Source organism: Peromyscus eremicus, chromosome 23 (assembly GCF_949786415.1).
Source record: "Peromyscus eremicus chromosome 23, PerEre_H2_v1, whole genome shotgun sequence".
NCBI lineage: Eukaryota > Metazoa > Chordata > Mammalia > Rodentia > Cricetidae > Peromyscus > Peromyscus eremicus.
The window spans coordinates 25,431,443-25,503,138 of record NC_081438.1 but is presented as its reverse complement, the minus strand read 5'-3'; the positions used below and the strand labels follow the sequence as shown (position 1 = coordinate 25,503,138).

At 48.3% G+C, this 71,696-nt stretch overlaps 1 protein-coding gene across 1 annotated transcript; it reads right to left on the bottom strand.

Annotated features, from left to right (window-relative positions):
- Positions 1-23,516: 23,516 nt before the first annotated feature.
- Ywhag (tyrosine 3-monooxygenase/tryptophan 5-monooxygenase activation protein gamma) lies at positions 23,517-48,724 on the bottom strand. Its single transcript, XM_059249242.1, has 2 exons — positions 48,432-48,724; positions 23,517-26,846 (listed from the first exon to the last, which is right to left on the bottom strand). Exons 1-2 carry the CDS (start codon positions 48,516-48,518, stop codon positions 26,190-26,192), a joined length of 744 nt encoding a protein of 247 aa, XP_059105225.1. The 5' UTR covers positions 48,519-48,724; the 3' UTR covers positions 23,517-26,189.
- Between the last annotated feature and the right edge of the window lie 22,972 nt (positions 48,725-71,696).

Sequence of the window (71,696 nt, the reverse complement as noted above, 5' to 3'; positions counted from 1 at the left end):
CAGTTCTCAGCACCCACTTCCCGTGGCTCACAGCCTCCTGTAGCTCCAGCTCCGGGAAATATATGCCTCTGGCCTCTGAAGGCATCCACACACTTACGCACATGTACACATATGCGTGGAATTTTTAAAAAGCCTTTAAAAAAAGGTAGGAGGAGGAAGAAGAAGAATCCCAGAGATGCAGCCAGGTGTGGTGTACAGGTCTGTAATCCTAGCACTCAGGAGTCAGAGGCAAGAGGAAGTAATACTCCAGACTAGTCTGAGCTACATGGTAAGACCTGTCTCAAAAAAAGCCAAACTTGCTGCCAAACCTGATGACCTGAATTCAGTCCTCTAAATCCCACATAGTAGGAGAGAACCTACTCCCCAAAACTGCCCTCTGACCTTCACATGCCCACCATAGCACACTCACACTCATGTCCACGCATACACAAGCATTCAAAGTAAGTAAACAAACAATAAGAAGGAAAAAGCCAGACTAGGTTTAGTATGTAGGTCAGTGGCTGAGTGTTTGCCCTGGGTTCCACCCTCAGCACCACATCAATTGGGTGTGATGGTGTGTGTCTGTGATCAGCACTTCCAGCCCAGGTATTAGGTTCAGGAGTTCAACGCCAGCCTCAGCTACAAATCAAGTTAGAGGCCATCTTGAGCTATATAAAACTGTCTCAAAAAAAAAAAAAAATAAATAAACAAATAAATAAATAAATAGACAAGAGCTGTGTGTGATGGTGCATGCCTGTAATCCTAGTGCGTAGAAGCCAAAGACAGGAGGACCTTGAGTTCAAGGCTAGCCTGGGGAACACAGTGAGGCTCTTAGGAAGAATGAAGGGGGAGGGGTGATGACTCAGCATGTGCAAGCATGAGGACCAGAGTTCAGATCTCCAGAATCCACACAGATGCCTGAGCCCACATGTAATCCCAGCCTTGGAAGGCGGAGATAGGGGACTTTCATGGCTAGTTCTGTCTGGCTTGGAAGACCAGCCACATCCAGGGCTCTGGGTGTGTTTAAGCTATGTCTTAATGCTTAAGGTAGAAAAGCAATGGAGACTGATTCCCAGCTTCAATCTCGGGCCTCCCCGTATGCACACAACTACATGCATTCACACCAACACGTACAATCGCCCTCAAATGTGCAACACACACACACACACACACACACACACACACACACACACACACACACGTTCCTTCCTAAACCCACAGCCCTGCTTTCCCAGGGTCCATGGGAGGAGCAGGTTCCTGCAGAGACCCATCTGACACACCCTGTCCCCTGCCACCACCAACTCCCCAACTCGCTCAGCTTCTTGACATGTAAGCTCCTCGCCGGGCAGCCTCTGGATCGGAACACCTGGAGCAGGCACGAAGCCAGGGCAGGCCCTGGCAGAAGGAATCATTCTAGTCCAGCTGGTAGGACTAGTCTGAGTCTGTCATTCAGAGCTCCGGCACACCTCACCGCTTCCACTCACTGGCTGGGGCTGTTTAGTCCAGGTCCATCTCAAGATCCTAAGCGGTCTCACTTTGTGTGAGACATCTCCGCCAGTTGTCTCCTGGTTAACTCCACAGGCCCATGGCGGAGCCTGGAGAAGCAGGCTGGCTGGGTCCCAGGCTGGATCTGTGGGCCAGCTGTCTTGTGGCTGGCACGAAGGATGTCCTGGCTTGCAGAGGTGTGACTCCATCCGAGATGGCTATGGCAAGGCTGCCCTGAGGTGCCCTTGGAGTGTCTCCTCCAGATTAACTCCGCAGCGAGGTATGGTCACTCCCACTTAACAACGGGGTACACAGAGAGAAACAACTTGGAAAAGCAAGACTCAAAGAAGTGACAGACTTGCTGGAGGGGTGTGGCCAGAGACAGGAAGGCAGATTAGCCCAGGTTCAGAGGCAGAGGAACTTAAGAAGAACAGGCCCTGCAATTTGAAATGCAATGTATACACACACACACACACACACACACACACACAAGTGTGTGTATATATATATATATATATATATATATATATATATATATATATACACACTCTCGGGGACTACGGAGGTCCAGCCCCTCGATAGTCCCCTCCCAGGGTCCAGGAAGAATCTACAACCAGCTGATAATTAATCTTTGATGAAAAGAAATGAATCTATGTACACGAAATTCCTTAGTCCATACACTTTATTATTCTGTCACTTCTCTCTCTACAAGCTTATACTCTGCTCTCATTTTTAGCTCCTTTCTTGCCCAATTTCTCTTTACATTTATCTGTTGTCCCCTCTAGGTTCTATCTTAATTCCTTCATCTAGTTCTGCCCCTTCTAGGTTCTCATCCATCTAGTTCTTTCCCCTATCAGCTCCTCTCCCGTCTCCTTCTCTCTCATCTGGCTCTTCCTCATCTTGTTCTTCCCCATCTGGCTCTTCCTCATCTTCCATCTCATCCTCTAGTCCTCTCTTTTAGCCCTTCAACCTAGTTCTTCCCCATCTCAGTTTGTTCCTCTCAAGTTCTTACCCGTCTAGTTCTTCCATTCTCTTTTCTCTTCTCTGTCCTCCCATGCCCTGGAAGTCCCAGTATATATACACTTACAAGCAGTATTCCCTTGGCAGTGTAAAGCCAGGCTTCCAGGGTCAAACGGCGGGGTGATAAGAATCACATAGAGGGGCAATAACCGTTAATTATCGTTTGCAACCCCAAAGGGAAGTGACCAATGGGGAAATGAATTAACTAAAGGCTAAATTCGGGTAATATCTAAGAAGAGGGGTCTTATGTGCTCCACTATAGTCTTAAATGTGATTGGTAGAAAAATGTTAAGAATTTGAGCCGGGCGGTGGTGCACGCCTTTAATCCCAGCACTCAGGAGGCAGAGGCAGGCGGATCTCTGTGAGTTCGAGGCCAGCCTGGTCTACAGAGCGAGATCCAGGAAAGGTGCAAAGCTACACAGAGAAACCCTGTCTCAAAAAACCAAAAAAAAAAAAAAAAAAAAGAAAGAAAGAAAAAGAAAATGTTAAGAATCTATAAGTTGCTAGGTCAATGGGAGAAAATAAAACTGTCTTTTTTCCTGTGGCTCCTATCTGTCCAAGCTATCTGCTGTTTATCAGCAGGGTGGGGGAAAGTGTGCTCAGTCGCTAGGCAACCTGTGTACAGCTAGATGCATCTGATGATAGTTAAAGGGAGATCTGGAACTAGAGGTAAGGTTTGGGAAAGGAGGAAGTAAAGCTTAATTGGCACATCAGCCAGGCCTTCTCAAACAGGTAATCTGAACACTTAAGTCTGTTCTTAGAGAGTACAGAGGTATCTCTGATAAGGTACTTTCCTCCATCTGGGGATGGACCTGGCCAGATGCTGCCAATGATGATAATTACAGGGAGGCTTGAACTGGGGTTCTGGCTGTGCATAGCTGTCAGCGCAGACGGTTATCTAAATATTCCTTTAGTAGAGGGGCAATGGTGCCCCATAGATGATGGAAAAGCTACAATAGCACACGAGAAACTCATAGCAGGAAAGGGCTGATAATCAAAAGCCAAATATCACCAAGGCTCCTTAAGCCTTAGCTTGACCTCTGGAAGGCCCTTGGCTTCTTCCAGGTATTAGCTGTGTCATAATCAGCTGAAATCCTACTTTGTATATTTTTGCGGCTTGCAGCAATATACGCATATGTATATATGTAGAGAGAGATGTAGATAGATACATAAATTTATGTGTCTACATTTATTTTATGTGTATAGGTGTTATAGATATTTTATTAAGCCTGCATGTATGCATGTGCACCCTGTGCATGTCTGGTGCCTCATAGGCCAGAAGAGGGCATCACATGCCCTGGAACTGGAGCTAGAGATGGTGGTGGTAAGCCGCTGTGTGTGCTGGGAATCAAACCTGGGTCCTCTGGAAGAACGGCAAGCACTCTTTTTTTTTTTTTTTTTTTTTTTCAAGACAGGGTTTCTTTGTGTGTGTAGCCCTGGCTGTCCTGGAACTCACTCTGTAGACCAGGTTGACCTTGAACTCAGAGATCCACCTGCCTCTGCCCCCTGAGTGCTGGGATTAAAGATGTGCACCACCACTGATGGTCTGGCTGCAACAACACTCTTACACTCTTAATCACCTCTCCAGCCCCTAGATATATTCTTTAAAATGTTTTCACATGGCACACAAGTTTTTCCAATGGACAAGGGGAGTTAGTCTCACATACAGCATCTTATCATCCGCTGTCTTTGGGCGGCAGCTTCAGTGATTTCAACTCAGCTCCCTCGAGACATTCATCTAGAAAATGTGCTACAGTGGAGATGAAGACTTAGACAGGATGGGGGAGCGTGGCTGGGCTTTCTTGGTGACTAATTGGTGTACCGCTGGAGGTGGGGTTTTGAGGCTCTTGCCAGATGACCTTGGACCTTGATGCTGTGGGCATTCTAACACATTGCCTCTTTACCAGCTCTGCTATATATAGCTCCTGGGTCAAGCACTGCATTAGAAACACTATCCACCTCCCACCCCCCACCCCACCCCTGCGCCGCCTTTTTCCCCTCATGTTGCCGGGAAGATGGTGGACATTCAGACTGCACGCTGCTGCAGGCCGCAGGAAAATATCATAAGAACTCAGCTGGTTATGGAAAAGTCACTACCTGGAGGGATCAAAGATTTCCTCCAGAGGAAGCCAAATCCCAAGGAGTTCTTGGTGTTATTTGGTTTGTTATATATCAGCTGTATTCTGTTATGAAAATCATGTATGCCTTCATAGTTTTCCGAATTGACTTTTCCCTAAGAAGGGCTAACAGTGTGGACTGATCACCCTCTGGACATACACATTCCAGGCATTTGGAGAACAGCCTCAGAAAAGGCTTTCTCTGGAATCAGATTATCTCCCTTAGCCACTTTCTTTTTTTTTTTTTTTTTTTTGGTTTTTCGAGACAGGGTTTCTCTGTGTAGCTTTGCGCCTTTCCTGGGACTCACTTGGTAGCCCAGGCTGGCCTCGAACTCACAGAGATCCGCCTGGCTCTGCCTCCCGAGTGCTGGGATTAAAGGCGTGCGCCACCACCGCCCGGCTCCCTTAGCCACTTTCAAAGACTAAAAGGAGACACCGCCCAGGTGGGTGCCCAACTTTCAATGACTAACAGTAATAGTAGCCCATGTGCAAGTCTCCTGACTTAAGGTAAATTTCACAAGGAGACACCGCCTAGGAGAGGTGGACGTTAAATAATAGCTTTACACAATTTAGCTCAGACCCTCCCTTTATATACCGGGATTTCCAGGGCATGTGAAGGATGGAGAAGAGAAAAGAGAATTGAAGAACTAGATGGGTAAGAACTTGAGAGGAACAAACTGAGATGGGAAAGAACTAGATTGAAGGGCTAGAAGAGAGGACTAGAGGATGAGATGGAAGATGAGGAAGAGTCAGATGAGAGAGAAGGAGATGGGAGAGGAGCTGATATGGGAAAGAACTAGATGGATGAGAACCTAGAAAGGACAGAACTAGATGAAGGAATTAAGATAGAACCTAGAAGGGACAGTAGATAAATATATAGAGAAATCAGACAAGAAAGGAGCTAGGCACGAGAACAGAACTGAAGCTATGTAAATAGATGTTATGTCAGAGGAATTAAAGCAAGTGGACTATAGAGCTTGGTGTGCTGAGATTCTATTTCCCGAAAATAGTCCTCGCTGTTAGTAGTTCTCTCTCCTGAGCCCCTGGGATGTATAATATTAAGGCTAGTCCCTCTAATATTATACAAGAGCTTGCTTCCCAAAAGATCTTTCAAAATAAGAAGTGGATTCTACTGAAACTGACAAGGAGAAACTCCCATGGTACAAGAACATTAGTCGCCAGACGGTAGTGGCGCACGCCTTTAATCCCAGCACTTGGGAGGCAGAGGCAGGCAGATCTCTGTGAGTTCAAGGCCAGCCTGGTCTCCAAAGCGAGTTCCAGGAAAGGAGCAAAGCTACACAGAGAAACCCTGTCTCAAAAAAACCAAAGAAGAAGAAGAAGAAGAAGAAGAAGAAGAAGAAGAAGAAGAAGAAGAAGAAGAAGAGGATTACTCTAGGCTTCAAGATGCCCAAGGAGACCATCAAGGTTACTTACATAGAAAAGAAATGCCCCTTCACTGGTGACATCTCCATCTGAGGTCAGATCCTGTCTGGACGAAGATGAAGATGCCGAGGACCATTGTCATTCTCCGGGACTGTCTCTACTACATCCCAGAGTCCAATTGCTCTGAGAAGTACCACAAGAACATATCTCCTATCTCCCTATTTCAGGGACGTACAGACTGGTGACATTGTTACCCTGGGAGAGTGCTTGCCCCTGAGCAAGACCTTGCCCTTCCATGTGCTCAAGGTCACCAAGTCTGCTGGCAGCAAGAAGTTCCAGAAGTTCTGGGGGACTCTGGACGACTCCCTAGAACAAACAAAGTTATTTTCCAACTTTAAAAAAAAGAAAAGAAGTACTATCTCCATTCACATTACTTTTTTGTTACGAATCTAACAGGGGGAGAGCTCCTGGACATTTAGACCCACTTTTTTAAAAGTTTCGCAGAATGGAACTTGATTAAGCAAATGATGACAATAAAGATGAAATGGTGGGGGAGAGGAGATCCCTTCTCTATGTCAGTGGCTGCTAGGCACACAGCCACAGGCCACCGCAGCTATACAACTACTGAGTAGTCAACTGCTTGTGACCAGGGTCAATCAGAGACAAGGCCAAGGTCACACCTTGATTTTTGCCTCAACTTCATACATTCTTAGCATGTGCATAGTCCAGGGTTCAGTTCCCGACACCAGAGATAAATAAATTCTATTCATCTTTGTTAGCCTGGATGGACGGAAAAAGTGAGAGAGATTTTCTGCAAGTCCTGGCTGGGCATCCAAAGAGGGAGAGAGAGCTTCCTTCCCAGACCTCAGTGAGATCCCTGGATTTCATGCCCAGAGGCTTTGTCCCATCAAAGAAGTAGATTTTGTGTCAGGGGGACCCCATGCACTCTCCAGAGTGCAGCATGAGGATCTTGAGAGGAGAATGTAGAGATGGTAAGATCTCCAACATCTGGTGTTTCTCCTGCACCTGGAGTCGGGATTGCTAGGATGTCTCTGTGGCCTCAGGAGGCCTCGCTTAGCACCACACAGTCACATCAGCTATACGAAGATGTAGGGTCCTAGGGGTGGCCAAAAGGGACAGTTCAGTCTCTCTAAAAAGCAAAAGAATCCTGCTTGGGGACATCCTAAGATCAGCTACATTCTGAAGGGGTTCCCATATTCCAACAGGCAAGCTGACCAGGTAGAGAGGAAAAAGCCAAGGTCTCTGAGGCAAGCCAGCTCCCTCCACCAGGCCCACCTCATCATCTAGGTTCTGAGGGGCTGGGTGCTGGTGCTGTTCCCAGCCCAGGCAGGATCAGAAGCCTTATAGGCACTTACCCCCTCACTTCTGCTAACCTTCTGGTCACTGTCGCCGACAAATCCATCAACACCATGTTGAAAATTCTGTGCAGGCGACCTGAGCTCCTTCACCTCAGGGTCTTGGGCCCTGACTCTTTCCAGGTTCCCAAGTCTCTCAGGAGGTGTCCACACACACCCTAGGACCACATTCTATTTGTTTCCCTTACATTGTTCTAGGACCCCAATTATGGTCCCGCCCATCTTGTCTGTGTCAAGCCTTGTCATCCTCTAGACCCAGGGAACTGAACAGGAACTCTTCCCAATACTCCCAGCTTTCAAACTCCAGGGACCTCCACTCCTGAGCCTGTGGTGGCTGCCATCTTAAGTCTCTGTGACCCCACAGCCAACGCCTTCTTCATCACCTGTGGCACACAGGTCCATATGGCCTTATTTTGGTATTGTTGTTATTGTTATTGGTTGGTTGGTTTTCTGTCTTTTTGAGATAGGGTCTTTTCTGTGTAGTCCAGGCTGACCTTGAACTCACAGACATCCTCTTACCTCTGCCTCCCAAGTGCTAGGGTTAAATTAAATGCATGCTGCATCTTAACTGACCTGTTATTTGAAATTATGGCATAAGGCCGGGTGGTGGTGGCGCACGCCTTTAATCCCAGCACTCGGGAGGCAGAGGCAAGCAGATCTCTGTGAGTTCGAGGCCAGCCTGGACTACCAAGTGAGTTCCAGGAAAGGCGCAAAGCTACACAGAGAAACCCTGTCTCGAAAAACCAAAAAAAAAAAAAAAAAAAAGAAAAGAAAAAAAAAGAAATTATGGCATATATTTGCCTCCTTAACCCAGTAGGTAGCCTGTCAGACTTATAATTATTATGAGTGTGTGTGTGTGTGTGTGTGTGTGTGTGTGTGTGTGTGTGTGTGTGTATCTGTGTCTGTGTCTTTCTCTCTGTGTGTGTAGGCACATGCCTACACACAGGCATATTACAACACCCATATTTAGGTCAGAGGACAACTTACAGGGGTCAGTTCTCTCCTTCCATCATGTGGAATCCCAGGCATCCAAACTCAGGTCCTTGGGGTCAGCAAGGTCTCTCTGCCCACCCCAGCCTGTATCCCTTGTTTTCTTGATTTGCTTTTTTAAAAAAAAATTTTTTTTATTTTATATATATGAATGCTTTATTTTCATTTATACCAGAAGAGGGCATCAGATCCCATTACAGATGGTTGTGAGCCACCACATGGTTGCTGGGAATTGAACTCAGGACCTCTGGAAGAACAGCCAGTGCTCTTAACTGCGAGCCATCTCCCCAGCCCCCTGTTCTTCTGTTTTATTTTATTTATTTTTTTTGTTTTGTTTTGGTTTTTCGAGACAGGGTTTCTCTGTGTAGCTTTGCGCCTTTCCTGGAACTTACTTGGTAGCCCAGGCTGGCCTCGAACTCACAGAAATCCGCCTGGCTCTTCCTCCCGAGTGCTGGGATTAAAGGCGTGCGCCACCGCCGCCCGGCGTGTTCCTTTGTTTTTTAAAACTAGTTCTCATGTAGCCCATGCTGGCTTTGAACTCACTGTGCTGAGGAGAATGAACTACAATTCCCAATATTCCTGTCTCTACCTCTTGAATGCTGGGATCACAAGCTTGTTGTGACACTGTTTTGAAGGTTGTGTGTAGCTCGAGTTATCTCCAGTCCCACCTGGGCCCGCAGCCACTCAGACTCAAATAAACATATAGACACTTATATTATTTAAACTGTTTGGCCTAATGGCTCAGGCTTCTTGTTATCTAGTTCTTATATCTTGAATTAACCCATTTCTATTAATCTATACCTTGCCATGTGGCTCATGGCTTACTGGTATCTTTATATGTTGTTTCTTATGGCGGTGGCTGGCAGTGTCTCCTGACTCAACCTTCCATTTCCCAGAATTCTCCTCTCTCTTTATCCTGCCTATACGATACTTCCTGCCTGACAACTGGCCAATCAGCGTTTTATTTATCAATCAATCATAGCAACACGTTCACAGCATACAGATATCCACAGCAGTCATGGGGCCTTTAGGAAGTAGAGCCTAGCTGGTGGGCCTTTGAAGGTCGTAGCCCATTCTTAGCTCCATCCACACTCTCTCTTCTCCTTGGTCTGGCAACAGGTGAACAGCAGCTACCACACACACCCACAAGCATGCTGGGAAGGCTATGGTGGGCCACAAGGTCCAGAAACCATGAGTTAACGTCACCCTTTCTTCCTTAAGTTATATTTTCGAGTGTTTTTGTCACAATGACACAAAAGTAACTAATTCAGTATCCTCTGGTCCCTGGGCAAGGGTAGCAGGCCTAGCTTTCTTGTGGTTTCATGTTCCTGTGGCTGTTGCTCAAATGTCACTGGCTCTGGGTCTCCCAGGGATCCATGGGGCACCCAAGTCAACCTCAGTCCCAGGCTGATCTGTGGTATTATACTTTTCTTTTCCTTTTTTTTTTCCTTTTGTTTTGTTTTTTGAGACAGTGCTGTGGGATGTTCGGTATGTCACATGTGTTGCTGATTAGTCAATAAATAAAACACTGATTGGCCGTTGGCTAGGCAGGAAGTGTAGGCGGGACAAGGAGGAGAATAAAGCTGGGAAGTGGAAGGCTGAGTCAGAGAGACACTGCCAGCCGCCACGATGACAAACAGCATGTGAAGATGCCGGTAAGCCACGAGCCATGTGGCAAGATATAAATTAATGGAAATGGATTAATTTAAGCTGTAAGAACAGTTAGCAAGAAGCCTGCCACGGCCATACAGTTTGTAACCAATATAAGTCTCTGTGTTTACTTGGTCGGGTCTGAGCGGCTGTGGGACTGGCAGGTGATAGAGATTTGTCCTGACTGTGGGCCAGGCAGGAAAACTCTAGCTACAAGACAGGGTTTCTCTGTGTAGCCCTGACTGTCCTGGAACTTACTTTGTAAATCAGGCTGTTCTGGAACTCATGGAGATCCACCTGCCTCTGCCTCCTGAGTGCTGGAATTAAAGGTGTGTGCCACCACTGCCTGGCAGGTCTTGTGCTTTTCTAGGCCTCTGCTAGTGATAACTTCTGCCCTCCAAGCCAGTATCTCCTCTGGGCCCAGCACCCCCCTGTTGAACAAATCCATGCTCTTGCTGGAGCAGCTGAAGGAAACCATCGAAGACAGGCATTATGGGAGGCTGGGGCTAACTGGTAGAGTGCTTGTCTAGCATGCGTGAAGTCCTGGGGTCCAGGCCCAGACTTGTGATCTCTAGCGGTGCATAGACTGAGTCATCCTAGCACTCACGAGGTGGGGGCAGGAAGATCAGAAGTCCAAAGCCTGTCCTTTGGCTACACACAGGGTTTGAATCCAGTTTGGGCCGCGTGGGACCCCATTTCAAAACAGATGAAAGGTACCTCCTGTTAGGTTTCAAACCTGGGACAAATGCCTGAGATGTCTACTTCACCTATCAGAGTGAACCTGGCCTCCAGGTTCTCCCTGCATCCTTTCGTCTCTACCTGCTACAGGGTCCTCCTGGCTGGCATGCTCCACCCCCTACCCTAAACTTCTCCAGCCCAGGGGCTGGGCTGCCCTTCCCCCAGCTGCCCTTCCTGATATAATCCAACCATTTTGTCTATCTAGTCCTTTTCCTCTACTCTCTTTTGGTCCTCCTGGCTGCTGCACCTGTTCCAGTCTCTCCCTCCCCCTCCCCCTCTCCTCACGTAGGGTCGTGTCCACTCTGGACTCTCCCAGATGTCCCTGCCTCTGGCTATGCTCTCCCTCGTATCTATAATAAACCTTCTCCTCCACCACACCTAGCAAATGTCATGTCCTCCATTTTTATTTCTTTTTTTCATTCATTTGTTGCTGGAACCCAAGACCAGCCATGTTCCTCCCACCCCCCCAACACACACACACACACACACACACACACACACACACACACACACACACACACACACACTTTTTTGTGGTTTTTCGAGACAGGGTTTCTCTGTGTAGCCTGGCTGTCCTGGCACTTTTGCTCTACAGACCAGGCCGGCCTTGAAGTCACAGAGATCCGCCTGCCTCTGCCTCCCGAGTGCTGGGATTAAAGGTGTGTGCCACCGCTGCGGGCCCCTTTTCCTTTTTATTGATTGATTGATTGATTGATTGATTGATTGATTGATTGATTTCCCCAAGCCATTCTGTACCCATCCTGGCCATGGTTTGAATGGGAAAGGTCTCCGGTAGGCAAATGTGTTTAAACAGTTGGTCCCCAGCAGGTGGCGCTATTTTGGCAACTTTTAGGAGTGGGGACCTTGCTGGAGGAGACATGCCCAGAGTTCAGGCCTACCCTGAGTTCAGTTTTCTGACCTCTGGTTGTCAGGGTTGTCAGCCCCTTGCAAAGGCAGAAATGAAGCCGGTCAGAGTCTACACAGACCTCCCCTCCAAGTTCGGCCCTTCTCTGGGTTCTCTTTGGCTCACTGCAGCTCTCTGTGCAGCCTGGACCTCCTCAGAACTCTGGGTCATCTCACTTTGTCCCTCTCTGACGTCCACCCGCCTACTTAACTCTGTCCTACACTGTCCCAGCTCGTGACCTCAAGCTCCTGTGCTGCTGTTGTTTGGACTTTTAAAAACTAACAGACTTAACATATTCATTTATAGATGGACAGATGGTTGGATGGATGGATGGGCAGACGGACAGACAGACAGACAGACAGACAGGATTTCTGTAGCCCAGGCTGCCCTCTAATTTGCTATATAGCCAGGAGTATGACCCTGAACTTTTGATCCTCCCGCTTGCACCTGCTGAGTGCAGGAATTAAAAGTTCCTGCCATCGTCCCTGATTTATTCAGTACTGATGACAGGAGTCAGGGCTTTGTGTGTGCTAGGCCCTGTTTCTGCCTACCAAGGGATTACAGGTGTGTGCCACCTCCCAGGACCAACCACCCTTTTAGCATCCCAGCCTCGGGCCTTGAACCCTGCTAGTATCTGAATTCAAGGGGCACAGGCCAAGAAACCAAGATAAGCAGGACAGTGGTGGTGCACCTCTTTAATGCCAGCATTCAGCAGGCAGAGGCAGGAGAATCTCTGTGAGTTCAAGGCCAGGCTGGTCTACAGAGCGAGGTTCTGGACAGCCGAGGCTACTCAGAGAAACCCTGTCTGGAAAAACAACAACCAAAAGAAACCAAGAGAGCCACTCTGCGGGTGAAAAGGAGAAAAGTTTATTCCAAACTGTCAAGGCTGTTTCTCAGGAAAGCAGAGAGAATTGAGTGGGGGGCAGATCTTCATGGTTATAAGAGAATGGGAGTTAGAGAGCCTGTGAGCTGGGGTGGAGAGCTTGAGGTATATAACAAGGTCTTGTAAGTAAGGACTGGGGGAGTCTGTAGGCTAGCATGAACGTTGTTATGCTGATAGGCACTGTGGGCATGTGTTAACGGAAGAGCAATACGTCCCTAGTTTCTTTTGGAACATAGATTGATCTCTCAGGGGAGAGTCCTGAAGCCCTAAGGCCCGGGCCTTCGGGGAGGAGGAAGTGAGATCTGGAGGAAAAGTCCCTGATCCTCAGAAGGTAGGCTGAATGTCCCAGGGCTGAGCAAGTCGTATCCAGAGAAGTCCACCTTCACCAGGCTTGGAGACTGCCCTGAATGATGCTCATATCCCTAGTCCTGCCACCAGAAGTCCCCAGATGCTCTCCCAGACACTCTACAGTGTCCAGGGGAATCTCTGCTCAGCTTCTAAGGTCTACCAGACTAGAGAGGAAATGAGGACAAAAGGCCCAGTTTTAGGGTCTGGGAAGATAGCCTAGTTGGTAAAGTGGTTGCGTCGTAGCAAGCATGGGGACCTGAGTTCGATCCCTTCTAGGAGATTTTACCCATGGGAAAATTCTGGGCAAGGTGGAGCATGCTTGTAACCCTATACCAGTAAGGCAGAAATTGCAGATTCCAGAAGCTCGCTGGCAGTCAGCCTAGCTTAGTCACTAAGTTCTAGACCAACGAGGGAAGCAGACAGTGTCCTTTCTGGACACTAACACTGTCCTCTGGCCTCCACGTAGAGGCATGCACCCACATGGGAGGATAAGAGGAGGGGAGAAAGAGAGAGGGAGGGAGGGAGAGAGAGAAAGAGAGAGATTGAAAAGGAGTTTCTGGCAGGCAGATCTCTGTGAGTTCGAGGCCAGCCTGGTCTACAGAGCGAGTTCCAAGACAGCCAGGGCTACACAGAGAAACCCTGTCTGGTCTTGAAAATGTCCCTGCTGAGAGACTGGCTGTGCTCAAGCCTCTGGGCCGCCAGCCCATTCTGTTTTTGCAGGTCTCACAGCCACATCTGGATTCTAGGCCTTTGGCCGTCCCTGGTGCCCCTTCCGGACAGGAATTGTTGATTACTGTGTCTAATGCTGTTCAGAGCGAGCACCTGCTAGCTGTCACTCATTCATCAGCAACCCCAGGCCACTAAGGGGCAGCAAAGGACCGTTCATGTACTTGTGGGCATTTGAGATAAACTGCCTGGACTCAGATCTCGGAATCCCGGCCACTTTGGGTGTATGTTTAACAAATTTTTTTTTTTTTTTTTTTGAGACAGGATTTCTCTGTGTAGCCCTGGCTGTCCTGGAACTAGCTATGTAGACCAGGCTGGCCTCGAACTCACAGAGATCCACCTGCCTCTGCCTCCCGAGTGCTGGGATTAAAGGTGTGCGCCACCACCGCCCACCCTGTTTTAAAATTTTATTTCTAATTCTTCTTTTATTTTTTTCCAAGATAAAGTTTCTCTGTGTAGCCCTGGCTGTCCTGGAACTCACTCTGTAGACCAGCCTGACCTCGAACTCACAGATCACCTGCCTCTGCCTCCTGAGGGTCATTTACTCATTTTTAATTATGTGTGTATGTGTCTGTGTATGTGTGTGGGTACGTGCGTGTGAGTGTAGGGACCCGAGGAACCAGAGACTCTGTACTCCCTAAAGCTGGAGTTACAGATGATTGTAAGCCATCCAACATGGAAGCCAGGGACTGAGCTCAGGACTTCCGCAACAGTAGAACACATTCTTAGCACTGGGCCAACTCCCCTGCCCTAGCGTTTTGTTTGTTTGTCTTTGTTTTTGCTTTTGCTTTTTGTTTTTTCAAGACAAGGTTTCTCTGTGTAGCCCTGGCTGTCCTAGAACTCACTATTAGACCAGGCTGGCCTCGAACTCAGTAATCCACCTGCCTCTGCCTCCTGAGTGCTGTGATTAAAGACGTGTGCCGTCAACAACATCCACCTCCTTTAAAAAAATATTTTTAATAATATCTATGTGTAGCTATGTGCATAGGAATGCAGGCACCCGCAGAGGCCAGAAGAGGGCGCTGGATCCCCTGGAGCTGGGGTTATAGGTAGTTTTGAGCCACCAGAGGTGGGTGCTGAAAACTGAATTTTACTGGAGCAATACAAGCTTTTAACTATTCAGCCATCCAGCATCCCCCTGCCTCCCCATCTCTGGTTGGTTGTTGTTGTTTTGAGACAGAGTCTCTCTATGTAGTCTTAGTAGTCCTGGAACTCACTATATAGACCAGGCTGGCCTTGAACTCTGAAATCCACCTGCTTCTGCCTCCCAGATACTGGGATTAAAGGCATGTGCCACCACATCCAGCTTCAGCTGCCCCCCCCCCAAAAAAAACAGAGACTCAGTCGGTGATGGTGGTAGACGCCTGGAGGCAGAGGCAGGCAACTCTCTGAGTGTGTGGCCAGCCCCAGTCTATAGAGCAAGTTCCAGGACAGCCAGGGCTACACAGAGAAACTCTGTCTAAAAACAAAACAAAAAGCCAAACACAGAGTCTCGTGCAGACCAGTCTTGAACGTGGTATGTAACCTAGAATGATTCCGTATTCCTAATCTTCCTGCCTCCACTATCGCAAGCATGTTTCCCAGGAGACTTATGTGGGGGTGACAGAATCAAAGGCTTTGTGAATGCCAGGCAAGCACTCTACCAACTGAGATACCTGTTTTTGTCTCAGGCTGGACTTGGACTCCTGATCCTCCTGCCACAGCCTCCCAAATGCTGGAATTAGAAGTGTATACAATCTGTGGGGCAGTGGTAGTATGCCTTCAGTCTTTAATCCCAGCACTTGGGAGGCAGAGGCAAGAGGATCTCTGAGTTTGAGGCCAGCCTGTTCTACAGAGTGAGTTCTAGGATAGCCAGGGCTACACAGAGAAACCCTGTATGAAACACACACACACACACACACACACACACACACACACACAACCAAATAAATAAATAAATAAATAACCAAAAAAGGAAAAAAGTGTATATGATCATATGCTATCACACTCAGCTTCTTTTATCATTTTTGTGGGGCTGGAGGCCGAACCCATGTTAGTGTGTGCACTACAACAAAGCTGTGTCCCTGGACTAACAGCAGGAAGCCTGTGAGTTCCAGGCATTTGCTTGGTTCTGTGGCATTGGGACTGGAACCTAGGTAAGCACTCTACCACTAAACCACATTGGGGAATTCTAGGCAGGTGCTCTACCACTGAACTACACCCCAGCCCCTCACTGGGGGATTCTAGGCAGGTGCTCTACCACTGAGCCACACCCCAGCCCCTCACTGGGGGATTCTAGGCAGGTGCTCTACCACTGAGCCACACCCTAGTGCCTCACTGGGGGATTCTAGGCAAGAGGTCTACCTACCACTGAGCTAATCTAATCCTCCATTTTCTCTACCCATTTTTATTTTTAGAGAGGATCTCACTAAGTTGCCCAGGCTGGACCTCAATTTGCCATCCTCCTGTCTCAGCACCCTCATACATTAACCATAATCCCTGGAGCTGGGATTATAAACCTGAGCCATGAGGCACAATTTGCTAGACAGTTTTTGTTTGTTTGTTTGTTTGTTTTGTTTTGTTTTGAGACAGGGTTTCTCTATGTACCCCTGGCTGTCCTGGAACTAGCTCTGTAGATCAGGCTGGCCTCAAACTCAGAGATATGCCTGCCTCTCCCTCCCAAATGCTGGGATTAAAGGCATGTGCCACCACCGTCTGGCCATTTTTATGATGTAGATGGGCTAAAGGTTATGTCCTGTGTACTTAGGACACAGTGAGATGTGAATTCAAACCCTGGTCTTTCTCCCCTGACAGAGGAAGGGGCATGGCTGAGTGATGGGATCACACTGATCTTCGAGTGTCTGAGATGGTTTAGTGAGTAAAGGTGCCTGCTGCCGAGTCCGAGGAGAGGCCTGAGTTTGATATCTAAGACTCATGTGGCTGAAGAAGAGAATTTCTGAAAGTTGTCCTCTGACAACAGGTCATCTTGGCATGCACATGCCTACACACACGTGCAAACGTACACAGCCAAATAATAAGTGTAAACAAATCATTTAAACACCTGATCTTCTACTCATTGGCAAACGCATGTGTATTTTCTTTCTTTCTTTCTTTCTTTTTTTTTTTTTTTTTGGTTTTTTTTTTGTTTTGTTTTGTTTTTCGAGACAGGGTTTCTCTGTGTAGCTTTGCGCCTTTCCTGGAACTCACTCTGTAGCCCAGGCTGGCCTCGAACTCACAGAGATCCGCCTGGCTCTGCCACCCCAGTGCTGGGATTAAAGGTGTGTGCCACCACCGCCCGGCTTTCTTTCTTTCTGTCTTTCTTTCTTTCTTTCTTTCTTTCTTTCTTTCTTTCTTTCTTTCTTTCTTTCTCTCTCTCTCTCTCTCTCTTTCTTTCTTTTTTCTTTTCTTTTTTTTTTTTAGACAGGGTTTCAGTATGCAGCTCTGGCTGTCCTGGAATTTGCTATGTAAACCAGGCTGGCCTCGAACTCACTGAGATCTGCCTCTGCTTCCTGAGTCCTGGGATAAAAGGCGTGGGCCACCACCGCCTAGACTCATCTCTCTAATTCTGTTAGGAAATGACAAGGAAGGGGCCTTCATCCCTTCTTCTGACCTCGTCGCAAGCTGATTCCTAACTGGCCGCCATTCATTTAAAGCTGCCCGTGCTGCCCAGGCAGAACTGGGAGCCTTGAATACTGCAGAGAGAAGGGACTCCGGTCCTCGGGACTTCGGCTGTGCGGCCCACGCCCACCTTAGTGCACTGCCAAAGGGCCAGCGTGGGAGGGGATGAAAGTGGACAGATTCGCCACCCACCTTTGAGCAAACATACTGAGCCCTGGTTCCCCACTTTGTGACAGATACAATGTAGGCGTCTTGGGGTGGTTTCCGGAAGGTAACCTGGAGATGAGGGACAGCAGCAAGCTTTTAGAGGCCAGAGAGAGGTTCCTATGGCAACCCTGACGGCAAGGACCACCCGGAGCCTGGTGCCCCATCCTCCAAGATCACGTCCTTCCAGGGACAACCCCCGTGGAGGTTTTTACGTCCTTAACAACAACAACAAAAAAAAGCCCAGAGCAGATTATTCGGTAAAGACTGCAAAGGCGGAGACAGAGGGGAGAAAAGAGGACCCGAAAGCCGGGATAAGCTCCGGCATTAGCGCTTCGGCCGCTCAGCAGGCAGATTCCAAAGCAGGGATGCGAGTCCCAGCAACAGGCCGGCCATTGGCACGGAGGCAAAATGCTGGCTCGTGATTGGCTCTTGCCGCGCGCAGATCTCCTGGAGGGGTGGGGCGGGGCTGAGCCGCGGCCCTGCCTAGCTCACATCCGGGTACCTGGGCATCCCGAAATGGCCAGAGGTGGGGGAGTGGTCACTGTACGAGGCCTGGCAGCACAATCCTTCGTCTGAAGTCCAGGTGTTTGTGGGGGGAGAGGGGGTACTCAGACACCCAGAAATGGAGATCTCAGATTGGGTGGGCTGGAGGTCGCTACTGCCATCTGGGTCTGGGCGTAACCTGGAGGCTCCCCGAAGCAGATTCCCGCACTTAACAGGGACAGCTGCAGGACCCACAGTGTGCGCCAGGAGGAGACAGAGGACGACGGTGCTGGAGTCCCCGAGGGTTATGGGGAACAGATCCCAGACTTGGGCCAGGAAGACTCCTGAATCCCAGCACGCACCAACTCCAGGGCCTTGCATTCAGCCTCATTTCCGTTTTGTAACAAGGTAATAGTTCAGGGTCAGGCCAGCTAACACTGTTGCTTCCTTGGTGCGCGCGCATGAGTGTCAGAGACAGATTGGTTCTAATTGTATAGCCCTGAGTGACCTGGCTTCGAACTCACAGCACTTCCTCCTACCTCTTCCTTCGGAGATTACAGATGAGTGATTGTACTCCCAGGAGCTGGCAGGGTTTGCTTTTTTGTTTTTTTGAGACCAGGTCCCATGCAGCCCAGACTAATCTCAAATTTACAGAAGCTGGCCTTGAACTCCAGATCCTCCTGTCGATACCCCCAGGTGCTGTTACTTTTTGTACCCCATCTTTTAATTTTATTCCCGAGACTGGCTTCATGTAATCCAGGCTAGTCTTCAATATAACCTTGCAATTTTTATTTATTTATTTTTTTCCGAGACAGGGTTTCTCTGTGTAGCTTTGCATCTTTCCTGGAACTCGCTTTGTAGACCAGGCTGGCCTCGAACTCACAGAGATCCACCTGCCTCTGCCTCCCGAGTGCTGGGATTAAAGGCGTGCGTCACCACCGCCCGGCTAACCTTGCAATTTTAAAAAAGATTTTGTGTGGGTGCGTGCACACAGGCATATGCAGAAGCCAGAGCAGGGCGTTGGGGTCTCCTCTATCACTTTCTACCTATTCCCAGGCAGGGTCTTTGAATGTGAATTTGCTCAGCTAGGCTGGAAGGCAGCAAGCACCAGCTGATGGTCCTGTGGAGGAGGAGCACAGGTCGCCTGGTTTGCCAAGTGGGTGCTGGGTCCTGGTGAATGCACGTGGAGCATTCTTGGCAACGGAGCCATGGCTCCACCCTCAACCTTGAACTGATCCTCAGACCTCTGGATCTGAGTTCTGGGATTTCAGGTGTGCCCCACCACACCTGGTTCATGCCGTCCTGAGGGCGGAATGCAGGGCTCTATGCATGTTAGACAAACCCCCTACCAATTGAGGTACATCCCATATTGTTATTTTATACTCACCGAGCTTCCTTTTGTCCATGACCTCTAGGTTAGAGGTCTTTGGCTCATGCTTTTAGATTTTTTTAAAAAAAGATTTATTTATTATATATAGTATTCTGTCTGCAGGCCAGAAGAGGGCACCAGATCTCATTACAAATGGTTGTGAGCCACCATGTGGTTGCTGTGAATTGAACCCAGGAGCTCTGGAAGAACAGCCAGTGCTCTTCACCTCTGAGCCATCTCTCCAGCCCCTAGGCTCATGCTTTTAATCCCAGCACTTGGGAGGCAGATTGTGTGTGTGTGTGTGTGTGTGTGTGTGCGCGCGCGCGCGCGCGCGCGTGTGTGCTGGTATTCTGAGTTTTCAGGCCAACATGGTCTACATAGTGAGACCCTGTCTTTTAGCTTCTACCCCAGCAGCAGGATATGGCATGGTAGGAATTTGGATGTTTAGGATGATTCACATTCAAGGACTGACCTAAAATGCTTACAGTCAGTTAGAACCAGCTGGATCCTTCATATGGGTTTACCCAGCTGTTAGCTGCTAAATCTGTCTCGACTCTAATTTCCTGATGTAGGGCCAGGTTAGGATTTTTCACTCTTCCGACTCCCCTCCCTTAACCCCCCCCCCCCCCAGACTGAGAACTCAGCACTGAGGAGGGGGGCTGAGTTCACAGCAGACAGTGCTGTAGGACGAGGCAGGCAGTCTTCACCGCAGGCAAGACCCCTTCTTCATTTGAGACAGGGTTTCTGTGTAAGCCCTGGCTGACCTGCTCTGTAGATCAGGCTGGCCTCGAACTCAAGATCCACCTGCCTCTGCCTCCCGAGTGCTGGATTAAAGGCGTGCACCACCACTCAGCTGGCAAAATTCCTTCTAACTAACATGGAAAAAGCACCTTTGGAAAGCACTATTGTGCTGATAAACCACATGAGATCCAAACAGTTCTCCCACCCGAACAACTAACAACTAGAGCTAGGGCAGAGCTTGGTGGGCAATCCCCAGCAAGGGGTTACTCGGCCACAGAGCACTTGTGTAGCATTCCCTAGTGACTGGCCGGAGTCTGGGTGTGAAGTTCAACAGTAGAGTGACTTTTTAAAGACTTATTATTGTATACAGCATTCTGCCTGCATGTATGCTGCAGGCCAGAAGAGGGCGCCAGTTGTCATTATACATAGAGGTGAGCCACCATGCAGTTGCTGGGAATTGAACTCAGGACCTCTGAAAGAGCAGCCAGTGCTCTTAACCTCTGAGCCATTCTTAAAGTGGTTCTTAAAGAGTGTCTGAAACATTGGGTTCCATCGTCAGAACAAAAACAACCCAAACCTAAAAACCTGTGACAACCATAAAGTCCCCTCCCAAAAATCTGGCTATACGTGGTTGGGGAATAAAGGTGGACTGGAGAGATGGCTCAGAGGTTAAGAGCACTGGCTGTTCTTCCAGAGCTCCTGGGTTCAATTCCCAGCAACCACATGGTGACTCACAACTGTCTGTGACTCCAGTTCCAGGGGACCTGGCACCCTGACACAGACATACATGTAGGCAAAACACCAATGCACAGAAAAGTAAGTAAATCACACACACAAAAAAAAAACCCGGGGCTGGAGAGATGGCTCAGAGGTTAAGAGCACTGCTTGTTCTTCCAAAGGTCCTGAGTTCAATTCCCAGCAACCACATGGTGGCTCACAACCATCTGTAATGAGATCTGGTGCCCTCTTCTGGCCTGCAGGTGTACATGCAGACAGAACACTGTATACATAATAAATAAATAAATCTTTAAAAAAAAAAAAAAAAAAAAAAAAACCCAAAAACAAACAACAACAAATACCCAGTCATGTCCATCACAGTGGGAAAGAACCGATGCAGCTCTATGGTGATCAGCGTCAGGATGAGGGTGTCTCTCAGACATGCTTTCCTGTTCAGAGGTCCCTGCTGAGTATGGATTGCCAGTTTCCTGACCTGGTCTTTGGGGTAGGACAACTTCAGACCAGGAGACCTACCTCACCAGGCCAGGCGAGCACTTGTGGGAGATGAGGCTCTGAGTCCCTACCTAGAGGTCAGAGGTCAGAAACCTGGTGCCTTTTCTGGGTGCTGGCAACATCCAGAGCTGCAGTTTAGACCTTGAACAACGTAGGTAACGGACACCGCTGCTTAAGACCGAGCAAAGGCTGGTGGGGCAAGGCAAACTCTTCAGCCACTGGGCTGGGTGTGGTGACCAACCTGTCACCTCAGAATGTGGGAGGTGGAGGCAGAATTAGGACTCTGGGGCCAACCTGGGCTACGTAAGACCCCCATCTCTGTCTCACATACAAATCAGTTTGATTTTGTGTGTGTGGGGGGGGGGAAGGGGGAGATAGGATGGGGATCAATTTGGTTTTTTGAACTTACCATGTAGCCCAGGCTGGCCTTCAACTCAGAAATCTTGCCTGCATCTGGCTGAGATAAATCTGCCTGTGGTGCCTCTGGGCCGCCACTCCCAGCTGTTTTGGGAGGTGTTTGTTTCTGAGTCAGGGTCTCTCTAGCCTAGCAGTTCTCAACCTGTGGATAGAAACCCCTTTTCGGGTTCGATAACAGATATCCTGAATATTAGATATTACAATTCGTAACAGTAGCAAAATTAGTTATGAAGTAGCGATGAAAATGTTAGGGTTGGGGTCACCACAACATGAGGAACTGCATTAAAGGGTCACGGTGTTAGGAAGGTCGAGAACCTCTGCTCTAGCCCTAGCTGGCTTTTTCCCTGGGGAGGCCCTGTCTTGCTGGTTGATGTGAACCAGCTCCACCCTTCCCTGCCCACAGATAGCCACAGTTTATGACAAGGCCAAACTTGGGGTCATTCAGATTTAACTGTAGGCTCCCACAGCAGAATTGGAACAGCAGCAAGTGGCAGGCACCCTAGGCAAGCTGTCTGTCCCACCTCAGGGGTCTGATTAGTCTGCTGGTTACTGAATGTCAACTCCCAGAAATAGAGACCGGAGTTATCCGGTTAGTTTTCAGAGCCATATCCCCTCGCTTGCTCTGAGGCCCCGGCTGTCATTCTTAGCCACTCAGATCACCCTGTGAGTCAACAGGCAGACTCAGCTGACCAGAGTCAAGGCCAACACATGTGGTAATCACGCATAAATAGAGTGAGGAAAACCGAACCTCACACAGCAAGACGTTATCTGCCGGGCAGAAAGGTCCCCACCACGATCCCACCTCCCACGTTCTTGGATGGAGCTCTTCCTGGGTGGGGAGGAGTCCTGGGCATATGGGTACGTCACTCTTTAGTGCCACCCCCCATTCCTGCCCACCATCTTTTTCTTCATTGCTATGTCTGTTTTTTTGAGACAGGCTCTCCCTGTGTTGGTCGCCCAGCCTGGCTTTGAACTTGAGACCCTACGTCAGCATCCAGGGTGCTATGCGCCTCTTGGTCATTATATTCTAAAGAAGTTAGAAGCAGAGGTGCCAGCCGGTATTCGCGGCGCTCAGGCGGTTGCCCAAGCAGGATGGTCTTCATTTTAAACAGCCTGAGTGACAGAGACTAGACTCCATCTCAAAAGATAAAACCCAGAGCCCTACCCTCAGGACCGAGCATATGCCGCTGAACCTCAACTCAGGCCCACCCATCCTCTTAAACACTTGTGATACAGAAACGTCAACAGAACCATCAAAAGGAAGATGTGCATCCGAGTCCAGAGGACCCAGCTACTACGTAAGGGACCCTCGAGGTGACTGGAATACCGCTTTTGTTTTTAAGTGCTAGGCCAATGCTCTATCCACTAAACTACATGTATCCCCACTTCTTATGTCTGTTTCTATTTTCCCCCAGAAGTCTGGGAACTTGCTCTGTAGACTGGGCTAGCCTCAACCTCACAGAGCTCTCCCCCAGCCTCTCTGTGCCAGGTACTGGGACTAAAGGTGTGTGCCACTACACTTGGTTCACTTCTTGAGCCGAAGGGTCGCACTCTGTAATACAGGCTGACCCTGAATTTATGATCCTCCTGCCTCAGACTCCCACGTACTGGGATCACAAGTGTCACCCACCACACTCAACTTGCTTTGTCGTGTGTGTGTGTGTGTGTGTGTGTGTGTGTGTGTGTGTGTGTGTTGCTGAGACAAGCGCTCTACCCCAGCTACACCCCCGCCCTTGATTTCTATGTACTGTCACGGCCCCCACGGCACCACCCAGCCTCATTGCTGAGTGGGGGTGGAGGACGCCCACTTCCAATCAAACCTTTAAAAACAAAGCAGTTAAACCCTATTAAATGAAGCTAGGTAGCGCTGACATCAGATCTGTACGTTTATTTTGCTCAATGTACGACGGCTACATAATGACTCACATTCATGAATATTCCATCACTGAGGAAAACTGCTAACAATGGTCCGTGTGCGAAATAATTCCTTAGCGAAACACGGAGTTGGGGGGAAAAAAATCACTTGATTAGACCTTAAAAATAGCTCACTGCATAACATGACGAGGAAGCACAGAGGCGCATTCAGAGAACGTCCGCGGCGTTCTCCTACACTGTTATAGTTATTAATTTCACCGTGACAAACACCAGACATTAAGAGTAAGCTAACACTGGTGTTTCTTTTGTCCCCTCCCCCCTGAAAAACAAAATATAGAACTGCATGTCACTATAGCAACATCCAAAACAGATCAATTTGTTACAATCACTATTTGGTAAAGCAAACTTTACCCCTGAAAGGAAAAAAAAAATTAAATTAAAAAAAAAAAGTTTAAAAAATTTTGAAGTCTTAGTTTTTTTTCTTTTTTTGTTTTTGTCATAGGGATACATAACACCTACAGTATAAGTTAATAAATGTCAAGCTACCGTATAGAAATACAACACCAGCATGCACAATACTGTATCAATAGGATGGAGGAGCAACCGTGGTACTGGAGGCAGCGTCCTAGGCAGGTGCGCTTCTCACCAGGAAAGGAAAGGAGAAGAAACCAACCAAGCTCACACATCAGCTCTCCCCTCTTCAGTTCTACCCTCTCACATGATTTTTCTAGAACACAGCCAGGGTCAAGGCTGAAATTTAAAGAGAAACTAGGTTTTGCAATTCCAGTAGGTCATTTCCGAACAGTACAAGCGGGACAAGGACATGCTCACTGCGGACACAGAGACAAGCTAAGCGAAGCCCCACCGACCCCTCTGGCCATGGCTCTGGTGGCCAAGCTTCCTCCGCTCGCAAGAGCGGTTCTTCCGTGGGCCTCGGTTAGTGGGTCCTTACACACTAGCATGAGGGGCCTCTGAGGAAAGGCATGCTGGGACTGTGCAGAGAGAGGGCAGTCACTCTACAGCCATACTATCAGCATCCTGTCAGGACTCACTTAAGTGGGAGCTCGGTTTTGGTGAGAGAAGGTGGCTGGCCAGGTCTTTGAACACGAGGAAAGCAAGTTTGGGTGTGACCCATCTTGGGAATCCACCCGACCATGGATCCTCTAGAAGACAGAAACTGTACACTCCGCATGCAACAAGGCATGCTTATGGATAGAGTTATCCACAGTGAGAACGAGGGACCCGGGGCTAAGTGAGACGGACCATGTGGGACATAGCAGCACAGCTTCCTTCAGCGTCACGTGTGGTGACCTCATCGAGAAGCCAATCTCCAGCATCTACGCTTTCATTCAGAAGGAAAGAACAGGAATGCTTGGGCCAAACGGGCGGTGGGCACTGCCTCCTGCCAAACATCAGTTACCCTCTCGAAGCACTTGGGAAAGGAGCTGGGCCGTGAGCGGGTGACAAGGACAGCTGACTTGGGACCAGGCTCCCACACTGGACAGGCTTGAGGGGAGCTGCCTCCTCCTAGTGGGTTGCTGTTGGCTCAGCTGCTCACACCCGATGCTCTACTTTCTCGACGACCACCCACCTCTACAATCCAATCCAATGGCCTCCAGACACCCGCACGCTGCCAGCACGAGGTGCTGGGGAGACTCAGCTGAGAAATATTCCACCGGCAGTGACTGAGGAGGGAGCCCGGCTGCTGGGGAGCAGGAGGCTCTGAAAATACCAACATGAGAAACGACATACAGACCTGAATTTTCTCCGTTTTCTGTGTGTGTGGTGCTTAACAGTTTCTATTTTTGTGATGGGCTTAAAGAGTAAAGAAGAACTTTAAAAAAAAAAAGTATCCCACGGCCAGCCACCTGTCAAGCACCCATTAACCAAAACCTAAAAGAAAGTTCTGATTCTCAACCAGGAGAGCTGAAGAACAGCCAGACCAACCTGGATACAGCGGGATACGGATGCAAAGCTGAGCTGATAAGGGAAAACTCAGGACCAATGGCTTGATGTCATGTATGGCTGTCATGGAGAGACTGTAAACTAGAATTTAGTGTTAATACTGTCAACCCGTCCGAGATTGCGAACCCAGGGCCAGGCCTGAGCCAGCGACCAAGGATGTGTCTTCCACTCTAAGCCTGTCCACTCGGGTAACTGACACTAGGCCTTCTCTGGCAGAGATCACCCTGGGGGAAGGAGAAGGAAAAGAAAAGAAAAGAAAAGAAAAAACCCAGCACAGCCACACAGGGAGAAACCAGCCACAGAACTGAGGACGAGAGCGTACGGACAGGAGAGTCCTTACTGGAACCACAGAACGCACTGAACGAGGGCCATCATCTCCGGATCTCCTTCTCATCTTTAAACCCTACCGTCTAGCAATAAGTTAAACTAAAGGCAGACGGCCCCACGCGCACGCACGAGCCTGCACGACAGTCCCGGCGGCGCCTGCGTGAGGCCCGCTACTCCGGCACCAGCACAGCAAGCCTGATATCCACTAGTGGTGTTTTGGCAAAAATGTCAAAGAGGCGATCAAAGACAGGACAGTCGTGGGTTTCTCCCTGGGAAGGTCAGCCCTCCCTTTCCCCTCCCCCACCCGACCCCCAACTCATGGGAAAAAAATAAAGACTGCAGTAGTAGCATCGGCGTGCGCGGCCAGTCCCCCGGGGCCCTAATTGTTGCCTTCGCCGCCCTCGTCGTCCTGCTGGTCGCTCGTCCAGAGCGTTAGGTTGTCTCGGAGCAGCTGCATGATCAGCGTGGAGTCCTTGTAGGAGTCCTCGTTCAGAGTGTCGAGCTCGGCGATGGCGTCATCGAAGGCGGTCTTGGCCAGGTGGCAGGCTTGCTCCGGGGCGTTCTGGATCTCATAGTAGAAAACGGAGTAGTTAAGCGCCAGGCCCAGCCGGATGGGGTGGGTGGGCTGCATGTGCTCCTTGCTGATCTCGTGGGCTTCGCTGTAGGCCTTCTCGGACGACTCCACCACGGTGGCCCTTTTCTCCCCGGTGGCCACTTCGGCCAGGTAGCGGTAATAGTCCCCTTTCATCTTCAGGTAGAAGACTTTGCTCTCGTACTGGGTCTCACTGCAATTCTTGATCAGGTAGTTGTCCAGCAGGCTCAGCACGTCCTGGCACACGGCCTCCAGCTCCTTCTCGATCTTCTCCCGGTAGGCTCGGACCATCTCGATCTTCTTCTCGTTGCCGTCCACAGAGGTCTTCTGCTCGATGCTGCTGATGACCCTCCAGGAGGAGCGGCGAGCCCCGACCACGTTCTTGTAGGCCACAGACAGGAGGTTCCGTTCCTCATTGGACAGCGGTTCGTTCAGCTCTGTCACCTGGGGGAAGAAGGATCCAGGCATCGTTAGGACACAGATGTTAACGAGGAGAAGCACATCCTCACATCTACCCATAGTAGGTCCCTCCAGTCATCCAGGGACCTAGTCGGCACAAAGACAGACTGTGCTCTGCCTGGGCAGAAGGGGAAGTGATGAGATAAGAGAAGGGTGGATGGAGTCCACGGCAGTAAGCACCAGTGTCTGCCACAGGGGAGTGCCTGTCAGTCCAGGTCTCACACAAGTCAAGTGCCCCCAAGTGCAAATGTCAAGAGTGCTCACGTAACACGGACACACTGCAATGTTAGCCTGAGATGGCTGTGTATGTACTCAGCAGTTCTCAGGGAGGGAGCACGTTTCCTCACCCTGCCCTGTTCCCTTATTTGAGTCCCAGTCCCTCTGGGAAAGACTGAGTCACCCTCAAGTTGACGTTTGAGAAAAAAGGACATTTTTGCCTACTCCTAGGTTAACAGCAAACAAATGACACATCACAGAAAGGAAGTCAATGCTGGGTGATCAGGCCAGGCAAGACAGTCAGAGGGTGAAGCTGCCCACTGCCTCACAACTCGGTTTTGACCCTGGGATCCACAGTGCTGAGAACTGATTCTCCCGAGCTGACCTATGACCTTCACATGCCATACAAATACCTTCCCCCAACACACATAAAAATAAATGGAATAGCCAGGCGGGTGGTGGCGCACGCCTTTAACCCCAGTACTCAGGAGGCAGAGGCAGGTGGATCTCTTGAGTTAGAGAGCACCCTGGTCTACAGAAAGAGTTCCAGGCCAGCTAGGGCTATACAGAGAAACCCTGTCTCAAAACACAGAGAGAGACTGCACACAGCCCTAGCTGGTCTATAGCTCATCCACTCTCTGGGTCTAGCATGCTGGAACTAAAAGCTTGAGCCACTATGCAGTGCTTCGAGCAGCCAGGGTAGACACAGGTTAGTTTATCGACAGGTGTGGGAAGATGCCTTTGAGAAGCCTCCAACACTCTTCATTCCCACCAGCATCCCACAGGGCCACCCCGTCTCTCTCAACAGCCACCTCTGTGGTCTTCCTGATGGAGTGTCTTTTTGACCTGACATTCTTAGCTCTTTATATTCCTTCCATGAACCCCGATAGCCTCCTGCAAAGGAACTCCTCAGACAGACTGGGACACGGGCCCTGGAGGCTCTCGGCCACCAGCCCCTGGCCTGTTCTCAGGTCTTGGAGAAACTGAAGCCCTACTGCAACCCAATCGGTGTCTGCGACGCCAGAGGAGCTCAAGTGCCTGCAGCCATGGAGATCCAGTTCTGGCCTTTGCCCTAAATCATGCTGTCCTTATTTCAAGAGCCTGGAGCTATTTAAAGCTCCGGTGACCTCATCACGCACTACACCGCTGGCTGGACTCTGGCTGCAGAGCCCAGAAGCAGCAGTGGACAATTATGGAGACAGAGCTTGTCTCCTTGCCGTCCACCGCAACATGGAGATTGTGCAAGGCCACCAGCAACCTTTAGCTAGAGTAACTCAGCCACATCTGGAAGAGTCTCCACGGTCTCTGCCAGTGAAAACTAAGTTAGAGGGAAACCTTGGGCTCTAAGAAGCCTGCTAAAAGCAAAGGAGGAGCCAGGGGGGCAAAGGATGGAGGGCGGAAAGGTCAGGGCCTGCTGCCTGAGCTACAGAGCAGGCTCAACACAAGCCTGGGAAACTTGGAGAGGCCCGGTCTCAAAAGAAAAAGTATGCCGGGCGGTGGTGGCGCTCGCCTTTAATCCCAGCACTTGGGAGGCAGAGGCAGGTGGATCTTTGTGAGTTCGAGGCCAAGCCTGGTCTACAGAGCAAGATCCAGGAAAAGGCGCAAAGCTGCACGGAGAAACCCTGTCTCAAAAAAACAAAAAAAAAAGTACAAAGAATACCACAGCATTCATAACACTATGCATGGTCGTGTGTGTGTGTGTGTGTGTGTGTGTGTGATGGCTACAAGATAATTTTTAAACTTAGCCACCCCTTCTGAGTGCTGGGAACCAAACCTAGGAACTCTGTAAAGGCAGCACACGCTCCAACCACTAAGCTATCCCCAGGCTCCTAATATTGTCATGTATGTTATGTGTATGACTGTTCTGCTGCATGTGTGTATGTACGCCGTGTGTGTGGTCCTGAGGGTGCCAGAGGAGGGTGCTGGAACTGGAGTCAGAGGTGGTTGTGAGCTGCTGTGCAGGTGCTGAGAACTGAACGTGGGTCCTCATCAAGAAGAGCTCTGAACTTTGCAGTTCATGTATTCAGCACCTCTCCCCCTTTAAAAGGTTTTCAAACGCCTTTTTAATTATGTTTACTCATGCACGCACATACGTGTGTGTACGTATTCCTGCATGCAGTGTCTGTGGGGATCAGAGGACGACTCTGTCGAAGTCAGTCCTTCCTTCCATCATTTGGGTTCCAGGGATTACACTCACATCCCCAGGCCTGAGGCGGAACCCTATGTGGTAAGCCACCTACCTAGCTGGCCACAAAGCCTTTGTGTTATATTTTGTTTAAAAAGGGGGAAAAAAAATCTAGTAGTGTTCAAAAAAGGCTCAACCAGGGCTGGAGCAATGATGGCTCAGTGGTTAAGTAACTGCTCTTCCAGAGGACCTGGGTTCAATTCCCACATCGTGGCTCACAGCTGTAACTCCAGTTCCAGGGGACCTGACGCCCTCACCTAGACACACATGAAATGAAGGCAAAACATCAATGTACATAAAATAAAAATAAATAAACAAAATATTGAAAAAGTCTCAACCAAGAGAGAATGACTATTCACAAAGACATAGAGAGCCTGACCCTGGGGAGGGAGGAGAATCCTCACCACTGAATTGCTCCCCACCCACCCGCTCCCTTTTGAACACACCTCACTGTTTAGCCTTGGCTGGACGGGAACCCAAGAGATCTGTCTGGCTCTGCCTCCTGGGTGCTAGGATTAGTCCTCCACAGGCCCGCTTTATCTACCATGTGAACACGAGCGAAGGCTACCTTCTCAGGAACTAGAAAGCGTAGCAGGTGTTAGTGACTACCCTGTCCTTCAGAGTTGTGTGTTCTGCTGAAAAACAACCAAGATGGTGGACCTGGAGCAGAGGGAAGATGCTGGGCTTCACTCAAGTTCAAGTTTCTGTTAGTGACTGAAAGATGGCAGAAACAGAAAATGATGAGTAAGAAGGGTTGGGAACCTGGAATTCTCACCCATGTCAGAAGGAGCCCCTGCCCATGGCAGCTGCTCGGAAGGAGTCAGGTATTAGCAGTGTCAACTGCTCTCCCCTCCAGTTCTTAGAACAGAGCGAAATCTTTCCTGAGATCAGCAACTGTGGAGACCCTTGGGAAGCTCAGCCCTGGGGGACTGGGTCATTCACACCACACCTGGAATGCCAACACTGAGGTCCAATCCTGGGCCAGCTAAGGATAAGGCCAGCCATAATGGCACATGCCTTTAACCCCAGCACCCAGAAGCAGAAGCAGGAGGATCTCTGGTAATCTGAGGCTAGCCTACTCTATCTAGTGAGACACACATATCCCACCTCCTACTTCCCCCCCACCCCAAAAAAGAGTCGCTTCCATGCAGTTTTGAAAAAGACCTTGATGAACACCCCCATAAGTTTTCAATATGCTGTCCAGGCAGGCCTAGAACTCCTGTCACACCAGTGCACCTGGTTTTATATATACAATCAGTGTCTTCCGCCTAGCCCCTGCAGCAAGGACTCTGAACTGAGTTCCCACATGCAAAGATACCAAAGATAATTTGGCAATTTATTTAAAATGTTTTCCCGATAAGACGTGATGGCACATGCCTGGAATCTCCACATTCAGGAGGCTTAGGGAAGAGCAATGTCTAAGGACAGCCTGGGCTACACAGTACCAGGCCATCCAGTGCCACATACAAAGACTATCTCAGAAAAACCAAAACCAGTGCTACAGATGCAGCTTAGCTGGTAGAGTGTTTGTCTAACACATTAAGCCCGAGGTGTGAATCCCCTAATACCACGAACACGCCTGTGATGTGAGCTCTGGTGGGGTGGAGGCAAGGGGATCAAAAGTCCTTAGCTGGGATGGCTGGATACATAAGACTGTCTCTCAAAAGGCGTTGTGGAAGGGAAAAGTATTTCCGTCCTGCACTCTCGGGTGAAAGTCACAAAGTAACAATGTGGTACTGTCAAGGTAAACACGGATACTTTTGTAAACTCCTACACAACACCAAGGAGCCCTGAAGTAACTGCAGGGCTGCACAGTAAAGACATGACTATGGCAGAGTGTAGTGGCACACACCGTAATCCTGAGGCTAAGGGTAGTGTGTCCAAAGCTAGCCTGGGCTACATGACAAGATGCAGGCCCCCAACACCACAGCAAAAATCAGTCTGGTGAGGATGCTGGCGGGAAGAGAGGCTCTGCTTGTGTTGAGGCAAGGGACACACGGGGACACGATTTGAAGAAACAAGACGGCAAAGTACAAGGCATACACATGAACAGGCACCTATGGAATGTTCCAGAATGTGCATTCTGCTTGGGCAACAGAATAAACCACTGAAAAATTAACTAGACACAGTTCTGCTTAGTTACGATTACGTGTGCATCCTACAGATGACCCATACTTACTAAATAATAAACGAAAATTTGAGAAATGTTATTTCTTGTATAACTCTAGAACCTTAAACTTGAATGGCATCTGTACAGAAAGGGTCAACAGGGCAGCTTCGCCACTGCCATCTTTAGAAAGGCCTGTTAGTAAGGCTGATTGATCCTTGGCTGGCATTGGAGCACTAGAAGGGTTCAAGGTCTCTAAGCTGTCTGCACAAACTATATGGTTTAGGCCAAAATCTTGAGTCTTGGGTGCTGGAACAGGTCCCCTAAACACCTAGGGTACTAGGTCTTCAGGACTTCCCTGGTGGGCACTGGTCATCTACCACCTGTCCAGCTGAACCGCACCCCATGTGACGTCCCTGGAAGCCTGTGCCCGGCCTTTCCTCTGTGGACTGGACTGGCCAACTTTCACCACAACGGATTTTAGCCACGAGCAGACTGGCCTTGATAAATCAATGAATCCATGGGTAACCTTGGGGACCCCCAACATAACCTTATCCTAGAAATCTTGAGGCGGCACACCTGTTAAGATCTGATGAGCTAGCACTCAGCAGCCCGAGGGAGGCAGATCAGGGGCTATGCAGTGAGATCCTGTCTCAAACAGTATGACAACATGCTTAAGGGGACCCACTTATCAAGTACTGCATCGAGCCTCATGGAGCACCTGGGGTGAGCCACACCATGCTGTGCAGCCGAGGACACTCGGTCTCTACAGAAGTGTGGCGGCTTTGGTCCTTTGTTGTATAAGGCAGGATCTCACGTAGGCCAGGCTGCCCCTTAATTCACTATAAAAGTGAGAGGCTGATCTTGATCCTCCAACCTCCCCCTCCAGAGTGCTAGTTAGTGTGAACCACTAGGCTTGGCTCCAAAGAGCGCGTATCCTTAAGGTAAGAAGACTGCGTGGGAAGCTGGGAACTATCCCAGGAAAAATCCTACAAGAGTCACGAGACATCCAGGGCATATTCAGTCCCAAGATCAAGGTCTCAGAGGAAATAAAACTAGGCTAAAACCTAGGACTTTAACAACCACCAACTCCATAGTTCTTTTTTTACAACCACCTTGCAAAGTGGGCAATTAAACTCACTTTACAGGTGTGACTAAGTGAGAAAATGTCTTTCCCCACTCAACAGCACTCAGAGGATCAAACGCCACCCTCCTGGCTTTAGTGTGCACAAGAGTGTGCTGGTACTGTGTTCCCCGAAATATTGTGCACGCTAATAAATTCATCTGGAGAACAGAACAGCCACAATATTAAACATAGAGGTTAGGCAGTGGCAGCACACGCCTTTAACCCTAGCATTCCAGAGGCAGAGATCTACCTGGATCTGTGTGTTCAAGGATACAGCCAAGCACGGTGACTCACGCCTTTAATCCCAGAAAGTGACCCTTTAATCCCAGGAAGTAAGGGCAGAAAGCAGAAAGGTATATAAGGCATGAGGACCAGGAACTAGCTGGTTAAGCATTTAGGATTTTGAGAAGCAGTTCAGCTGAGATTCATTCTGGATGAGGATTCAGAGGCTTCCAGTCTGAGGAAACAGGATCAGCTGAGGAATTGGTGAGGCGAGGTAGTTGTGGCTTGTTCTACTTCTCTGATCTTCCAGCGTTCATCCCAATACCTGGCTCCAGGTTTGGTTTTATTAACAAGACTCTTTAAGATTCATGCTACACAAGAGGTCTAGTCACACATCAAAAGGGCAATTTCACTAACAAATACTTAAAGACGATCACTGGGCAGTGGTGGCATACGCCTTCAACCCCAGCACTCGGGAAGCAGAGGTGGGGGGGGGGAATCTGTGAGTTCAAGGCCAGCCTGGTTTACAGAGTGAGTTCCTGGACAGCCAGGGCAACACAGAAAAACTGTCTCCAAACCTACCCCTCCCCCCTACCCCCACCCCCCAAAAAAAAGTAAAGAAAGAAAAAAAAAAAAAGAATTTTAAAGATCAACCAGTAACAGGTGGAATACTACTGTAACACCAGTATTCGGAAGCCTGAGGCAGGGGGATCACAAGTTCCAAACCATTCCAGGATTACATAAAAAAGTCCCTGCCTCAAGGTTTTTTTTTCTAACCAGAGTTGGTAGTTGTAAGTAGTCACTAGGGGCTAGAGAGATGGCTCAGGGTTTAAGAACACTGGCTGCTCTTCCAGAGGTCCGAGTTCAATTCCCAGCAACCACATGGTGGCTCTCAATCATCTGTAATGAGATTTGATGTATACACTGTATATGTGATAGATAAATCTTAAAATAAATAAAGTAGTCACTATTGCAGAGGACCTGAACTTGGTTCCCAGCTGACATCAGGAGGCTTCGACCCATCTGTATAATCCAGCTGTAGAGTATCTAACTCCCTTCTGGCCTCCAAGGCACAGACACACACACTCACTCTCTTTTAAAAGAATGTATGCAGTTTCTCCACATTTGGGGGTCTTGCAGAGATTGTCAGAGATCATGGCCACGTGCCTGGGTTCCACATTATAACATTTTTATATAATCTCATATAATAATAACTATAATCAGAAATGGGTTCCTCACTCGACCCCGAAGATAACTGTTGCCGGCTAAGTGCTGGTATTCCTCAAGATGAGAAAAGACAAGGCTAGGTGTGTTGACACAGGTTTGGCTTGTGATCTCAGCATTCAGGAGTATGAAAGCAGGAGGTGCGGGTACTCAAGGTTAGCCTGGGCTACATGAGACCCTGTCTCAAAGCAATAGGGCCAGGCACGGTGGCACACATCTTTAAGGCCAGCACATGGGAGGCAAAAGCAGGCAGACCTCCATGAGTATGAAGCTAGCCTGGTTTGCACAAGTTGTAGGCAGCCAGGGCTACAAAGTGAGATCCTGTCTCAAACAATAATAGTAACATTAAGAAAAAAAAAAAAAATCACAATTTTTTTAAGCCTGTGATGTACAGTTCAGCTGGTAGAGATGGAGGGCTGCCTTCCCTAGCATGTATGAAGCCTCGTGTGTGTTTTTCCCACACCCCCAACAAAACTGTGGTAGCACTGATGCGGTAGACACAAGCAGATCAGAAATCCAAGGTCATCCTGAACTACATAGTCAATCTGAAGACAGCCTGGGCTACATGAAACCCAGTCTCATAAAAATGTATCTGTAAGTAAAGTCTCCACTAAAGAGAATGAGTCTGACTTACAGCCAAAAAACAAAACTCAGATCAATTGGCTCCAAACCCTACATGCTCTCCAACTAGCTCTTTTCAACAGGCGGTGGTCACACACGCCTTTAATCCCAGCACCCAGGAAGCTGAGGCAGGAGGACGTCCCAGTTCAAGGCCAGCCTGGGCCACAGAGTTCCAGGACAGCCATGGCTACACAGAGAAACCCTACTGCAAAGGAAAAAAGAAAGAAAAAAGAAAAGAACTGCCATTCATAAGCAGGTGGTGATCCAAGCCGGGAAGCTTGGCACTAGGAAGACTGAGGCAGGAGGATTGCCACAAATTCTAGAGCAGCCTGGAACACAAGAACTTGTCTTTAAAAAATAAACCTGGGTGTGGTGGTGCACGCCTTTAGTCCCAGCTCTCTGGAGGGAGAGGCAGGCGGATCTCTGTGAATTAAAGGCCAGCCTGGTCTACACAGTGAGTTTCAGGGCAGTCTAGGGTACATAAAAAAAATCCTGTCTCAAAAAAAGCAGCCGGGGGCACAGCACTTGAGAGATGGCAAAGTATCGAAAAGCACTTGCTGCCCTTCCAGAAGGTCGTCGGGTTCCGCACCCAGGTCAGGTAGCTCACACAGTCTGCCAACTCCAGCTGCAGGATCTCAATGCCTCTGGCCTCCAAGGGCGTATATCTACATGTAGACACACATAATTTAAAATAGTGACAATAAATCTTAAATTTAAAAAATCAAGTAAAAAACAAACCTCCAAAGCACCTGCATTTTGTGTTCATTTGTGTCATGGAGGCCAGGGACCGACTCCGGATGTCTTTCACGATCCACTTTCTTTTTCTGAGCCATTATCTCTCACTCACAGAGTGGGCAAAACTAGCTGGCAAGGAAGTTCCAGAGAGCCGCCTGTCACTGCCTCCCTAGTGCTAGGAATTGTGAACTCGGGTTCTCACGTTGGGGCACACTCTCCCCAGCCCCACACGAGCTTCTCCTGGGAGGCCACGGGTGCCACTGCACATCCACCAATGCACAGGTCAAACAAGGCTGTGTTGTAGAGGAGGACAGCTTCCGTTAGGCCACCCACACCTAAGACACGACAGCCCGGTCCCCAGCATCAGGCAGCTGCTCCGTAGTTGAAGGCTCCAAATGACCCCATTTTTCAGATTAGCACCCCAAGCCTGCTCCTGGGACTCACATGAGTCACCACAGATGATACCCTAACAGGCAGTTCTCAATGTTTGTGGAGTGACAGATCTACACCGGACCAATCCGGAGACGGCCCTGAACCCACCCTCTTTCTTGGTACTGTGCAATACTTCCCCTAAAGACATGGACTCTGGGGCTCGAGATGGCTCAGTGCTCAAGAGCACCAGGCTGTTATTCCATAGGACCCAGGTCCCATTTCCAGCACCCACACAGCAGTGACAACCATCGGTGGGCCTGACTCCCCCTTCTGGCACTGAACACACATGGGCCACAAATACATGAAAGCAAAACACCCATGTATATAAAGTAACCATTTTTCTGCCGCAGGGAGAAGCTTGCACTAACCTAGAGACCGCAGCTCAGGGGAGGCAGCCCAACCAGCTACCTGAGCACTCACAGTGAGAAAGAAAGATCCAGATATGCATGTCCAGGAATCCTGCTGGCTTGGTTGTCAAATTAACAATCTTCCAAAAACTAGGTAACCCTAAGTTGGTTAAACTGTCTTAACCACAGCTGCACTGACTATAAGGCCTCCCTCCCCTCCCCTCCCCAGCCTTTGTTCTGCTCCTTCAGTCTCCTAAAGACAACAGCCTCTTTGCTTAAATCTTTGCGCCCCTCTTCATGATTTTATTTTTATTTTATGTGAGTTGGTGTTTTTCCCATATGTACATCTGTGCAAGGGTGCCAGATCCCCCGGAGGTAGAGTTACAGGCAGTTGTGAGCTGCCATGTGGGTCCTGGGAATTGAACCCAGGTCCTCTGGAAGAACAGCCAACGCTCTTAAATGCTGAGGCATCTCTCCAGTCCATCTCTGGCTCTTTTGTACTTTGCTTTTGGGGAGTTTGTCTTGTCACCCCCAAACAAAAATAAAATAAAAAATGTAATAAAAACTTTGTAAAGGATTATGTGTTATGAAGTGAGTTCCAGGCCAGCCAAGGCTGTTACATAGTGGAACTATCTCCCATATACACAAAGATTTGTGTGTGTTGTATTTGTGTCTGTGTATGTGATATACATGAGGCCAGAAGAGGGTATCCCAGGAGCTGGGGTCACAGGCAGTTGTGGGCTTCCTGCCAGATGACATGGGTGCTGGGAACTGAACCTGGGTCCTCTACAAGAACTGGAAATGCTCTTAACTGCAGAGCTATCTCTCCAGAAGTTGCTATGTTGAAAACAGGGTCCCTCTCATGTATAGTCAAGGATGACAGTGAACTCCTGACCCCACCTCCAGCTCCCCGGTGCTGAAGTTACAGGCAGGTGCCACCATGCCCAGCGTCAGTCCCTGTCTTTATCTTCCAGCCAAGATGTGGACAAGAGGGAAAGACAGAGCTAGGGTTTGGAGTTACTGCAGACTACCTGGTGGTCCTCCTTTACCACATTAGGACAGTGCACCTTATCAGCAGCCACACACGCTGTGCCTGGGAAGATTCTTCCTCTAAGAGCTCCTTTCTGGCCTGCATAGCACATGCACACACAGGCTCTCTCACCAGCACACACAAAGCCGCCAGAGGACTAAGACACCCAACACTGACCTCTGACCTCCACACAAATCCTCCCTCTTGCCCTCCCCCCCATTAAAACAGTCCAAATTCAGGTTTCAAGTAAATAAATGGGGCCAGAGAGATGGCTGGTGGGTAACCTGATGACCGCTCAAAGGACTCAGGTGGTGGAAAGGGGAAGCCTACTCCTGCAAGTTATCCTGACCTCCACAAGCTCCATGGCTCACGCATGCATGCATCCAAGTCCCACACACCTCTCAATTAGTGGACTGTTGCCAAGTTGTTGTTACATTGTTAAATACTTAACGGGAGGCCGGGCATGGTGATGTACAGCTCTAATCCCAGCACTAGGGAGCAGGGTAGAGGCAGGGCCAGCCAGAGCTACACAGCAAGACCGTCTCAAAACAACAAAAAACCCTAGCTGGGTTCGGTGGCCCACACTTCTAATCCCAGTACTGGCTCTGAGCTCCCGGCTGGCCAGGGATACGTAGTAGCGGCTATTTCAAATAATAGGTAACTGAGACTAAAGGAAAGGAAGCGGCTGGAAGCTGGTCCACAGAACACCCCCCCACCCTTCCTGGGTCTGGTCTCTCTACCAGCACTGCAGGCACTCTACTGTCTCTAAACAGATTGTTTCACACCTACTGGCGTTTGGGGGAGCAAGACGGCTCCTTCATCTTCCCTTTTAATTCACTGGGATTAAAGGTGTGCACCACCACTGCTCAGCTCCCCAAACGGGCTTCGGTCTCCTCTCCTACCTTATTTGAAATGGAGTCCTTCCATTTTTCTCCGCAGCATACACCAGGCTGTGAATTTTGGGGGATCCACCTCGATTTATGAGCATCGGGGTTACAAATGGGCTTTGTACCACTTCAGGCCTTGGGTGGGTCCAGAAATTCTCAACTCAAGCCTCTCCGCACTGAACCATCTTCCCAGCCCATCTGTTGTTTTGTTAAAGACCAGGCCTAACTCACGAGGTGACCCGGGCTGGCCTTAACCAGAGCTCAAGCAATCCTTTTACACTGGCCTCCCCAAGAGCTGGACTATGGGGGGCCACCACAGCTGGCTAACATCGCAACATTTCTGGTGTCAAAAAGGTTCCACCTTCCTCCCAGATCCACTTCTTTCCGGCGAGGCACCTCCATTCAGGCTTCTATCCCTACAGGACTGATCACCAAATTACAGCACTTACCTCCTCATGATAAAAAGTGCAAGTTCCCCTTGGTTAAAATGACATTAAAGCACACTGAATCCTGGGGTCAGTGACAGTTAATAAAAGAATCCTGAAATTCCCCAAAGAGAACAGTCCTAAACTGGACAGCAGTCACAAGGTCAAGGGGGCTAAGTCAATCCACGCGTCTACAATGAACACATACTAACAAATCCATCAACTAAGCCAAGTGAGGATGTCTATAATGCCAACACTTAGGAGGCTGGGGCAGAAAGACGAAATTTACGGCCAGCCTAGGCTACCTACCTAGTGAGACCCTGTTGGGAGAAAAACATAAGAAGCCTAGTGTGGTGCTGAAAGCCTGAAATCCCAGCACCAAGAGGCAGAGGCAGACCAGATACAAGTTCAAGGTCAATCTGGTCTATCCAGGGAGTTCCACCCAAAGCTACACAGGAAAAGGAAAACGAACAGGCACCGGTGCGGGCACACACGAGCCAGGCAGGCAACAGTGCCCAAGAAAAGCAAAATGGACTTCAAACATGCAGTTGCCAAGAAATCAGCCGGGTGGTAGCTATTCTAGCGGAGTTAAAATTACTGCCCCTTAAGAAAAAGCAGCTAGAAAGCATGGTGGTGCATGCTTTTAATCCCAGTTCTCAGGAGGCTGAGGCAGGTAGATCTCTGAGTTCAAGGCTAGCCTGGTCTACATAGTGAGTTTCAGGACAGCCAAAGCTACATAGTGAGACCCTGTCTCAAAAAGACAGAAAAGAAAAAAGCAACAAGAACAGGGAACAGAGGAGCCCACCCCATTCAGAGCAGAGAGCTCACCTTCCCGGGCTCAGCACTTAGTATCAATCACCCTCTCCACCCACTCCCAACCCACCCAGGATTTCAGGTCCCTCATGGGAGCAGGAGCTGAGGGTAAGCATCTCTTTAACACCAAGGGGGAAAGGAAATTGCCTACCATCTGGATTTAATGCCTTAAGAAAAAAACACTACACTCTGAGGTTGCTAAATCTGAATGTAAAGATACTGCTGGTAATTTGAGCATCTGTGGCAAATAAGGGGTAATTTTAAGTAGTCAAAAAGCCATCTTCTGAAATGGTAAATAATCCCAAAGGGGCCAGGAGAGCAGCAAAGTATTTAGACACAGAGTGCCAATATGTTGCAAAGTGGAACACTGTGTGTGTGTGTGTGTGTGTGTGTGTGTGTGTGTGTGAGAGAGAGAGAGAGAGAGAGAGAGAGAGAGAGAGAGAGAGAGAGAGAGAGAGAGAAGGGGTTTCAGTTTATTATACCAGGAGCACTGGTATTCGTGTGTATAAGTTTCAGTTTATAATACCACCAGACCTGACTTTGTTTCAAAGTGTCCATTAAAGAAAACAAAGTAATTGTTCCAAGCCCAAGAAAGTAACCAACTATGAGCTGTGTGATGGCGAGTGCTCCCGAAGAGCCACACATACTCTAACCACTGAGCCATCTGCACAGCCTCCAGGTTTACAGTCATAAGTGTATCATCCCACAACTCAAAAGGCCGGGCAGAAAGATCAAGTTCGGGGACATCGGAGGCTGCATGCTAGTATCTTGTCAGTAAGGGAAAAAGGTATCCAGGGCCAGCGAGATGGTTTATCAGGTACAGGTGCCTGTCACCCAGTCTGGCAACCCGACCTCTGAGACCTCTGTGGTGTAAGGAGACAATCAACTCCCACATGTCAGGCCGAGACCTAAACACACACTCACTCAATGTAAGTCACAATGTGATACAAATTATTTTTTTGAAAAATGTCGTCATAGTAATGTTATACATAAAATTAAAAATTAAAGCAGCACCTTAGAGTCTAAATGAAAACGGGGCAAAGGCTGAAGGAGCAGTCAGGGTAGTGCTCCTGCGTGGCACGTGCAAGGCCCACATTCAAACCCTAGCACAAGGGGAAAAAGGCCAAAGTATTCTGTAACATCCTGACCAATTCCTCCTTTGCTTTATGTGTACAGGTGTACTGTCTGCATGTGTGTGTGTGTGTGTGTGTGTGTGTGTGTGTGTGTGTGTGTGTGTGCAGTGCCCAGATGCCAGCAGTCAGACCTCCTGGAACTGGAGTTACAGATGATTGAGAGCCATGTGGGTGCTGGGAATCAAACCCAGGTCCTCTGTAAGACTGACAAGTGCTCTTAGCTGCTGAGCCATCTCTCCTGGCCCAATAAATGCAAAATTAAAAAAAAAAAAAAAAAAGTTTAGGGGCTGGAGAGGTGGCTCAGTATCAGGGCAGCTTCTGCTGTTCTGGAGGACCCCAGCTTGGTTCATGTCACATGCTTCACAACACTCTAGTTCCAGGGGACCCGGCATTTTCTTCCTAATTCTGCAGGTGCTGCAGTCATAAAAACAAATCCACAGACACACATGTGTACATGTAATTCAAAAGAAAATTCTGTTCATCAGAGTGCCTACATACTCTGGAGGAGGGCGGATGCTCTAAGTCTGGGGCCAGCCTCAGCAACACTGGATCCAGTCTAGGTGGAGTGGGGGGTGCTCATTAGCGGAGTAGGTGAGTAGCAGGTAAACACCTGAGTTCAACTGCTAAAACAAAAACAACAACACCTCGGCTTGGGCTCTCACACCCTCAAAGTACAAGCCCCACAGGCTTGTAAAATAGATAAACATGGCAGCCGAGTACCACATCACATCAGCTTTCAGAAAGCTGAGGATACCAAAATGCCTTCCAAAGAAATGTTCTATAGCCTGAGCCGAGGATGTGGCTGAGTTCATAATGGGCCCCTTAGCATGCAGGAGTCCTGACTCCATTCCCAGCACTGCATAAAACCAGGCATGGTTACACACTCCAGTAATCCCAGAATTTGGGAGGTAGAGGCAAAGGAAATCCTAAATTCAGAATTACCCTCAGCTACACAGCAAGTATGAGGTCAGCCTGGGTTTCATGAGACCATCTCAAAAAATGCCAGGAGTAGAGCTGGAAAGATAGGGTCAGCAATTTAAGAGCACTGGCTGCTCTTGCGAGAGTTCCTAGCGTTCATGTCAGATGGCTCACAACCACCCAGAACTCCAGTTCTAGGGTATCTAACGCCCTCTTCTGGTCCCTGAAGGCATATGCAAGCATGTGTTTCACATATATTTCACATATACGCACGCGTGCGCACGCGCACACACACGTACGTACATCTACAATCATCCTGCGCCTGTCCTGGTGGTACCTGTAACCCCAGTAGTAGGGAGGTGGAAGCAGGAGGATCAGATGTTCACTATCAGGTTACATGCTGAGTACAAACCAGCCTGGCCCTTTTTATCCATATTCTAGACCATGTTTACAAATAGAAAAAAAGGACAGGACACTTTTTCCTCTTTGCCGTTTCGCAAGGCTAATGCTATGTGACCCATCAGAGGCATTAGGATCAGGTGAAATGCTGGTGGCAATTTGCTTACCCTCCACCAGTTAACAAAGGGGAGCTGGACATGGTGGCTTATGTCTGTAATCCCACCATCCAGCCAGCCTGGGCTACATAGTATCAGGCCAGCGAGTGCTACTTAGCAAGTACCTGCCTCAATCCATCATCCATCCATCCATCGATCAAGTCAAGCAGCTACTGCCTAGTCTACTGCTCCCTCGCAAACTAATCAGAAAAGAAAAAAAAGGGCATGGCAACACACACCAGTGGCACACCACTCTAGAGGCAGAGGCAGGAAGATCTCTGGGAGTTCAAGGCCACCCTGGTCTACAAAGTGAGCTCCAAGATAGCCAAGACTAGAGACCCTGCTTCAAAAAAAAAAAAAAAAAAAAGGGGGGGGGGAGGGGTATGTGCTGGTGGCACAGGTCATAATCCCAGTTCAATTACAATTTCAAGGCCTGCTGATAATTCAGGGCAAGCCTGGGCAACCTAGTGAGAACCACCTCAAAAGCAAGAGGGTTGACCACGTGTTTGGCATGCAGAGGACCTGGCTTCAATCTCCAGCCCAAAAAGAAAAAGGTGGCTTGAGTCTACATGCAAATGATGTTTAAAGACCACATTTGTGTTGCTTTTGGAAAATTATAGGACCCACTGAGTGCAAGGAGACAGGCCAGCCAGGGCAGCACTCCAGATGTCTGAGGATCTGAGTTCAAGGCCAGTCTCTACTACAATGAGTTTTAAGTATAAAGCTGCCTGATTAGGAGATCTGTCTCAAAAACTAAACACCGCCGGGCGGTGGTGGCACACGCCTTTAATCCCAGCACTCGGGAGGCAGAGCCAGGTGGATCTCTGTGAGTTTGAGGCCAGCCTGGGCTACCAAGTGAGTCCCAGGAAAGGCGCAAAGCTACACAGAGAAACCCTGTCTCGAAAAAACAAACAAAAAAAAACAAAACACCTCCCCAACACACCAAACAGGAGGCTGAAGAGATGGCTCAGTGGTTAAGAATATCTGGGCTTGCAACTCCAGATTCTGAAGGATCCAATGGTTCTGCCCTCTGTGGGCACCTACACTCACATGCACATACCCACATACATATAAATAACTAAAATAAAAATAAATCTTTTTTAAAAGTCAACCAGATGAGAGTTTCATAATCAAAATGATAACTGATACCTAAAATGGAATCTGAGAACAGAAAAATGACTACTAAAGGGAAGGCCATAAGGTAGCCGTATATAGCTTTATAGCCTAAAATGGTGGGAAAGGTGCCACCTCCGTTTAGAGATGGAGTAGCCAGTAAAGCAGGAACACCAAATGCAGTCGTTTATATGAATAAGGTAGGCATCAAGTTTGAGGGCAGCCTTGGCTACACAGGGAGACCCTGTCTCAAACTAACATTGACTATTAACCAGAGCGTTGGAGATGTAGCTGAGTGCTTGCCTAGCATGCACAATGCCCTGGGTTTCATTGTTAGCAATTGAAAGGTGGAGGCAGAGGGATCAGGAATACAAGATCATCCTGAGCTCCATAGCAAATCTGAAGCTACGTGAGACCCTACCTCTGAACTAATTAAAAACTAAAAGGGCCACAAAGATGCTTGGTGGATAAGAGCAATTGCTGCTTTTGAAGAGGACCTGGGTCGGTTCTCAGCACCTACATGGCAGCTCCCAGCCATATATAACTCCAGTTCCAGGGGATCTGATGCCCTCTTCTGACCTTCGAAGGCATGGCACGCACCTGGTGCATTTACAAGGAGACAAAGCACTCATACCCATAAATCCTTTGCTTTCTTTTCTTCCATGTTTCTCATGAATCTGGCAGAAATACAGCATAATCGGATGCCCAGCCAGATAAAGGGCTACGGTCAGTGGAACTGTAGCTGTGTGAGAAGGCAGTGCACTCCCGAGCCTGACAAGCCACAGAACACATTAGTAACATTCAACATCTCCCAAGGTAGCCTGCAGGCTTCCACAGCTCACCAGGCTCAGGCACTGCCTGGGGAGTGATCCTGTGGACCTACTCTCACACAGCAGGGAAGTCATTCAGACAGTCAGCCTTGGGCTTCTAAGAACACCAGCCATGTTTCTACAACCTCCCAGGGCTTAACAGTTGGCTCAGATTGCAGATGAATTACTTCTGTTTGTTTAGGTGAATGTCATAGGGCTTTTAAGTCCTGTGACTCTTTAAATGGAAATACAAACCTAGCTAAAAGCTAGGTCCCTTCCTCTGCTTTATCAAAGAGTCAGACATTCGAAAATAAAGACCAAGGGACAACCAATTAATTACCAATGGTGGGGGTGGTGGGGTGGCGGGTGCACATTCCAGAGTGGGTAATCATTTAAATCCAGCAAGCTGGAGTCCAGGCCAGTATCTCTTTTTAAACAGATGGCCTTGTCTTTCTCCTCTTTGGCAGGTTCTCCTGTGGTCTATATTCTCCTGCCTCCACTTTCCAAGCCATACCCAGCTTCCATTTTTCAACTAAACAAGGGTGATAGTTGCTTAACTATGTAGGGGATATTAAATACCACTAAATTGGACTGTTAAATTTTGTTATTGGACTGAGGTTAGTATGCTGTGTGACTTTTACAAAAAAAAAAACTCCCTCAAAACCACATATATGTCAGTTAGGTATGGTGTCTCAGCCCTGCAATTCCAGCACTTGGGAGACAAAGGGGCTGAAACACATAGATCTCTGAGTTCAAGGTCAGCCTGGTTTACACAGTGAGAATCTGACTCCAAAAAAAAAAAAAAAAAAAAAAAAAAAAAAACCACAAAAACCAACACTTTCTTCCCTTTTTTTCTGTGTAGCCCTGGCTGTTCTGGAACTAGCTCAGAGACCCACCTGCTCTGCCTCCAGAGTGCTGGGATTAAAGGTGTGCACCACCACTGCCCAGCCCTTCTTTTCAATAATATAGAATTAGTCTTCACAAATGACAGCTCAAGTATTAGGACTTGGGATCCATCTGCTGGGGCCCACCTTTAAAAAGAATATAATAACAGATATTCAAACACATCTCGTAAAGAATTCTCGAAGCACGTGAAGGTTTTGTTTGTTTGTTTTTGTTTTTCCTTCAATTATTTGGGAGAAAAAAAAGGTACTTAGGGGCTGATTAGCCAGCTCAGCAGGTAAGGACACTTGCTGCCAAGCCTCATGACCCGAGTTCAATCCCCCAGACCTATATGGTAGAAAGAGAACTGATTCCTGTAAGCTGTCCCTCTGGCTAATTTTTGGAGAAAGGAAAAAAAGAATTTAATCTTCACTTCGGCATTGTAAAGGATAACACGAGAAACAAAGTTATATGCTCTTTCCACTCAAAAGACAGCAAGCAGCCTAAACCACGTGACTGAGAAGAGCTGGCAGAGCTCCACCTGAGAGGAATCTGCAAAGGCGTCATTACTCCATTAGGGATAATAGCTATTGATCTGGCGCCTGGAAGAACTAGCAGAGTAAGGATTTTAAAACCCATTGATCCCCCCATCCCCCCAGGAAGATGTTTATGTAACTATGGCAGCCTTCAGCCAGGAAGTGAGTAGTCCAGAACTTCCTCTCCCCCAAGAGGCATGTACCAGCGGCCTACTTATATTAACTTCTCAAGAGGCTACTGAAAGCCAAAGGCAGGGTAGCCCAGTGGTGTCCCCCCTCGTTCAAAGGGATCCCTAGCAGATACCTGAAATTGCAGCTAATCCCAAACACTGTAACTCTCATACATACCTGTGATAAATTTAATCAGGCACAGTGAAAGTAAGAACTGTTAATAAAACAATTATAACAAGACTGTAACAGAAACTGAGACTTTATTACATTTTAATTTTGGACTGTGATTAGCCAGAGGCAAGTGAGATGTCAGAACTCAAAATGTGGTAAGGGGGAGCTGTGACATTACCTCACAAGTCGGAACCATCTAGGCACTCTGCTCAAGTGCAAGATTACACACTTATCTTAACTGACCTAACTCTCTTCTCCCAATTCAGAATACTGCCCCATAACTATTTCTAACCTAGTCACCTACATACATGGCATTCCCAGAATCATTTCGCTACATGCAACTAAACCTTAATGTCCTTCACCATCAAAAGTTAAAGCTCCACTGGGGTGGTAAGACTAAAAGTTTCTTTCTTCACGCCAAGTTCTTAAAGGACGACTGTTCAGTGTTTCTGGTGCCGGGGACTGAGCTAAAGAGACTCACAACACACTGAGACACAGCTGGATGAGTTACCACACCAGGGAACCAACTATGTTCCTCACTGTTTCAAATAAGCAGTGTGTGGAAACGGAGGGTGAGAGCTGATGTCCTCAAGACCACAGAAAACAGGGCTGGAAAAGAGCTTTTAAAAAGGCCTTTATTTTACAAACGGCTCTTCCTTCCCGTCTTGCCAGGAAGCATAAGCAGACACAGATGGGGCAGGGCACAACCTGCCCACCTTTGGATGGGAACTGTGCTGGGTTCTCAGCTCCGAACAGCTCCTGCAGATGGCCAGCCATCCTTTTTTAAACCTCTTACGAAAACCCATCTTGCTGAATTAACACTAAACGCACACCCCTCCTATTCACTATGACCGCAGAGATATTCGTATTCGGGAATCCCTTCACTTCCTCATTGCTGGGTCTTTAAAGTGAGATGGATGCTTAAAAAATATGACAGTATCCTATAGTCTCGTTGAGGGAGGTTTAAGGTGAATGGGCTTGTCTGGAAGCCACTGCCCTTGTGTGTCTAAAGGGAAATGAATATTTTATTTTGGGGAGCAAGGGCCTCGACGGTAGCATATGAAGTGTTCCATGCCACCTGGCTTATCAGCTCATTTCTGCATTACCTTGGACAAATGCCATCTGAAAACTCCCTACCAGCCCTCAGGTGCATTGCAGCCTCTGTGTCATTGTGTGTGACATCACTGGGTTGCTATGGATCTAGGTGCGAGGTCACTCGCTCTCCTGTGGAACTAGAAACAGGGGAGAATTAGAGTCTAAATATCACCAACTGAAGACATTTCCAACGTGAGTGATGTACTGAAGGACAACTTGTATCCTTTAATCGTTAAACCGTTATAAAAGAGGCAACTGGAACAACTCACTAATGCAACAGTATTTCTGATTTTAAAACCAATTATTTTTCATAAAATGAAAAAAAAAAAAGCATAGCTCATTTAATTAGGAAAGGATAAGCACCTGGCCTTTGGAAAAACCTGGAAAGATGTAACTAAAAATTAACGTTCTCTCTCTGTTCTTTCACTTGAAAGGTTTAACATGCAAGGCACACCCCAGCATCCACTTCACACCAGAGATGCATTTAACAACCTTTGTTACATAAGGTAGGAAGTTAAATATTAAGGGAGTGGGAAACCCAATTATTAATATTTTTTTCTACCTAATTGTGCAATATTCAGTACTGCCCCCTCCTCTGCTGGCAAACTGGTCCCCAGCTCACCAATAAACGAGTGTTACTGAAAAAATGGTGCAAAAAGGTAGGATTTTTTGCATCTCGGACAAAAAATGCGACAACCTGAGATCAGTATTCTCTTCTCATCGGTATGAGGCTGCATTAGGTCAGAGGATAAAAGCTTCAGATACATTTAACAAAACAAAAAAAAAAAATTATAAGACTTTTCCCCCTTTAAAATAACTCCTCCCAGCCCCCACCCAGTCCAGGCTCTCTGCAATATGACAAACGCAGAATCTTCTGGAATGACTGGATACCGCCTCCCACCACCGCTTTGTTTGCAGTACCAGACCAGACAGAATATTTTTTTTACACTTATAGGAATTTCAGAAGAATCGTGCCTTCATTCAAAAGAGAAGCTGCCTATGTCACAAATTGAGTCAATCAGTTAACATCCAAAGGCATTATTATATTTAACCCTTTTCAATGAAAAAAAAAAAAAAAAATGAAATGTGAGGATGGCATACTGAGGGCCGTGAACGGAAATGCCAGCGACACACTTAGCCCTCCCTCCGTGAAAGCCAGAGGGCTTGCTTTGGGGAACGGGTAAAGGGAAGCCTTTTGTTAAGAAAAACGTGAGCAAGGTGGTTTCGATTTTACATCATTAAGCCCAGGTTTTTTTTTTTTTTTTTTTTTTTGAGGGGAGGAGATCTACATTTTTTTTTTCTTCCCGAAACGTTCTTTAAAGGATGTGCCAGTGGAGAAGATGATGGGGGGGTATTGGAGTGGGGAGGCGGAAAACTGGGAGACCTGCTGAGTGAATGGGAAAGGCGCCGCCCAGACACCAGGGAGAGAAAGAGGAACCGCATCCATGCGGTCCCCCCGCCCCCACGCCGAAGCTGGGAGGAGGGGAAGTGGGGCACAAAGGATGCGCACGGCCCCCAGCTCCGATCCCTGGACATTCAGGGTCACACAGAGACCCCCACCCACCCACAGCAGAGACCAGCCACGCAAGACCCCGCCCCAGCCTCGAGCTCGGAGAGGCTGGGAACGAGGCCGCGTCACCACTCGGGTGCCTGAGACACTCGTTAGGACCCGTCCCTAATCCCTGCAAAGGAGGGAGATGGAGAGGTGACCCTACAGTCACGATAAGGCGACATGCCCCTGGGCATGCCTTCCACGCCTAGGCTCGCGGTGTCGGGAGCGGCTGGGGCGAGGCCGGGGGGAGGGGAGGAGACACTCACGTTCTTCATGGCCGCGGCCATATCGTCGTAGCGCTCCGCCTGCTCGGCCAGCCGGGCTTTCTGCACCAGTTGCTCGCGGTCCACCATCTTCGCAAGGCTGGAGCGGATCGGCTGCAAAGAAGGAAACCGAAGACCGCCTTGAAGGGCTTTTAGGGAGAGAGAGAGAGAGAGGGGTGGCTTGGAGCTCGTGTGTCGGAGGGCCGACCCACGAAGCAAGCTGCTCGGGCGAGGACGAGCAGAAGGCGGCACGAGCTGCGACCGCGGGACCCGGCGCAAGGAGGCTGCGGCTCCAATGCGTGCCGCGGGCGGACAACCCCCTGCGGTCCCGCCCACACAAGTGACGTAAAAGTCGCCGCCCACTCGCGCATGCGCGCGCGCCCCGCCCGAGCCTCCCTTTACTGGGCTTCTCCCCTGGTGGAACACTCCTTGTGGCTCCTCGCGATTTTCTCAGCGTCTCCCCAATTCTCCACCGCTCTCTAATGTACCCCGTTTCCTCACCCCCAAATCCTTCGCCTCAGCTTCTTCAAATCCCCCCTCTCCCCGCCCCCCCTGCGCGCCCCCACCGTTTGCCGAGCCACTGGCGCGTGGACTCCTGGGAGTAGTAGTTCGATCCACTGCGAACTGACCGGCAGAGGAGACCAAGGACAAAGGGGCGGTGGAGACTACATCTCCCAGCGGGCGTAGCTCGGGCAGAGGCAGACCGGGTGGGGGTAGGGTCTAAGCCCGCAGTCGCTGGGGACCCCTGGCGGGGATGCAGCCTGCGCTAGTCCAGATGAGTGCTGATTCACGGCCCCGCCCCATGGCCTCTGGGCAGTTGAGAGAGGAGAAGGCCAGGGCCTCAATTATGGACTCTGAAACAGAGGATCCTCCGATCGTGGTCGGAGGATCGGGGAGGAACACAGGTAGACAGCAGGCAAGCGAAGTGCGGATACCGTAAATCCAAACTGCCCAACCACCACCGTCGAAAGGGTGAGCCTGCCCGAGAAAGAGATGGCTGCATAAATGATGCAACCCTTAGAGGACTGTCTCACACACGCGCCAGGGTTGCAGTTTTCAGTGATGCACTTTGACATGGGGCTTCACTGGGTGAAATCATGGGATGACACATATCCGCCCTGTACATGTGTTAGTTTCCCTAAGTGATGTAGTTGTCTGCAGGCTGACCCTGGGGAACTCCCTTCTTCCTCTCCAGTGAAGAGTACTGAAGATTCAATTCCCTGGACCAACACCTGCCTGAGCTCACCGCTCCCCCTCCCCCCCACCCCCCACCCCCACCCCTTACCCCCTCACCCCCCACCCCCGCCGCCGCCGCTTGGTTTTGACTGCCTGTTTTACTTTCATTGTGGTTTTATGGGTTATTTTGTTTGATACAGGGTCCCTTTGCTCTCAAGGTGGCCTAGAACTCCTTATATAACTAAAGCTGGCCTTGAATTCTTTCCTCCACACTATTTCCTGGAATTATAGGCATGTACCAGCACATTGGCGTGGACTGCATATTTTATTTGCTTCATCTGTCCAACATGTTGAGCACCTACCGTGTTCCAATGATTATGTACTACCACAGGACACAACAATAAATAATACAGACAAAACACTCTGCTCAAAAAAATAAGACAGGCTGTGCTATGTGGTACACACCTTTAATCCCAGCACTGGGGAGGCAGGGGCCGGGAGAGCTACCTGAGTTCGAGGCCAGCCTGGTCTACAGAGTGAGTTCCAGGACAGCCAGGGCTACACAGAGAAACCCTGTTTCAAAAACCCAAAAAGGAAAAAAAGAAAGACGATCGGAGACAAACAGGTGCGGTGGCAATCGTCTTTAATCCCAGCATCTGGAGAGAGAGAAGCAGATTGTTGTGAGTTCCAAAGGCATGCCACCACTGCCTTTAATCTCAGCACTCAGGAGACAGAGACTAGTAGAGCTCCGAGTTCGAGGCCAGCCTGGTCTACAGGGCAAGTTCCAGAACAGCCAGGGCTACACAGGGAAACCCTGTCGCAAAAAAACAAAACAAAAAGATTTTATAAGGGGGTCAGCAACATTTCCAGCCGAGCTCCCCCAACCCCCCAGGACTGAAGGAAGCTTGAACTTCAAGCTGGAGCTTGAACCCCAACACCTACAGAAAAACAGCTGCGTGTGGTGCCACAGATTTGTAATCCCAGCACTGGGAAGGCGGAGAAAGATTCCTGGGGCTTCCTGGCCAGCAAGGCTAACCTACTTAGCAAGTGAGAGACCCTGTGAACACCTGAGGTCTGGCTTGTGTGAGTGTGTGCGTGTGTGTGCACACGCATATGTACATTCTCTCTCTCTCTCTCTCTCTCTCTCTCACACACACACACACACACACACACACACACACACACACACCCTACATGGGATTGAAGCGTTTAGAAGTAGAGTTCCTTTGAGAATATGTGGGATGTGGAGGCTGCTGCTATTCTTTGGTGTTTGGTTTGGTTTGGGGTTTTGTTTTGTTTTGTTTTGTTTTAGACTGGGGATTGAAACTAAGACCGAAATATGTTAACTATCACTCTGTGCCTGGATTATATCTCTAGTCCATCTGTCTCTTCCTTCCTTCTTTCTCCCTTTCTCCCTTTCTTTCTTTCTTTCTCTTTCCTTCTTTTTTTCCTTTTATTTTAAGACAGGGTTTCTCTGTGTAGCCCTGGCTGTCCTGGAACTCACTCTGTAGACCAGGCTGGCCTCGAACTCACAGATCATCCTGCCTCTGCCTCCCGAGTGCTGGGATTGAAGGTGTGTGCTGTCACTCCTAGACGGGACATATTTATTGGCTGTCTGGTGTTTCATGAAATTCTAATGGGGTCATTCATTTCTAAGGGACATTGAACGACAGGCTAATTCAAGAGTTGGGAGATAGGGTTGGGGTTTTTTGCTTTTGTTTTTTAGTTTTAGGGTACTGAGACTACAACCCAGGGACTTATATGAATGTTCCCACATCTAAATCATATTCCCTAGCATGGGAATAGTTTTTCACCTAGCCCCTCCCCTGCCCAGGAATTAAGTCGTTGTTAAATAATAAACAAAGCCCCTATGTTATTTTATTGATCGATTTTGTTTTGTCTAGTTGGTGGTGGTTTGTTTGTTTTTCCAACTTTCTCTCTCTCTTTTTTTTTTTTTTTTTTTTTGGTTTTTCGAGACAGGGTTTCTCTCTGTAGCTTTGCGCCTTTCCTGGGACTCACTTGGTAGCCCAGGCTGGCCTCGAACTCACAGAGATCCGCCTGACTCTGCCTCCCGAGAGCTGGGATTAAAGGCGTGCACCACCACCGCCCGGCTCTGTTTTATTTTATAAAATGCCCATTGTTTTCTGTTTTGAGACCTGGCCTCACATAGTTCAGGCAAACTTCTACCTGGGTAGCCAAGGAGAACCTTGACCACACCTAACCTTCCTGCCTCCACCTCCCAGGTATGAGGATTACAGGCACCAAAGGTGTATCAGGTGTTTGGTTTTGGTTTTATTTGTTCATTTTTTTTTCTTTTGAAATAGCCTTACTCTGTAGCCAGGCTAGCCTGAAACTCACTATGTAACTCAAGCTAGCCTTAAACTGCTGGCCATCTGTGTGCCTCAGCCTTCAGAGGACAGGGTTGACAGGTGTGAGCCCCCGGGCCCTTCACAAGATATTAACAATGATAGAAAATGGTCAGATCTGTAGTTTGTCTTCATCACTATTGAAGGATTAGAAATCATCACAGGACCTGGTCTACAACAAGTATACAGAACACATAACATCAAACAGTAAAGGAAGGACCTGGAGAGATAGTTCAGAAGTTAAGAGCACTGGCTACTCTAGCAGAGGACCTGGGTTCAATTCCCAGCACCCATATGGCAGCTCACAACTGTCTGTAACTCCAATTCCAAGGGATCTGACATGTTCACACAGACATACATGCAGGCGAAACACCAATAAATAAATAAATCATGAGTGAGATGAGTAAGTGAATGCATGCAGTTGGGGGGACTGCTCCAGCAAGTGTGTACGAGGCAGATGGAGGGGAGAGAAATTCCAGAAATACTTCTGCTCTCCACCTCCTCCTGCAAAGGATCTGGCCTTGCCTCTTCACTTACAATAACATCAGGCAATATTCAGAGCCCTGGTGTAAAAAAAAATCCTTCCCACTTCCTTCTGGCTCAGCAGAAGCCTCCTCAGAGTTAGTCCTCCTCCCTGTAAACCCTGATCCAGTCTGTACTGGTTCATCACCAGTGCCACCTGAGAGTCATTAAACACTCCAGTAAACGGTGTGTGGTGGTACAGAGCACACAAGCAAATCCAGGAGCTGGGAAGTGGAGGACAGAAGATCTGGAGTTTGAGGCTATCCTGGGCTACACGATCAGACCTTGTCTCTGAATAGACAAAGAATTTGTTTCTTTGTTTGTTTAAGGACATCTAGACTGACTTGGAACTTATCTCAAAGTAAAAAAAAAATTTTTTTAATTTGTTTTTTGTTTGTTGAGATGGTCTATCCTTCGACCCTCTTTGTTGCCCCAAGATAGCCTTCAACTCCTTGAACTGATCCTCCTCATCAGTCCACCTCGCAAACACTGGATTATAGACTTTTACCACCAAGATAGGCTACAAAGAGAAAAAAAAGGGTGCTCAGGATGGAGGGGAGGGTAGACAGTGGTTGAGACAGCCCCGTGGGTCAGGTCACTTGTAGAGAAGGCTTGGCAATCCGAGTGCACCCCAGAACTCACTAAAGACGGAGAGAGAACCAGCTCCAGAAAAGGGTCTTCCGAGAAAGTGTCTTCTGATCTCCACATGCCACACACAGACACAGACACAGACACAGACACAGACACACACACACACACACACACACACACACACACACACACACACACACTATCAAATAAATAAAAAGTTAAGAGTTAAAAAAAAAAAGAACATGGCCAGGTGATGGTGGCACACACCTTTAATCCCTACTCAGAAGGCATGGGCAGGCGGATCTCTGAGTTTGAGGCCAGCTGGTCTACAGAGCAAGTTCCAGGACAGAATCAAGGCTACACAGAGAATCCCTATCTTGAAAAACCAAACAAAAAAGGTACAGCTGTGAGTGGTGTCCCACGTTTTTAATGGCAGGAGGCAGGATCTCTGTGAGTTCAAGGCCAGCTAAGACTTCGATATTAGAACCTGCATTAAAAAACAAACAAACAAACAAACAAACAGAAAACCAAAACCAAAACATGTAGGTGAGAAGGACCTTAGACTCCTGATCCTCCTGCCTCCACATCCCATGTTCAAGGATTACAGATGTGAGCCTCCACATCTGTTTATGCAGTGCTAGGGCTTAAACCCAGGGCTTCATACATGCTAGGCAAGCACTGCACGGCTGAGCTCCGTCCCCCAGCCCCATCCCTGTTGTTCCGGCAGTTATGTGACAAGCTGCAGTTCACACAGGCATTGACTAGCTGAGTAGAAAATGAAGCCTAGGCAGGCCTTCTGTGCTCCCTACAGCAGAGTCACCTACTCCTGCTCCAGCTGTGAGGCCTGATCTATTGGCATTGGCTCAGAAAAAGAGGGAGTGGCCTTGGCTGTGTAGACGGATCTGACTCAAGAGCATCCTCCATCCTTCTCCGGCACTGGAGGACATGACCTTCTAACTGCATCTTCTCTGGCTCAGTTGGCAGACAAGTGGGTCTGCCATGGAAATCAGTGCCCTTCATTTTCTACGCAGTCATAAATCATTATGGCTCTGTCGCCTGGCTGCTAGCTTCCTTGTGAAGCTGGAGACCTCCCCCCATTAGGTGAGAGCGGTGGCAGCAGCCACATCCTACCAACAATGTATCTGTCCTGTGCTCTGGGACCTGCTTTCACCATCACTTCCTTAGCATGGACAGTTTGCAGTAAGGGCAGAAAACACCATGGTTCAGATGCAAAGGATGATGGGAGAATCCCAGTGGAAAGCCTCTGTTGTGGAATATTACTTTTAACTAAGCAACAATGTGTTGCATTTGTTTATGCTGTGGCATACTACTTTAACTTTGTAAAGGTGTGTTACATTTGTTTATGCTGCATTTGTTTAACAGTGGAAGGATGTGTGTTTAATCATGTAAAGATGTGTTGCATCTGTTTCACCTTGCCTGCCTAAGGCACCTGATTGGTCTCATAAAGAGCTGACCGGCCAATAGGTAGGCAGGAAAAAGGACAGGTGGGGCTGGCAGGGAGAGAGAATAAATAGGAGAACTCTAGGCTTAAGGGAAAAGGTGAAGAGAAGGAGAAGAGAGGAGAGAACCCAGGTAGTCCCAGCCAGACATAGAGACAGCAAGAAAGTAAGAAAAGGTTTAAAAAAAAGTCCTGAGGCAAACAGTAGCTAAAGAGAAACAGGTTAATTTAAGTTAAAAGAGCTAGCCAGAAATGCGCCTAAGCTAGGCTGAGTATTCAAAATTAATAATGTTTCTGTGTCATGATTTGGGAGCTGAGTGGTAGCCCAAAAGAAAAAGCCTGTTACAAGCCTCTCCAGTAGGACCTTGACCAGCAGAAAAGGCCTGTGCTGAGAGGCAGGACTCAAATGTTAAAACCTTGACTTGTCATTGAACTTACTGGATGACCTTGAGCAAGTCCATTCTCTCTCTCTGGGTCTCAGATTGTAAAGTTATAAAAGAAAGAAATTGGACATATAATTATTTTTTATTCCAGCACATGTCTGTGTATCTCTGTGTTTTTGTGTGTATAGGCCAGAGGACAACCTTGGGTGTCATCCTCAAGAATGCCATTCACCTTCTTTAAAACAGGTAAGGCTAAGCTGGCTGGACAGCAGCCTCCAGGGATCCCCTGTCTCCACCTCCCCTGTGCTAAGAGAGTAAGCACACACCACCACACCCAGCATTTTCATGTGGGTGCTGGGGATTGAACTTATGTCCTCATGCTTGCGAGGCAAGCTCTTCACCAAATGAGCCATCTACCCAAGCCAAGCGAATGCTTCTGACGATCCTACATTAGAGTGGGGCATGGTGATGCGTACCTTTAACCCCAGCACTCAGGCAGCCAGCCTGGTTTACACAGTGAGTTTCAAGCCAGCCAGGATGACATAGTGAGACTCTTGTCTTTTTAAAAAAACATCCATTTTAGGGTTTGGAGAGATGAGTCAGTGTTGGCTGCTCTTTTTTTTTTTTTTTTTTTTTTTCTTTTTCCTGGAGCTGAGAACCGAACCCAGGGCCTTGTGCAAGCACTCTACCACTGAGCTAAATCCCCAACCCTGGCTCTTTAAGATTACTTGGCTTAGGTTCTCAACACCCACTTGGTGGCTCACAAGTGGCTGCTCAAGGTTTGTAATTCCAGATTGGATGGCCTCTTCTGGCCTCTGAGGGCTGTGCACACTTGTGCACAGACACACATGTAGATAAAACACATATACACATAAAAGGAAACTAAAATAAAAAGATAGTCCCTTCTAATCAGGTGTGATGGAGCACACCTTTAATTCCAGAACTGAGGAGGCAGAGGCAGACAGACCTATGAGGTCTGGTTAGCCAAGGCTATATAATAAGACTCAGTCTAAAAAATTAAAAAGGTATTCAATTCTTGGGTCAAAGTATGGTCCCCAGAAGCCACGATGGGGGTCACACATTGTGACTCATGCACACACACACACACACACACACACACACACACACACACATCACAAACATAAGAATAATTATAAATACAACTGAAATTTAAAAAAAGGGTGGAACATGGTATGTACACCTTTAATCTTAGCACTCAGGAGGCAGAGGCAGGCAGATCTCTGTAAATACAAGGCCAGCCTGGTCTATCAGATTCTAGGTAAGTCAGGGCTATATAGTGAGACTCTGTCTCAAAAAAAAAAATCTTTTCAATCTAAAATTAGGTATTAGGCTCACAGCAGTAATCCCTAGACTCAGGAGACTGAAGCAGGTGGACTGCTCCAAGTTCAAGACTATGAACTAACTACATACTTAGTTCAAAGCCAGGCTGGGCTACAGAGTGATTCTCTGTCTCAAACAACAATAGTAACAAAATCTTCCAGTCTAAGCTATAGTTCACATCTGTAGTTTTAGCTGCCAAGAAGGCTTGAGCAGGAGGATCCCTTGAGCCCACAAGCTCCACACCAACTGATGATATAGCAAGGCCCATCTGGAAGAGAAGAGGCGGGGAGGGGAGAAGGAAGGGGAGGGGAGAGGAGAAGAGAAGAGTTTTTGCAATTTGTAGCAGCAAGGCTTGCAGCTAAGGCCTCTGTATCAGTATCTTTCCATCTGCCTTAGTAGAATATCTGAAAGGTCTTTGAAAATGTACGTCATAGCTTCTCCATCTGTTGCTTCGGCTGTATCACGAAAGCCACGCCCACTGTGTGTAGGCCAAACACTCTACTCTGTCATCTAGGGGAACAATTAGGTGCCTGTCTCGGTGACACATACCTGTAATCTCAGCACTGGGGAGGTGGAGGCGGAAGGATGGGAGTTCAAAGTTATCCTTGGCTACATAGTGAACTTGAGACCAACCCTAGCTACGTGAGACATTGCCTTAATGGGGAAGGGCTGGAGAGATGGCTGCTCTTCCAGAGGTCCTGAGTTCCGTTCCCAGCAATCACGTGGTGGCTCACAGCCATCTGTAATGGATGTGATGCCCTCATCTGTCTGATGTCCTCTTCTGTCCTGCAGGCATACATGCAAATAGAGTACTCATAGATAAAAAATACATAAATCTTTTTTAAAAAATAACTAAATACAAAATGGGTGTGTTGACTCATGCCTGTAGTCCCTGCACTTGAGAGGTAGAGACAGGGAGATTTAAAGGGGTTTAAAGCTGCCCTAGGTTCCTAGGCTACATAGCAACACACACACACACACACACACACACACACACACACACGGAAGGGCATAGAAGAGCCTGCCTGTATTCCCAGCAGTCAGGAAAAGGCAAGACCAAAACTAGTTTGAGGGCAGTATGGTATGTATTTCTTTTTATTACATACATTTATTTTTATTTTATTTAGTGGGGTGGCACATATGAGCCACAGTATGTGTGTGGGGGGGTGTCTGTCTGTTTGTCTGTGTCTCTGTGGATCAGAGGAGAACCTGTGGGAACTGGTTCTGTCCTTCTGCCAAGTAGGTCTGGAGAACTGAACTTGGGTCCTCAGGCTTGGTGGCAAGCCCTTTTACCTGCTGGGCCATCTCACAAGCCCCCAGCCTAGTAGCTAAATGGCAAAGTTCAGGCCAATTCGGGCTACAAATTGGGATTCTGGGTAGGAAACAAAGAAAATGGAAAAGGAGGAAAAGATCCTTTGAATAAAGAGACAAATTACTTATTTGCAGGATGCAGAGCAGCAACTAGCCTGAGCTAGAAACTTCTTAGCCACCTGAACTGTTTGAGTGTGAGCCAAGGGCTTTACCAACTTGGATCTTTGGTTTCTGACAACGTGTAAGCCAAAATTTGTAACTAGCTCTCAGAATTACACTGTGGATAAAATGGAGGCCCAACCTCGTTTCTCTCCCTCCTTCTCTCTCCCCCTTCTTCTCTCTCTCCCTCTCTCTCTCTCTCTCTCTCTGATTTTGAGACAATGTATTGCTATGTAGCCTAGGAGCCTAGGATGGCCTTAAACCCCTTCCCATCTCCCTTTCTCTGCCTCTCAAGGTGAGCTAGAGTTTGAAGTTGAGTATCTTCCTCTATCACTCTCCACTGTATTTTTCGAGGCAGGGTCTCTTACTGAACCTGGAGTTCACCAATTGGTTAGTCTGACTGACGATCAAACTTCAGTGCTCCTGTTCCCACCTTCCCAAGGGCTGGGGTTACCGTTCTGTGGGCTCTGGGGATCAGAACTCAGGTCCTCATGCTTGTGCAGCAGCAGACACTTTCCCCACAGAGCTCTCTCCTCAGTCCAGTCCCTAGAATGGCAGGATGGAACTTGGAGTCTGAAGTATTTGGTTCCCTACTTGGAACTCCAGCAGAGTGCCAAGGACTCATGGGAGAGTTGCCGTGTTGGGAACAGGGCATAGCTTGATGACAAGCAGAGAGACCAGTGCTTGATGTGTTTAGAGGACTCCTGACTGCTGAGGGCTGGCCAGTTTCAGTCCAATTCAAGCAATCTTCATTCATTCATATATATACATATATATACACATATACATATATATATACACACACACACATACACACACACACACACACACACACACACACACATATATGTGGCATGCAGCCAGGCTAGAGCTCATGGGTCGAGTTTCCCTATCATGCAAGAAGCCCCAGGGTTCACATAAACTGGATGTGGAAAGGCACACCCACAATCCCAACACTAGAGAGATGGAAAAATAAGAATGAGAGGAAGTTCAGGATCATTTTCCACTACATAGTTCAAGGCCAGCCTGGGCTACTGGAGACATAACTAATAGTACAATGGAGACATTGTACTATTACAATGTGGGTAACACCCACTTGTAATACCACTACTTGCTCGAGTGGGGGAGGTCTATGAGCTGGAGGATAGTGTTGTAGAATATTATTTTAAGGTGTGTTACTTTTGTTTATGTTGCATTTGCTTAACTGTGAAGCTGTGTTACTGTGCCTGTCTAAAACACCTGATGGTCTAATAAAGAGCTGAACAGTCAATAGCAAGGCAGAAGAAAGGATGGGCAGGGCTGGCAGGCAGAGAGAATATATAGAAGATCTGGGAGAAAAAAAGAAGTAACCAGAGAAGGAGGAGGACTCCAGGGGCCAGCCACCCAGCTACACAGCAAGCCATGGAGTAAGAGTAAGATTTACAGAAGTAAAAGAAAAGGAAAAGCCCAGAGGCAAAAGACAGACAGGGATAATTTAAAGTTAAGAAAGCTGGCTAGAAACAAGCCAAGCTAAGGCCGGGCATTTATAATTAAGAATAAATCTTGCCGGGTGGCGGGGGCGGCGGCACACACCTTTAATCCCAGCACTCGGGAGACAGAGGCAGGCAGATCTCTGTGTTCAAGGCCAGCCTGGTCTACAGAGCGAGTTCCAGGAAAGGCTCCAAAGCTACACAGAGAAACCCTGTCTCGAAAAACAAAAACAAACAAACAAACAAAAAAGAATAAATCTCTGTGTGTGATGTATTTGGCAACTGGGTGGCAGGCCCCCAAAAGAGCAAAAGAATAAAAAAACTAACAACTACAGGATAGCCTGGGCTACATGAGCAAAACATTTTGTAGCTTTGCACCTTTTCCTGGAACTCACTTGGTAGCCCAGGCTGGCCTCAAACTCACAGAGATCCGCCTGGCTCTGCCTCCCAAGTGCTGGGATTAAAGGCGTGCGCCACCATCGCCCGGCGCAAAACAATTTTTTAAAACATCAATAAAGATGAAGAAAGAAAGGAATGGAGGAAGAAGAGAGGGAGGAAGGGGACAGTCTATAACTTTCAAAGGTCTTCGTACTCACAAAGACCTCACTTCCTCAGCTAGGTCCCATCTGAAAGTACCACAGCCCCACAAAATAGCAACGCCACCCGGGGAAAACAAGGGTTCAAAACATGAGCCCGTGGGGGATGTTTCTGATTCAGATCATAGCAGGGGGTGTCCCTGAAAGGAGGCCAGGCTGAGTGGCCTGAGAAGGAAGCCAGGTGGTCACAGAATCTCCTGGAAAGGGTGAGAGAGCTGGCATCGGCTGGTTCTGCAGAGTCAGCCCAGCGCTAATGCTTGGAGAGTACAAATCCCACTTGGTCATGTAATAGGAACCCTGGCGCTGACACAGCACGCAGACGGGAGCCCGGGCTGTGCCGCAGGCTGGAGGGAGGCCTGGACGCCCAGCACCAACTCCTTGCTCTGAACATGGGGACGGGCAAGGACAAAAGGCATCCATTCCAGCCAGAGCCTTCTGTGAGTCAACATGACTCAGGGGCATGGCGCTTGTCTCAGCAGCTAAGTCTCTGAGCCAGGCAGGTGTCTTCTCTGTCCTGCTGGGGGTTGGCAGACTGGAAGGGACAGCAAGAGGGACTGTTCATCCAGAATAGAATCCCTTAAGCAGGATAGCAGCCATTCCTTTCTTGTCAACCCCTGCTGGCAGATGTCCAGTCACAGGCAATTTGCCATGGTGGGGGTCTTTCTTGCTTGGTGGAAACAGCCTGCAAATGACCACACCCTTGTGTCTAATGAGATCTTCATTGTTACGAGAGAAAGGATAACCCTTCTACCCTTCTTCCCATCAAGGCCAGAATGTGTGAAACCCTCCTCCTCCTTCTTTTTTTTTTTTTTTTTTTTTGGTTTTTGGAGACAGGGTTTCTGTGTGTAGCACTGGCTGTCCTGGAATTAGTTCTATAGACTAGGCTGGCCTCAAACTCACAGACATCCACCTGCTTCTGCCTCCTGAGTGCTGGGATTAAAGGTGTGCGCTGCCTCCACCACCACCACCACCTGGCTTTCTTCTTCTCACCCCATCCTCCTCCATCTCTTCCTCCTCTTTTCTCTTAGACAGGATTTCTCCTGACTGACTCTCAGACTCTGAGATCCATCTGCCTCTACCTCCCAAGTGCTGGGATTAAAGGTGTGTGCCACTACCACCCACATGAAAACCTTCTTTTCGTGTGGTGTCTGTGAATAGAGTCCATGGCCTCAGTCATGCTAAGAAAGTGCTCTATCACTGAGTCACACCCCCAGTCCCTCACTGGGGGATTCTAGGCAGGTGCTCTATCACTGAGTCACACCCCCAGTCCCTCACTGGGGGATTCTAGGCAGGTGCTCTATCACTGAGTCACACCCCCAGTCCCTCACTGAGGGAGTCTAGGCAGGTGCTCTGCTAATGAGCTGGCCCCCGGCCCCCGGCCCTATGTGAAGCCTGTTTGTCTCCGCACTAGACAACTGGACAACCCCCAAGAGGGAAGCATAAAGTCTTACCGTTCTCTTTTCACCTTAAAACAGGTCTGATGTGGCACAGGCTAACCTCAGACCTACTATGTAGCTGAGGCTGATCTTGAATTCCTGACCCTCTTGCCTCAGCCAAGGGTATGCAGCACACCTGGCCTGGCCAAGTGCCACTCTCTATCCACAATGCCTACTGCATAATGAGAATGGGAAAGATGTCTCAAAAAAAAAAAAAAATTTTAAAGGATGAGATGCAGCAGGCAAAGACACTTGCCTGCTGACCTGAGTTCCCTCTCTGGGACTCACGTGATAGCAGCAGATAACCAACTCCCACAGGCTGTCATCTGACCTCCATACCTGCCCATGGCACATGCGCACCACACACACATTTCAAATGTAATAAAACCATTTTCATGGGGCTGGAGAAATGGCTCAGTGGATAAGAGCACGCACTACTCTTCCAGAGGACCAGAGTTCAATTCCCAGCACCCACACCGGGTGGCTTACAACCACCTGCAACTCCAACTCCAGAAGACCCAACTCCTCCAGCCTTCTTGGACACCTGCACACACATGCACATACCCACACAACACATGCACATAATTAGAAATAATAAAATTTAAAATTATTTTTCAAAAAAGAAGTTTAAAGCCAGGTATGGTTGCACAAACCTTTCATCCTGACATTTGGGGAAGTAGAGGCAGGCAGATCTCTGTGAGTTCCAGGCCTGCCAGAGATACTGTGTGGAACAATCTTTTTGTACACTGTGAAGATGTGTTGCTCTTATTGGTTTAATAAAGCGCTAAATGGCCAATAGCTAGACAGGAAGGGGTTAGGTGGGACTTTTGGACAGGGAGAGAGCCCTCTGGGATGAAGAAAGGCAGAGTAATAAGTCTCTGTGGTTATTTGGGAGCTGGCTGGCAGGACAGACTATTCCGACTACAAGATACAATAATAAGATCTTGTCTTAAAACAAAACAAAAACAAAAAACAGGTGTGGTGGTGCATTCCTTTAATCCTGGTTCAATTCCCAGCTCCCACGTGACAGCTCACAACTGTTTGTAACTCCAGTTCCAAGGGATCCAATACCTCACACAGACATACATACAAGCAAAACACCACTGCACATAAAAAATAGAGATCAATCATCAAAACATTTTTTTAAAGATTTCCTAAGAGCTGGAGATGTGCTGGGCAGTGGTGACAAACGCCTTTAATACCAGCACTCAGGAGGCAGAAGCAGGCAGATCTCTGTGAGTTTGAGGACCGCCAGAGCAACAGCCAGAATAACACAGAGAATCCCCATCTCAAAAAACCAGAAACAAAAGAGACAAGAGCTGGGGATGTGGCTCAGTTTATTCGGCTTATGATATTCAGGCTGGGAAGCCTAAGAGCACAGCTTGGAATCTGATCAAGGGCTGCCTCCCTACATTTTTTTTTTTTTGTTTGTTTTTGGTTTTTCAAGACAGGGTTTCTCTATGTAGCTTTACGCCTTTCCTGGAACTCGCTTTGTAGACCAGGCTGGCCTTGAACTCACAGAGATCCACCTGCCTCTGCCTCCCAAGTGCTGGGATTAAAGGCGTGCACCACCACCTCCCAGCATGCCTCCCTATGTTTTAATGCAGTCTTAATGTCTCAGACAATGAGTATGCCACCTTGAATAGCTCCTTCTTCTCTTTCTCCTCTTCCTGTTCCTCCTCTGGCTCCTGTTCCCCCTTATTGTTGTTATTATGTGCTGTTTTGAGACAGGGTCTGGCTCCATGGCCTAGGCTGGTCCTGACTGTCCCCAGAGTACTGGGATTCCAGGTGTGGCTCCTCCGCCTATAATACCACTAAAGCCAGCATTATAACATCACCCAGTCCTAACTCTCTCCTTAAAGGCCCCACTACCAAACATCATCCACTTATGGAGTAGAGGGCTAAGTTTCTATACTGATTATAACCAGAAAGCCTGATTAACCTTGACCAAAGGGCTTGAGTTTCTGATCTTTGCCCCTCCGTTTTGAAAATGACAGACCAGTGATGGAGGGGCTCAGAACAAACCACTCAGGCTAATACTAAAAATGTCCACGTTTTCTTGCCGTCTCCCGAGATCCTTTGAACTCCAGCTGTCCTATCCGGATCAGAAGACCAGAGAGATATCCTGGGGATTTTCTGACTCTCAACTGCCTCATGGGAGATTTCCTGGGGTCCAGGGGTGGAGGAGGAGAGGATTAAATAAAAAGGCCCCAGAACATTAAAGGTTGCAGCCTCCAGGTTGGTGCCATGACTGACGGAACCGTGTCAGCAGCCCTAAAACTTGATTATTTTGAGAGGGGCAGGAGATGTGAGCCTGCAGTGGGCCAGTGGGTGGTCCGTTCAGGAAGAAACTGGAGCAAGGGTAACATGGGGTCAGGTTTGCATTTTATTGTTTATTACCATTATTGTTTTGATTTTTAATTTAGACTATTTACCTTATTTTGGGTTTGTGTGTGTGCACATGTGTGAAAGTCAGAGGTTGGCTTATGGGGGTCATTTCTCTTTCATGTAAGCCCCTGAAACCACACTCAGATCATCAGGGTTCAGTGCAGGGGCTTTTTACTGACTCACCCATGTTGCTGGCCCTAAAACTTTATATGTGTGTGTGTGTGTGTGTGTGTGTGTGTGTGTGTGTGTGTCCATGGAACGGGCACAAGTTTATGGAGTCAATTCTCTTTCCATCTTTCCATGGGTTCCTGGAATAGAACTCATCAGGTTAGCGTGGTAAGTGCTTTGCCCACTGAGAAATCCCACCAGCCCCTGCACTTTCTCTGAGACTGGGTTTCATGTGTCCCTGATTAGCTTTGAACTCACTCTGCAGCCAGGGGTGACCTTGAACTCCTGATCCTCCTGCCTCAGTCTCCCAAATGTTGAGATTACATGTGTATACCACCAGCCACTTTTTACATTTATTTGTTTGGGTTTGGTCTTGGACTCGGCATGTCACTCAGGCTAGCCTTGATCCTGTGATCCTCTTGCCCCCGCCTCCACAGTGCGGACAAGATAGCTCAGCTGGTAAATGTGCTGGGTACAAGGCCTGATGACCTTGGGGCCCATATGGTAGGAAGAACCAACTTCTGCAAATGTCCTATGACTTCCATATGTGCGCTGTAACATGAGCACAGCTAGATATATAGATAGACACGATGAAGAAATAAATGCAAACAAAACAAAAATCAATCAATAAATAAAAAAAAAAACAAAGGTAAAGATTTGGAGATGGCCAGGCGGTGGTGGCGCATGCCTTTAATCCAAGCACTGGGAGGCAGAGCCAGGCAGATCTCTGTCAGTTCAAGGCAAGGCCAGCCTGGGCTACCAAGTGAGTTCCAGGAAAGGTGCAAAGCTACACAGAGAAACCCTGTCTCGAAAAACCAAAAAAAAAAAAAAAAACAAAAAAAAACCAAAGGTAAAGATTTGGAGATAACCTAGTATGGACCATGCTTGTAATCCCAGCATTCAAGATGTGGAGGCAAGAGGATCAAGAGTTCGAGGCCAGGCCGGGCAGTGGTGGCAGACGCCTTTAATCCCAGCACTCGGGAGGCAGAGCCAGGCAGATCTCTGTGAGTTCGAGGCCAGCCTGGGCTACCAAGTGAGTTCCAGGAAAGGCGCAAAGCTACACAGAGAAACCCTGTCTCGAAAAAAAAAAAAAAAAAAAAAAGAGTTCGAGGCCAGTCTGGGCTATGTAGTGAGACCTGCTCCTAAATAATAATAAAGAATTGAGGTCAGGTGTAATGTCACAGGCCTTTATCCCAGCACTTGGTAGTCAGAGGCAGGTGGATATCTGAGTTCGAGGCCAGCCTGATCTACAGAGTGAGTTCCAGGACAGCCGGAGCTGTGTAGTGAGACCCTGTTTCAAAACAAACAAAGATTTCAAAATAAATATAGGAGCCTGAGGATAATCAGGCTGGAGGGTTGGGGTGACTTGGAGGGGACAGGCAGGTCATCTGAGGTGGCTGAGGGGAAGAGCTGTCACTGGAGGATCATCCGGAGAGATGATAGGTGAGTGGGACGGACTTCAGAGTGGCCAGCAGGGAGGTTCCTGGGAACCTGCTTCTTTGGAAAGTAGAAGCTGAAGTCATTTGCTGAGTCATGGCAGGAGGAGGAGGCTAAGAGAACAGGCTGCTGGTTTCCGGGAGCGCCTGAAGTGGGTGGGGGTGAGGGCGCAGGAAGACTGGCCATTCTGAAGCCATCTGGGCCTGGAAGCCATATACTAAGGGGTCAGCCATCTGTCCTACCCTGAGGCTTTCTCTAACAGCCTTAAACAGTGTAGAATAGTGTTATGCCCAGATCACAGGGACCCCAAAAAGACCACCACGGAGACCAAATCCCGCATGGAAAAGCAAAGAGCCTTTATTTCAAGCTCCAGAGCTTGGTCCCTCTGTCTGTCTTACACAGTGGTGAGAGCAGAGAGCCCTGAACTCAGGTGGGGCAGAGTTTTTATCATAGCAGAGGTTGGGGTGAGGGGATTTCCAGGGTCCAGGACTCTGATTGGCTGACAATTGTCTAGGGGTATCTGTAAAACAAAAATAGGTGTGTGCTAGACTCAAGGACATCCGGCCACCTATCTAATGGTTGGAATGTTTGGGGTGTCAGGTACTTCCTCACCCCTGGGTGGATCCCTGGGTGGTATCAGCTTCAGGCTTTTCCTGGATCTGGGTGTTGCCTGCCAGTAAGCCTGTCACAGAAGCTGTGTCTAGGCCCCTAAGCCTGTCATGGCTGCTGTGTGGTCAAGCTATTTTGGGGCCCCTTCACAACTAAGAGCTGAGAAAGTCAAAATCAGACTCCCAGGGTAGACAGGTCAATGGCCGAGAGATGGGGGAAGGGAGCAGAGTACAGGCATGGAGTGGGGGTAGATATTGGCCTTGTCTCTGGGCAGGGGAAGAAAGAGTCGTCAGGGGACTCGGAAGCCTTGGGGACACTGAAAAGCAAAGACAGAATAAGAGGAGATGCCCTAGACAACCAGAGAAGGCTCAGGAAAGTGGGGCTGACCTGGATTGGCGTTGGAAGTGTGTGGCTCAGTGGTAGAGCTGATGGTTATGATAAACAGTGCTGGTTACTGGCAGAAAAGTCACGGGCCACGGCCACCACGACCAGAGTTACAAAGAGCTTTATTAGAAACAAGGAGGGGATAGGAGAGAGGAGAGCCAGGCCTGGAGAGAAAGAAAGATGGCAAGAGCAGAGTGGGAACACACAGAGAGAGGGTGGGGGTCCCTGTCCGGCTTTTTAAGGTGCATGTGTAGCCACCAGTGCCCCCTGATGACTTAAGACGCAAGACCCCAAGCTGCGCATGTGCAGGAGTTTAGGGCAGGATCCTAACAAGAGCACCTTCCTAGAATCTCTTAGTGAAGGGGGCAGAGGGCCCAGCAGTAAAGTGGCTGCCTAGAAGTGACCAGGGAGGAGCTGGGAGCATGGCTCAGTGGTAGAGCCTATCATGAGCAAGGCCCAGGTTCCATGCCCAACAATGCAAAAACACAGAAGGGAACAAGTCACCTGGGGGCCCAGAGGGATGATATCCACAATCAAACGTTCTGAGCAAAGGGGCAGAAGTGTGGCATGACTTGAACTCCGACGAACCTCAAGGGAGGGGCTTTTTCTGCCTGCTGTGGGAGAGTGGCCTTGAGACATGCACAATCTTTCCTTCCAGATCTGACTCCACTGGAGACCCAGTACCCATCCACTCTGTTTGGGAACCACATTCTCAGGGCGGCACCTTCCACCTGCATCGGATGGACACGTCCAACAAGCCTTTGGGGCTTCATCGTAAAGAAGAAGAGGGCTTGAGCCGGGTGATGGTGGCTCACGCCTTTAATCCCAGCACTAGGAGGCAGAGGTGGGCAGATCTCTGAGCTTGAGGCCAGCCTGGTCTACAGAGCAAGTTTCAGAACAGCCAGGGCTACAGAGAAACCCTGTGTAGGAAAAAAAAAAAAAAAAAGTAGAGGGCTTGATCAGATTGCATCTTGATTTTTTTTTTCCAGAGCAGATGTAAAGAAACAGCTATTTGACCTAGGCTTAGGGTCCTGTACTTACAATTCCTACAGTGAGGAAGTGGAGGCAGGAGGATCAAGAGTTCAAGGTCAGCTTCGGCCATATCACAGATTGGAGGATAGCCTGTGATATACGTGACTCTGGAGGGGGAGGGAGGGAGAGGGGGTTGGGGGGAGAGGATGTGGGGGGAGAGAGGGAGAGAGGGAGAGAGAGAGAGAGAGAGAGAGAGAGAGAGAGAGAGAGAGAGAGAGAGAGAGATATCTAACAGAAGAGCAAGTAGGAAGCCAGACTGATGGAGATAGAGACCGGGAGAGAGAGAGAAGGTGCTGAGCAAGCTGGTCAGATGCCAGGGCCATCCTGGAAGCTGCTGGGCTGGACCCAATCAGGGCAAGATGGATGACCGCTTTGAGAAGGCAGAAATCACCAGACTAGGCAATTGGACTGTCTCTTCTCTCAGATGATCTGCAAAAAAAAAAAAAGCCCAGCCTGGAGCAGGGCGCGGTGGTACAAGCCTGTAATGGAAGCACTAGGGAGTAGAAACAGGAGAGTTAGCAGTTCAAGGTCATCCTCAGCTACAAAGTCCAAGGACAATCTGGGCTACAGGAGACTCTCCTAAAAGAAAAAAAAAAAAAGTGGGGGGGCTGGGCTGGAGAAATGACTCAGTCTTTAAGACTGATTACTGCTCTTGGAGAGCAGAGGACCTGGCTTGGGCTCCTAGCACCCACAGGGTAGTTCACAAGCATCTGTAACTCCAGTTCCAGAGGATCTGACACATCTTCAGACCTCCAGGGGCTCCTGCACACACATGGTACACATAGACACACTCAGGCACACACACACATAGATCAAATTAAACATTTTTTAAAATTTGTTTTATGTACATTGGTGTTCTGCCTGCATGTCTGTCTGTGTGAGGGTGTTGGATACACTGGAGCTGGAGTTACAGACAGCTGTGAGCTGCCATATGCATGCTGGGAAATTGAACCTGGGTCCTCTGGGTGCTCTTAACTGCTGAGTCATCTCTCCAGCCCCCACAAACATTATTTTTTTAAAGCTAAGAGAAAGACAAGGAGTGCAAAGATTTTTGGTTTTGTTTGGGGGTTTATTTCAAGACAGGATCTCACTTTGTGTCTCTGGCTATCCTGGAACTCATAGAGATCCTCCTGTCTCAGCCTCCCAAGTGCTAGGATCAAAGGCTCAAACCACTATGCTCAGCTAAAGTAGTCAAGATTTTGCCAGGCATGGTGGTGTGTAGTGGTAAGAGCCTGTAAACACAGTCCTCAAGAGGTGGTAGCAAGAGGCTCACGAAATTGTGGCCAGCTTGCACTGCATCGGAGACCCTGCTTTATGAACAAAATTAAGGGGGGAAAGTCAGCCAAACAGTTTGATTGTGAATCCAGCTCCCATGGATGCTTAATTTCTAAAATTCCTACCAACTGGGACTTGCAAGGTAGTTCAGTGGGTAAAGGTGCCTGATGCCAAGCCTGAATATTCTCAGCTGGAGCCAAAACTCACATGGTAGAAGGAGAGAACTGACTCCCACACGTTGTCCTCTGACCCCCAACTTGCATGTGGTGGACCAGGCATGACTGCATTTGACACATACATTATATACACATATGCACAATAATAGTAGAAAAGGGTAATACATTTTTTTCTTCAGGTATTTGTCATAGTGACTAAAAGCTGCCTTCCAGACACACAGGAACCCTGAAGCATTAATCTAATTAATATTTATCCATAAAAATCGGGAGTCAAATATTGGGGTAAGAACCTGAAAGATCAGAGAACAGAGAACAGCCACCAGTTGGTTCTTACCTCTTCAGTTCCTCCGTCCAAAAGGGCCGAGATCTTCTCTCTGACCCTCCTAACTACTTTCTGTCTCCTGTCTACAGTCCTCCAAACCTCTATGGTTAATTTAGGTCAGCTAGTGGCTAACTCTGCCCTCTAACTCCAAGCAAGCTTTATCAGAACACAATCAAAATATCACACATTTCCCCCTCCTTGTCTAAATAAAAAGCGAAGGTTTTAGCCAACATAGTAAAACTATAGGCGATTTGCATTTGACAAATTCAGAGAAAATACTCCATTATCTATCCAATCTTGGTGAGTCCAAAGTATTGTACCTAATTCACTTTCTATCCTAACTTGCATTACCAACCCAAAACTATCCTTTGATGTCTCTCAACCTTATACACTTTACACCTCTTTGGTGAGTTTCTTTTCTGAATTTGGTAACAAGGAAAGCTATAACTATCTAGTTTTCAACTCCATCAGAGACCTGAGAAGGATATATTACCTGAGTAAACAGGAAGTGTAGAGCAAACTTCCAAAACTAAGAAATGACAGAAATATCTGGCTGCCTGGACAGTCACCTAAGATTCCTCTGTAACGTTGGGGACATCCATCTTCAGCCTGCAGGCCTAGAATATCTGATAGACTTTTCTGCAGAGCAGGATTGTTGAAGGACTGTCCTGCCTTGTCTTGGCAAAGTTCTGCAGTCCTTTCTTGTGTCCTGCTTGTCCAATTTAGACAGCATACTGTCAGCAGTCAAGGCACTTGACTTTCTTGCCCAGTGACTAACTTTTGCCACAAAGAAAGCAAACTCAATATGGAGTTTCTTTGATGCCCATCATCTTCTCTGAAGTAGATTGGTGCTGCCAGGAGCAGACATGTCTCATTGTCATAAAAAAAAAAGCCCTGTGGTGGTGGCACACGCCTTTAATCCCAGTACTTGGGAGGCAGAGCCAGGGAGATCTCTGTGAGTTTGAGGCCAGCCTGGTCTACAGAGCGAGAGCCAGGACAGGCACCAAAACTGCACAGAGAAACTCTGTCTCAAAAAAACCAAAAACCAAAACAAAACAAAACAAAACACAACAACAACAAAGAGTAGATTCAATAATCTACCTTTTTATCCTATCATTTGTTTTGTTTGTTTGTTTGTTTTCAAGACAGGGTTTCTCTGTAGCTTTGCGCCTTTCCTGGAACTCACTCTGTAGCCCAGGCTGGCCTCAAACTCACAGAGATCCACCTGCCTCTGTCTCCCAAGTGCTGGGATTAAAGGCATGTGCCACCAACCGCCTGGCTTATCCTATCATTTCTATAGCCCCTTTTTTCTTTTCAGAACAAGATCCCAGAGTCTAATCTCCTTTGTTCAGCTTTTTTCCTGACCATTACCAATAACAACTTGTAACCAACCCCCCTAAATGATGACAAATATCCATAACCCATGAAACAACCAAAAACCACCCAGCTCATGTCTTGGAAATGTGTGAGCATCGTGTCCTTAAATTACTTTCTGTTGTCTGGGGGCAAGAGCATCTTTAGGGGACCCTGAAAAAAAAAATGGGATAATTGTCAAGTCCTGGGAGAGCTAGCTATAGTGGAAATTAATGAGGCAATTCCACATAGTTTATCTGATAGTCAAAAGAGGTTTATTTTGGGTAAACTTACAGCAAGCAGAGGGGTCTGTTATGGGACCCAAGAGAGGTGAAACGCAGTCCAACACAGTTTTCTGGAGAACTCTGACTTGGTCTGCAGACCAGCATCCAGGATTATGAGGTAGCCAAAAGAGCGAGCATGTATGCATCTCAGGTTTTAAGGGGTCTCTGTCTTGACCATGTACCAGGTGGGGTCAGGTACCTAGCAGTTACCTGCTGCCTACTAGGGGTGTTGCTTCAGGGGTGAAGCACAGACAACCACCCCTACAGCTAGCTGTATCATTTGTCCAGCTTTCTGGCATCCAAATTTTGGATGAAATCATAAAATAGCCACTTGCCCATGGCTTTGCAGCCACCAGCACCTCCCAGAGCTGCACCCACTGGGGTCACCTCTCTGCCAGCTGGCTTTTTCTTTTCTTCCCCAAGCCCTTTGAATGAGTCTGGGATTTTCCTGTTGCAGCCTCTCTACAGTAATCTCCACAAGCCCCACTTTGGGTGCCAGAAGAAGCATTAATATAATTAATCTTTATCAATAAAAAATTGGGAGTCAAATGTTGGAGTCAAATATTGGAGAACCTGAAAGATCAGAGAACCGGGAGCAGCTGCCAGTTGCTTCCTATCACTTCCCTTCCTCCATCCACAAGGGCCAAGATCTTCTCTCTGCCCCGCCTTACTACTTTCTGTCTTCTCTCTGTCTACAGTCCTCTAAACCTCTATGGTTAATTTAGGTCAGCTAGTGGCTAGCTCCACCCTCTGACTCCAAGCAAGCTTTATTTGTCAGAACACAATCAAAATATCACACAACAAACCCAGGGGTGGTGGCTCTAATCTCAGCACTTGGGAAGCAGAGGAGGCAGAGGCAGGTGGATCTCTGTGAGTTTGAGGCCAGCCTGGTCTCAGAGTGAGTTCCGGGACAGGCTCTAAAGCTACACAGAGAAACCCTGTCTCAAAAGAATAAAAAAATAAAAAAATAAAAAAAATAAATCACACAACTGAACCATCTTCCATCTATTCAAGTCCATGGCCTTCAACAC

Coding starts and splice junctions, on each gene's coding strand:
- Ywhag (XM_059249242.1), bottom strand. CDS start 48,518: ATGGTGGACCGCGAGCAACTGGTGCAGAAAGCCCGGCTGGCCGAGCAG. Junction 26,847..48,431: donor TGGCCGCGGCCATGAAGAAC/GTGAGTGTCTCC, acceptor TTCTTCCCCCAG/GTGACAGAGCTGAACGAACC.